Source organism: Anarhichas minor, unplaced genomic scaffold (genome assembly GCF_050575085.1).
Source record: "Anarhichas minor isolate MPS153535 unplaced genomic scaffold, ASM5057508v1 ptg000023l, whole genome shotgun sequence".
Lineage (NCBI taxonomy): Eukaryota > Metazoa > Chordata > Actinopteri > Perciformes > Anarhichadidae > Anarhichas > Anarhichas minor.
Window position 1 is genome coordinate 1,616,153 of NW_027466469.1, and position 53,965 is coordinate 1,670,117.

Here is a 53,965-nt window from a genome sequence, read left to right on the forward strand (position 1 = left end):
AATTACACATCTAAATATATTTTTTGTCATTCAGTGTTTAATAAATGCTCATTTTATCCAGCATTCAATAAAAACGGACTATTATTCTATATAATAATAAAATAAACTGTTGATCTGAAATAATATCAGCTTGCAGACACTTTTTAGAAAAGCAGAGAGAGGACAATGTCCCTTTAAGCCCAGAAAACCACAACACGGTAAATTGCCTCTCTTATATGCGTGAAGCCAAGCACAATCTATTCTGGCCCTGGGCCGAACAACACAATCTCCTGCTTATTTAGGCATTAACGTGCATATTTACCTGGAGAAAAGAAGGCGCTCGAAAGGTTAATGTTGCCAATATCTTTGCAGCCTTCGATTAAACAAACCTCAGCCGCTGCACAGCCTTTGGTTGAGTGTCACAGTGCTTCTTCACAGGGATTGCCACATTAAGAGATAGAACACGAGAGTTTCCCAGCTCATTAACCCTTTGTCACACTGGGGCTCTGGTTATGACTGCTCTGTCTGTCTGCTCCAATCAAAGGATAAACCAAGATCTAAGTTTATCACACTTTTGTAAATCCATTACCAAGTTTGTGTGTAAAGTCTCTCCTTCGTTCTTCGTGACTTACAGCTAGTTTCAAACTAGTGACTTATTATTAATACTATGGTTGTGCCATTAAAACCTATTTTATAATTTTAGCCATGTTGCTCGAGAAAATCCAAACAAAAAACACTCAAGCTGTGTAAAAAAACTTCCAAAAATGATAGTTTTATGGGGGCAAACGGCAATAAACTGCTAATTCTTTGTTAATGTGTAGGCAGTGATTTCATTTATATACTCATACATGGAGAAATATCTGTGCTTTTGAGTTAGTAGCATTTACTCACTCTAATCGGGTCATGTAATAGCAAGCTAACATAAGCTTTGTCAGTTTTCATTATTTCTTTTCAATCTTTATTAAGAAAATCAATAAGACCTCCTGGACATCACATGCCTACGAGAAAGACAAAAGACTAAAATAAACAGGAGATAAAGACAAAGAAACAGAGAGAGAAAGGGAAAATAGATTGCGATTTAAAATTTTATACGGGACCATTAGCATTGTCAGCTCCTCATGTGATGCAGCTCGCAGTGGCAGAGTTACTAGAATAAAAAGATAACAAAAACATCACTTTTTGTTAGACTCTCGTTTCCTTGTGCCAGGCAGACTTTCTGGTCCAGGAGTAGCGAAACAATTCTGGCATAAGTTGGACGTCGTGTCATGCCAGTTTTATTTATTCATCGTGAAATGTGCCAGAAGTTGGGCGAGCATTCCCGTGGAAGCTCAGTATTAATGTTAAATGGTGTTTTGACCAACCAGTAGGTCCCACAGTGGATATCTGGCTGTGCCGTCATAAATCTACCGAGCCGTCTGACATGCGACACTGTTCTCTCACCCTGAACTAATGTACCTTCTGTGAATCGCCATAAAAGAGCAGATTTCAGCAGCTTGACCCAGCCTTATGTCTATATTGTAAAAGCTTAAAGGATAAACTACAGTAGCTGGTCCCACCAGCTTGATGAGAGGTTCCCTCTAAACTACATGGCAACTGTTTATTTATTTATTTAGCACCTGTTCATACCTACTGGCCACACATGGATCATGTCCCATCTGTTTCAATATAAAGCTGAATGTAAGAGTGCGGGAAAGTACTACCACCACTCTCTTTAACTGCACATGGCCCTCTGAAGCCTAATGTCAGTCTGACACATAATGATGAATCCCTGTAACCCGCCCTGCTTAGCTGGTTGAGGCACAGGCGATTGGTCAGGCATTGACCTTGATTAGTTAGGATCGGGATAGGCCATTGGTCAGGGCGTAAGACCTAAACTAATCAGACGACCTGTAACTCTGCGAGCATGGTCATCTGCCCAATCCTAGCACTTGAATGCTACGCAGGACAGGTTTTTCCTAAAAGCAGTGGGATTCAACAACAACATACAACATTAAACTTTGACCCCCAATTCAAATTGGAAAAAAAACAACCCTTTAACAGAGGTAGAAGATGACACATTTAAATGAGGGATTTCCTATAGAGTGTCAATTATTTTATGAATACGTCTCAAACATTTTAATAATTGACCCGTAGGCCTACTGTACATATTTACTGAAAGAAGTGAGCGCCCTCTTTTGGACATGACAGGGACTGTGTCTCTGCTCCTCCGTGTGAATGGTTCACCAGAGACCGTGCAAAAGAGAATGGGTTGCCGTAGCAACTGCAGATAGTAAAAAAATAAATATCTGAGCCTCTTGAGTATGACCCTATACAGATATGTTTAATTGTGTAAATCCTGCTCTCGTCCTCCCGAAGGAGTAGAGAGGCAAGAAAGCAGAGGCGGAAACAACCTGATCTATTTTAGTCTTTGTACGAAAACAGAAAGAAACTAAAAACACATTCAATAAGGTTTATTTTTGATCAGGTAAAAATTGGGGTTAGATTAGATCTGAATCTTCAAAATAATTTTTAAAAAATGTATCCCCATCGACTTAACCTCAACAAATGAAATCAATAACTTTGCACTATCTCAAAATACATTTACAGTGAGTTTGAGCACATTCTTTGTTTCATGTTTATTATCAAGAGGATTGTTAAACCTCTGTATTCTGCTTTCACTGCCCTCTCTTATCCCAGTATCTTGACCCCTGACTTCTGCTTCAAAAAATACCATTTCTATTGTTACTGAAGTTTAACTATGTTTAAAAGGTTATGCTGCATATTAACTGCTCACAGCTGGCGTGCCACGACACGATTTTAACAGGATGTATCAGCAACTAAGCTGCACACAGGGGGTTGGTGGACACAATATCATGAACACGTGCAGAGCTATAATTATGTCCAATACAATATGTCCAATGTGTTTTTATATTGTGTTAACCTCATTTGTACATGCAAAGGACGTAATTTCCCTAATTCTAAGCCATATCTACTTATATTACTTGAATATTATATATACACACATACGTATATATACTGTATATATACTGTACATATGTGTATGTGTGTGTGTGTGTGTGTGTGTGTGTGTGTGTGTGTGTGTGTGTGTGTGTGTGCGTGTCTTTAAAATGACATGGTATATATCATAAGATAATCTGTACACAATTGTTCAAACAATTTGTGGCGTTTTTATTTGAAAAGATGATTTCTCAGTGAACTGTTTCTGGATGGGAAAAGCTGGGATTTGCTTTATTAAAGGGCCATCTGAGATGTTGTCAGAGGAAGGTAAGATGCACTTCAAATGTCAGTATCTGTTGGGAGAAACTTCAGAGGGAATACAAGTAAATAAGACGAGAGGAAATTGTATTGATCCCTGGTGGTAAATTGGATTGTTGTAGCAGTAAAAGCAATGGGACTTCAACATAAAAAAGAAAAAAAGGAGCGTGAGAGAAGCAATAAAATGAAAATAATACGAGCAATGAAGCCACCATGAGAACAGAATAAACAATTATGGCTTTGTGTCAGAACAGATTATGCTGACAATTTGTAGTGTGTGTAAATTGGACTGTGGAGACTGAAGAGGTGATGACTCAAATATTTCTGAAATATGAATTATTTCTAATGTATTACCGGTTTGCAGCAACAGCTTTGTTTGTTATCCAAATCAGCTGAACTCGTATTTTTTGATGTGGAGTGTTAGTGCTGATCGGCATTTTTCCTCCTTAAATCTCATCCCAGTGAAAACATTTTGAGTGACACGGAGGAGTCCTCATCCACGTCTATTTATGTTGCCATTACTGAAGGCAGTGAGTAAAGACCAAGTTCATCAACAAACTTGTGACAGAACTTGCTTTAGTCCTCTGAGCTCTCAAGAACAAGTCCTTCGCAAAACTTCTCTTTTGCTCCTGGTCCTGGGTTAGTTGTTTTTGCCAGTGGTTATTTGTCTGATAGCCAAGATTTCCAAAGCAACAAATAACAAATTTTATAATCTTTTTAATATTTGTGCTTGTGAGTGTGTGAAAGGGATATTGGAGAGACCACATTTCTTGGCAGCAGCTCCAGAAGTTCCCTCTATTTCTCTGCAGTTATTTCTACCACTAACTTAACAGTAATTTAAATACATATCACAAAAACATAATAAAAAAAACAATATTATTCTTTAAATTAAGCATTATTTGGAAAAAAAAGTGTGTTGCAGATGTGCAACTGAGTCAAGTGTGAGTAGTTGCACACTACAGGTATCTGATGAGATTAACTTCAAAAATATATGAAGGTTGAACAATACAAAATATAACCTTATATTCTCTAAATAAAGCAGTAATTTGAAAAAAGAGTGAAATATGCAACTGTGTAGAGATTGACCAGTTTAAATGTATTGTAGGAACACAGTTGAGGTGTCTACCCCTAACTTACAGGATTTGCTTCGTAAAATCATCATCTTGTCAACTTTGAAGAGGTAGATGTTTTCGAAATCCTTCATCCATTAGTAAATATTCTTCTCATAGTCGGAAATCATTAAAATTTCAAAGAGACAAGAAAATGACTTCAAAGAGACACAAGGAACCACTGCAAAACGAACAAATCACATGCAAGATCAAGTATGTCAGCAAAAACATGCAAGATTGGGCACAAATTTAAAAACCTGGCTACAGAGCTAATAAAAGCATTCAAGCAGCGATGCTAGTTTGTGGCTGTTTCATCTAACTAACAATTATATTGCTGATTGATAAATCAACTGGTTGTTTTGTCAATAAATCCATGTATTGTTACATCTATAAAATGTCAGAAAATATGCTCAATTGCAAGGTGCTCACATTGTTGTTTTACCCGACCAACATCAAAATCCACAGATATAGGAATCATATAGGAAAAAGTAAAACTTCCAATTATCACATTACAGAGGCAAGGGTTGGCTTGAAAATTACTTAAAGGACTATTGACTCAATAGTCACTTGCCTTGTTTATATTGTTATGGCTTTTATTGTTTCTGTTTTTACCATGTAAAGTGCATTTGAGTACCTTTTTAAAGCGCTATACAAATAAAATCTATTATTATTATGATTATTATCAAATGGTGGATTGCCTAATAGATTAACCTACAGTATGTTTCAGTTCAGTTATGTGACAAGGGTGAACTCAATGTGAGATGAACAGACCATTTTATTGCACGTTGTTGGATCAGTATTGAAGAACATATGCGGGCGCTGTCCATTACCTGCGGTGCTGAAAATGATTACTCAAACCAGTATTAATCAATCATGTTTAAATGTTAACGGTACACCACATTAATAGCGTTACATTATACTTCCTCGATTAAGGCTGTAGGCTACAATCTTACTTAATTATATCTGCTTCAAACAAGTGGCCATGAGAAGCTAGTTGGAGCCAAAAGTGCCAGTTTCCTTCACCGGCTCACTCCAGTCAGAGCGTGGTGTTGCGTTCTCCCCTCCTCTCCGTTGTTGCGATTCTTCAACGTCCGATGGGTAGTTTTCTTACGCTCCCCGAGCTATTGCAATTCCTATTACGTCGTGGGCGTAGCGGCTCCTTGTAATGGCGACCGTGCCGTAGATGTGCCCAGGTTTGTGAAAATGAAGCGAAGAAGAAGTTATTTCTTTTAAGTAAAACGCCGAGGTTCCCCGGAGGAGGACTTTGCGTCTACAACCATCATCTTTATAAGTGGTAAACTTAGCTGTACTTTTGAACTTTTGTGCTCTTTGAGATGATGAAGCTCAAGTCAAACCAAACCCGGACGTACGACGAGGATGGCTACAAGAAGCGGGCCGCCTGCCTGTGTTTCAGGAGCGAGACTGAGGAGGAGGTGAGTCCGGTGATGTCGCTGTCTAGCGGGCCAAGCTAGCATTAGCAGTGTGGCTACTCTGTCTGTGACTCGGTAACGTTGTATTTGTCAATACAGCTGTGGTTTTATGCCAGCTAGAAACGATGACTCACTCGTTTCTTAACCTCTTGTATTGTCTTCTGTCGTTGTGTATTAAACATTAGTTTTGAGTTTGCACTCACCAAAAAGGTTATGTAAGCCTTTAGCTGTGCATATACCAACCTCGGGGTTTTATACACAGCGTTACTTGGAGTCAACCTGTTAGCAGCACGCTAATGCTAACGCTAGCCTGCTAACTAGCCGTGTTGCTGCTGTGGGCAGCCGGCTCTCAGCCAGCGACCACAGCCCGGGCTGTGATGAGCGGTGACTTTATCATAAGGAGACGAGGTAGATATCATTTATCTTTCCAAAGTGACAAGTATGTATCTGCTCCCGTTACAGATGATTAAACGAGCTAAGTAACTGTTGGTGTTAACTGGGTTAGCGTTAATGCAACTGGTTTGATAGCCAAACATGGGACTGATGTAACTATTAGCTGTGCTAGCTTTAACCAGCAGACAACACTGGTCGCGAAGCCCGGTTGTCTTGCATCACTGCTTATTTTACGTTGTTGACTTTATGACATAAAACCCATAATAATAAGATTTTGGAACAGCCACCCTGCTTTATGACAAATCCGAAACCTGTTTAGTTGTGTACAAATGTCACCACGTAGTTACAATAACTGTTTATATGCCACTCGCTGCCATCGTGCGCTCTCCCACGAAAAATCAATCAAAGTAGTACTTTACAGGGTTATTTGAGATCAGAGGCGATTTTTTGGGAAGCTGATGTCAACAACACGCTCAAAGATGTCTTTGTAGTTGAAACATTATTACTAGGGAGGCAGACTGATCAGAGACTTAATTCCTCATTCCGGTAAAAGTAGAGGCCAGATCGTGAACATGGGCTGATTTACAGGAAACACATCAGTCTGACCTGCACATAGCTGGAAACCTTTACCAGAGACAGTGAGCTCCAGTGTTGACACCATGAACTCACCATACTACTGCAGATACAAAACAGCAAAGTTAGTGATTCATACATTAGCTATTGGGGGAAAAACAACAACATCCAGCTGGATAACTTGGCCCCAGTTCATTTCAGATAGCCTTGATAGTTTTCAGTGTCATTATTGACTGGTAGTTATTGTGTCGGATGTTGGTGTTTGCCTCTTCTTGTGAATACTATGAACACAGATCACTGAATAATCTTGCTCGAGCAGCAACACTTGTTTTAATGTGAACACAAACCATTTAACACGATTAACAAACAGCATGGAGTTAGGCTGTAATGCCTAACCAGGTTTGTATGGGACGCTTCGCAGGTGCTGTTGGTGAGCAGTAGTCGACATCCCGATAAGTGGATAGTTCCTGGAGGGGGAATGGAGCCCGAGGAGGAGCCCAACGTTGCTGCAGCTCGAGAAGTGTGTGAAGAGGTTGGTTCTTTAACTGTTTTTCATAGTTATAATATCTGAATTAAGCCTATATTGTGGCCCCCTTTTCGTTTTCTAATGCAGTCCCTATGTAGACTGTGCACTTTAATTGACCCATGTGTCTGAAACATGAATGTAAAAATATTCCTCTCTGAACTTGGTTCATAGCCAGGAATATTGTTCTGAGAGTAGATTTCCATTTGCAGCGTGGCAAATTAGTTTTGAGTTGAAGCTCATAAGATGTATTGTGTTTCATCTATTCAATCATGTCTGCATTTAACACTGGGCCTAATACCTCGCTGTCGAAACCCATTTTGTCCGTGCAGTCATCCTGTTTGCAGGGACAGAGAGACAGAGCCTAGCAACATGTAAGCTGCATCATAGCATCATGTTACAAAGCAGTGTTTGGGTGTCAAAGGAGGTCACACTGAGATTGAACACTGGCTGCCCAGCGGTTGCACTGCACCACTATCCAAACCCACAAATACAGCAAGCCAAGGAAAACAATCCGCTTTCATGCTTAGTTATTATTTTATCTATTTTCTACCACATGTACCTTGTTACAAAAGGCAGTTTGAAAGGCAAAATGTGTCTATTTGTGTGTGTGTGTGTGTGTATTTATGAGGATAGGTAGCAATTAGTAAACAGTCCTACAGCTCATTGGAAATCAATAATACTGCCTGTGCCTCTAACGTCCGCCCCTTGAATCAGGTATTGTCCTTTTGGTACCTCGTGTTCATCGCTTGGGCATTTTGACCAGAATGGCGACAGGGCGCTGAAGACACTGAATCTCACCCGGCTATGGGCTCTTGGCGTGTCACTGACCACACAAAGCATATTCTCTGTGTGTGATCGTCACACTGATGGATGCTGATACCACCCCTTATCCTGGCTCCTCGCTGTTTGCTAGTTTTTGACGGTTGCAGGACGCTGCGGCTTGCCAATACATTTTCCACAGGGGTCAAAAGCATTGTGGCATCACTACTGATGTTTGTCATAAAATGAGTGGTAAAAGGCCGCATTCTGACCCTTTGAGGTGACTTTCATGCATCGCCATGTCTTGTGGCTTCCTAAGCTTCTTATTGGTCTGTGGTGTAACAGGACATATCCTAATCCTGGCCGAGCTTATTCTGATGACCATATGAGTGATTGCTTTTGCTTATTGGTTTGAACTCTCGCCAGTCCGCAGCAGGTTAAACGATTACAGAGAGTTCGTTTGGTCTGTCTGACACGTTCACAACCTGGGCTTGTGCTCGATAGTCGTACACCAGGAAGACACAGGACTCAATGCTTTGCATCCGCTGTCCCAAGACGATGGCCAGTAGTCTTCAGTTACATGAAATGCTTGAGTTGGGAGACATTTTCCATCTCGAAACGTACAGGTTGACTTTTGGCCTATTGCTTAATCCCTGGCATGACTTCGGGGTTTCCAGTGGTGGGCCTGTTCTTTCACATATGATCTCGGAAGAGTCCAACTCTTGAGTCCACGGTGTCGTGAGTGCAGTCAACATGTATTTATAGACTGAAACTGGAACCTGAAGAAGAAGAAGAAGCGGCAAAGATGTCAGCAAGTGGCTTTGGCTCTGTATCTAAACCTGACCTGCTGACCACCTCTGGGAGTTGAGATCTAGCTTGGAGATTATTGTTTTTCCCATTGTTGTTATGTTTTAAAGGTAACAAGCAAGTCATCCACTGTCTAGGATAGGTTGTGACATTTGCATGGCTTGGGTGTGAAGGGACAGGAAGAGAAACGGTGAATCTGTTTGCTTGTGACCTTTATACTTGATCTTTATGGTACTCCAAACATCTTGTAGAGGAGCCATTAGTATGTGACAGTAAGTGATAGCGGAACAGAGGTGTTCACATGTGTTTTGCAGCTGTAGAAATAAGAGCCGCAACAATTGCTCGAATGGCAAAGTTTTTCTTGCAGCGGGGGAACAATGCCAAACCTCCTCATATGTGTCAATTAACGGATTGTCTCCGTTTTTACAATTGCAATCAAACATCTTGGGGGTTTTCACTGCTTGTTGGACAAAACGATACGTGTGGCTTGGGATCCAGGAGATAGTGATGAGCATTTATCACCGTTTAACGTTTTTGTAGACCAAAGGATTTATCTGTTAATATATTAATATAGCAGAAAATAACTATTTGCAAAGATATAGTGGAGTGACGTCGACCTGAGCAGAAAGTAGTTGTGTGTGTGTGTGTGTGTGTGTGTGTGTGTGTGTGTGTGTGTGTGTGTGTGTGTGTGTGTGTGTGTGTGTGTGTGTGTGTGTGTGTGTGTGTGTGTGTGTGTGTGTGTGTGTGTGTGTGTGTGTGTGTGTGTGTGTGTGTGTTGTTTTGTGTGTGTTCTCAGAGCTTCTCTGCTTTGCTGACATATCCGGGCCGGCCGCTCTTTCTTTCAGTGCTTCTTTAATCAAGAAAATAAGTGTCAGATTAAATTAATAATGAAAATAATCGTTCGTTGTCACGCTTGTATAGTTTATCTAATGGTTTTTAAAAAGCCTGATTTCCAACTAAGTTGTTGTGACTTCAGATGTCCGGTTCCAGAACGTAGACCGTCAGACTCGTTTGTATTATTTCCTGTTGGCTACATTGCACTGAAGTGTGAAATGAATGGAGGAGGAATCGGTACATATAAGACATGGCTTCCAATGAAGTCACTGATGTTTGAATGTTTGACTCGTGTGTTACTTGGAGGATTCCGGAACAACCCGGGAATTAGAAGGGGATAAAAACAGTCTTATGATGTAATGTAATCCACTGCAGCACAAACAATTTAGAAATGACACAGCAAGGTTACAGCATGCAACGTTGACTGCTGGGCTGTTAGATTACATTGTTACAGCCCCGAGTTGTCCAACTGTAACTGTATGCTGCGATATGTATTTACTCCATTTGAATAACTCTCCTCTCTTCTACAGGCTGGTGTGAAGGGCACTTTAGGTCGCTTAGTTGGAATTTTTGAGGTGAGGTTTGTTTTCAGTTGACTTTTTTTCTGTGTGTTTTTCAACCGTGACCATGACGCATGTTTTGTGAATGAAAATATTCACAGAACCAGGAGAGGAAACACAGAACCTACGTCTATGTCCTTATCGTAACAGAGTCGCTGGAGGACTGGGAGGACTCGGTCAACATTGGTAAAGCCTCGCATTTGTTTTCTTGTAAAAACAAAACTAGGGATCATACGGGGCAGTCACATGCTGTCTGTAGCTCTGTTGTTCTTTCCCAGGCTTTACTGATATTACAGTTCAGGGATTTTACTGTACGTTTGTGGGGGGGGATTATAACAGCAGCTTTGTTCCTGCCCTCCTGATTTTCATTTGAACGCTGTGTACAGTGCTGATAATTACTAATTGTTTGTTGTGTCTCACATGTCCTAACTTGTTCCAACAATGACGTCTTGTTGTGTCCCAACAGGGAGGCAAAGGGAATGGTTCAAAATAGACGATGCCATAAGAGTGTTGCAGTGTCACAAGCCCGTGCAGGCCACCTACTTCGAGGCTCTCCGGGAGAGTTGCCCGACCAGCAACGGAACGCCTCTGGTGGCCACGATAAGCGAGGACCTGTCCCCGACCTACAGCATCAATCAGAGCTCCGTCTCGGGTATCAGATAACTAAAATCCTAACTCTGACACCTCCGGGGAGCTTTCTTCACCACTTGCGCTCTTACTCGTGTCATTTCTCTCTCTCTCTCTCTCTCTCTCTCTCTCTCTCGCTCTCTCCCCCCCTCTGTTCTTTTCCTCTTCTCTTCTGTCTCAATAACATGGTTTGCCTTGCCAACTGCTTTGTGCCAGAACTGTGGCACAGACTTGATGACAAGTGTTGGGTGAATAGTCTGAAACACTTTGTAAATGTAAATGTAATTTTTGACCCCTTTTTATTTTTTTTGTTTTCTTTTTACTGACAACTGCATGAAATGTCCCGCCCCCCCTCCTCACTCTCTCCCCTTAACACGCCCTTAGCGTGGTGTTTATTGAATGCAAGAACTACTTTTTACTGTTGTAATGTAAAAGTGTATACTTAGTGCTTAAGCGGAAGGCTTTCTGGTGGTCTTTTTTTAAAGTCTCCATTTATTTCTTTCAGATATATTTTTTTGTGGTGAATGAATGTGCCCATTAGTGTACTCCCCCCCCCCCCCCCCCCCCCATTTTAATAAGGATAGCAAATGTTGTCTGTATCGGAATGAACAGAATTGTGGGAAGTGACTTGTCTTGCATGAGCACCGTCATGTTGTGTCTCACTCGCTCGGGTGACCTGACTGTGCAAACAGACTTGTTTGTGGTGAGGTCTCTTTGGATTCTCTTCATTTTGTTCCTTATCGTTGTTGTTGTTGACCTCTCTCTGATCAGAAGGATACGCCCGCCCCCCCCCCCCCCCCCTCCTCACTAGTTTTTTTTTCAAGTGTCAAGTGTGTTTCTCTCTTATTTGGGGAAGCTAGCCAAGCACTACAGGTTTCACTCTCCAGCAGAGCGTAACGAACACGGTAAAGAGAGTGAAGGAATGTCAACATACAATGTCAAATGAACCACCTTTTTTTTTGTTTTCTCCTCAGTGTCTTTACCTCCTTTTTAAATCCCTTTCCTTTGTTTAACTGCTCTCCTTTGACTGACTACAAAGTCTTCCTCCACATGCTGAGAGGACAGTAGATTTCAAATTCATGGACTTTTGAATTTCAGAATGCAGCACATATCACTTAAGTTATTAAGCCCCCATTTCCATGTTTTACTCCTCACATTCAGTTTGGTTAAAAAAAAGCAATTGTTTACACTGCTCGGAACGGCACAGGTGACTTTAGTGGGCACTCGTGGTCATCATTTCTTTTGTTATTATTTAATCTGCATCCCCGAAAACACTCAAAAACACCTGCTTGACATCGAAAGTAATCAAATCTATAATGCTGGTGCAGAACAAACAAGCCTTGTACAGTTTGAGACCTTGTTTTTAACATGTAAAATGCTTTTGGATACTAGTTTTTTGTTTTTGTTTTTATGTTGTTTTTTCTCTCTAACGTCTGGCAAAAGTCTCTTTAGCCGAGCTGCGTCACGGGGCCTCGATGTGGCGTCAGGCAGCTGGCTCAATACTGTGAAACTGGAGGCGCTGTAGATAGCATGTTAGAGGTTTTTATTGTACATTGTTTATTTCTGTATAGATCAAAGGGGAGAGTACAAATGACAAAAAGCACCTCTTACTCATCTGTGAGTCCGACATGTCATTTCAACTGAGGCTGGAAGAACGGGCTGCAGGCGTGGCGTTGGAGCTGTTGGGATAGAATACATCGATGTGAGGCCAAAGGACGAGGAGTGTGGTTGTTGGTGAGAGGGAGGAGCCTATTTATAATCGAATATTCTCAAAGTTCAGATTTTTTTTTTTTTTTGACAAAAAAAACAACCTTGTAACAGTTAAGGATTACTGTTCTTTGACTCAGCGAGTTTCCAAACCACTAATTAGTAGAAGTAAAGCAGCTGTTTCACTGTTCAGTCAGTGTTTCCCACAGAGGGTTTCTTTCATTGTTCTTTCACATGATACTCTGCTTTTCTGTCCATATTTAAATCTACCGCAGCAAACATGAGTCAGTCATTTAAGTCTACATGGCAGAAACTGTTGCTTAGTTACACATCCGCCATTTAAAGAGCAACGCTGGCTTTCATTTTGTTGCGTTTGTGTCCATCTGATAAACGTTAGTCCAATATTCAATCCTCTTTTATCTCAGTTTTGGTCTCTACTAATTCCTGAGGTAAATACCAGGCTTCCTAACAACTGTTTTTAGCAGTTGGTGAACTAAAACATCAAAGTGGTGGGCCATAAAATAAAAACAATGAGCTGAAAGATGCTATTAGCCCTGTCGAGCCTGGAACTACTGTCAGTTGATAATACTCTGCAGGTTCATGACTTCAAGTAACAAACAGAAGTCATGTGATCCACTGTTTGTATAGAAACATTGATGATAGCAGCTTTAAAGATGGAGTGTGATTTATGGATAGTAAACGTTGAGTCCTTTTTAATACAGATACGTCAGTGATTACTTTGCCAGCTCTCAAAAACAACGGCTCTCTTAGGTTTTGATTGTGCGCCTACCGCTAAGACTCATGGGAGCTGTATTTTTTATTTTTGAATGCCAACAAAATAAGTAAAATTGTTCTTGGTTAAAATGATGGGATGCACATTTATTAAGTATTGGCAGAAAACTATAGGATCATTATTCAGTTGTCCAGAAGCCTTCATGGGAAACGACACTGAGAAGTGAAATCTGGGGGATCAAAGGCGGCCCTTTCTCCCAGCAAATCAGGCTTCAGACGGACTCCTTTATTATCCCTCCATGACGAACTCCCTGAACGAAAGTGTATGTGGAAGGAGTCTAAAGTCTCCTTTACAACAGGTTGAGACTTTGATTTTATTGCTGTGTACCAGAAAGGCGCGGTGGCCAAAGTCTGGCTTTACGACGCACCACCCGGCACTTCAAAAGAGAGCTCGTGTTGACGAGACCCTTTTTCCAAGTCTTCATTGAAATGTGCAATCGGACACCAAGGGCTTGAATCTGTATATGGCTTTAAAAAGACAAATGTAAAAGTGAGTAATTGGCGATGATTTCATTCCCTCTCGGTGGTTGGACGCGCGTGACAGGTACTGTCAAAATGAATGTGAGGAGGATGTCCACAAGTAACAGCCAGGGACTTCATTATTAATGACCACTTGTTCTTGATCCATATGATTTCTTTTGTCCGTTCTTTAATCTGTTGTGTCTTGTATATAGCTAACACAGCACCCTTACAGCCAGAGGACGCACATTGGACAATAAGGATTAGTGTCTTTTTTTTTTTTTTTTTTCTAACTCACAATACAAGCACTTCCTGTCATATGTACAGTGATCTGGGCTGGAGTTCAGGAGTGGATTTATGAAGTACATGTGTCCATATAAGCACGTTGGAGTCCCTGCAGATTTCTAGACCATTTGGCTCTTTTGTATGACATTGAAAAACAAAAGAGGATGAATTATTCAGAGAACAATTAGAGCTTCAGATAAAGTCACTTCCTTTTTCATTTACCAAAGGTGATGGTATACATATGTACTGCCCCATCTTGTGGCCAAAACAAAAAAAATATATATATACTGTATATTAAAAGCACATCACTTTGCTGCTGAGGATTGTAATATTCAGTTTCCTTTAGCGTGATGGTCAGTGGCCATTTTAATAACTGAATAAACGGTTAAAAGTTCTCCCCGGATACTAGTAATTGAATAACAAACTAAACGCGTGCACCTGACCTCAGCCTTGAAGTTGCGGACTCGTAATTTTGTTCTCCAAGGTATATGTGTCACTGGATTTTTCTCTCTTTTCCCTTCTTTTGTCATTTGGGACTGTGGAATAAAACCAGTGCGAGAAGACTGAAGATTGTAATATAAATGTGCCAACAAATAAACACCAGTATTTCACATTCAGGGCGGCCTCATTGATTTTGTGATCCTTTTTTTGCATTTAGTAAACAGTAAATCAAGTCGCTGTGGCTAGAGTCCAAATCAACACTCCATGATGGAAAAGTGGACACAAAGTAAAAACTAAATTAGGTTAACGCTCAGTGTGCACCCTATATTGATATTTTTTCTTGCAGGCTGTCGATGTACTGTACACTGCTCTTCCACAATACAACCAACAAAGCAAAAGGAAGAGCTGCTCACAGCTGGAGAAGCTGAACATGCATGTGGATGGTGGTGAAACAATGACAGAAAACAAACATTTAATTGTTTGGATAAGTTTCTCTGAAGTCTGGCAGTTTAATGCTTAAGTTGTGGTTTGATATTTGGCACATTTAATTTCATGTTATAAAACAGTTGAGTGTTTGTTTTTTTTACACTAAATGCATAAACAATACTATTAGTATACAGTACGTAGTGTATTGCATTGCGGGATAGTACTGTACAATTCGACAGCACACTACCCACTCTGAACCTGTTCAGTTAGTGCGTGTATTGAAGTGGCTCACAGCTTGTGGGTGTTATTTCACATTAAGAGTTGAACAATTGCATGTGCCATTTCCTGTGTGGAACAAATGTTTAGCCCTGAAGCAGAAGCTGTTTCTTGTACTTAAGAAACAGACTTTACAATATTCAATATGCAATATGGACACCAGTTTCCTATTTAGATGTCAGCATAAAACAGCTTCACTTTGAAAGTTTAAAGACTCCCACACAGATGTTTTTACTTCTGCTGCTTGGTAAAACTTGTCTGTTTGGGCAGAGCTATGCTAGAATCATGTCGTCAAATAAATAACTATAAATGGTGCAAACACCTGACGGGGCATACCAGGGATGTACAGGGTGTCCTCAAACCTATCCTGACGGGACTAACGTCACAGATGAAAACAGTTGGGCTCATTGGATATGAGAGTCTCAGCTTTCCAGTCACACAATCAATGCAAGTCCAAAAATCTAGTGACTCTAGTATGCAGAAACATTCACTGCATTCTTTACAATAGACGAGAATGTTTTTTTTACTGCATGCAAAAGAATGTTTTTTCACAAAAACTGCACATGATTCTGTGCATGCATGTAGTGAGCAACGAAAAACCAGAGTCAAATTCCTTGTATGCGTAAGCGTACATGGCCAATAAAGCTGATTCTGAATAGGGATGTCTGTGAAGGGGAGACTGGTGGTACCCAGAGAACCTATTTTAGACAGATACCTTGAGGTGAGGGGTCACTCCTCCAGCCTTAAAGACTAATGTGGACTGGGATCCACTCAGGGTTTTGATACACAACAAAACTGGGACAGACGAGTTGTATTTTCATTTTCTTTATTGTACAGAAAGAGATGGTGAAATCTACTGAGGCTGCTGTCCTCTGCCGCGTCCGAAGCCACCTCTCTGCAACAGGAAATGTTTGTCAATACATCGCTCAACTAAACAGTCAGGTTTCATGACTGAAGGAAGATTCACTGGGAAAATATGGCAGCAGTACTTACGAACTGGAATTCTGTGGCAGCTCCAGCACCGGCCTCTGCTTTCTTGTCAGCACCAGCTGATGGAGGATTTACAAATGAACAAGTCAGTCAACATCTTTGTGTCAACAAACACATTAACCCCCAGAAACAAGCTAAACAAAAGGTTCTTAAACACACACAATGGTAAATGTATTTTTAAGAAAGCATTCTCCGCTACATTACATTAAAGATACTCAAATTAAATAACTCTTTTTCCATTGTTGTGAAACTTTGCTAATAAGAACTAATTCAAGGTAGATGGACCATTTCTACCTGCCTCTCAGACGTATCGCTGCTCATTTCAACAGCGGTTGACTAACATTGTGAGAAGTATACTTACGGGGTGCAGCAGAGCGCCTGTATGTATCTCTGTCAGCCTCCCCACGGTTAAGGCGGGCGGGCCTCTCTCCTTCCATTCCTGCAGAAATAAACAAGAATTCAGGTTTACTTTGTGTAATTTAAAGTGAGTTGTTCAGCGAGTCAAAACGTTTCACTAAATACACAGGTGCTATGACAGAACAGTATTGTATATAAATGTGGTTCAGTGTCATGAGCAGATTATTTATGACCAATTTAAAGACGCTGGTTTGCTTAAGGGGGAGGGAAACATTATCCCAGAATGCACCACTGTGTCCGACAGCAACATTTTATTCTACACCTAAACTCTAAAGAGAGAGACAAACGCTATGTTGGTGGCAGATATATTATTAGGAGATAAGAAAATGTAATTATTGTGCCAACAACGCTAAAACGCACCAACAAAAGGGCAGACAGCAGAGACAACATGAGTCAGCGAGGACAACGATCGTCATAAGTGAAACAAAGTCTGCCAGGAGTGAGTACCAGCGACTTATCAGACAACAACAAACAACCTCTCTGTCCCATCTAAACCCACACCAGATATGTTCACACAGACTCTACAAAGAGATGCTAATTGTAGCTGATGGTTGAGCCGGATTAACTATGTATCTGAAAATGTGTTGAATTCTTGTCAACTTTGCAGCTGAGACCACCTCTCTCTTTAAGCAGCAAGTCCCTTCACAGCAGAATATTTGTATAAATATATATATATTTAAAAGTGTATTGTTGTATGGTAAAAATAAACTAAAATCTGATAATTCTACATTTATTTTCCTCTTCATATGGATTTATTATATTGTTGAATATTGTATTGGCCTCTGTAAATACGTAAATATATCACCCTCAAATTATCAAAAGCACATTTCTGGCCATCTATTTTAGGATATTAAGGCTACAGTTGGTAACTTGATTCAAAATCAATATTCAACGTTTTGACTCATATTTGATCAGCACTGCCTGGTTTGACCAGAGCTGTGATTGACAGCTGCGTTAGAGACTCTGCGGCTGTGATTGGCTGTTTTTCTTCAGTGTGGTGGAATGAAGCTTTTGAACTAACAGGAGGCAGAGGAAACTGATTTTTCCACAGATTATCTTCCTCATGTACTACAGCACAATATAGTGACAGTTTGAGCAAATATGGCAAGATATTTATGTTAAAATGACCAACTAACTTAAAGCATCAGTTGTTCTCAATAAGGTGTCGGACCTGGCATGACAACGTTTGTTTTAAATCTAAGATTCAGCACTAATCAACAACAGACATATGTTCGGCTAAAGGAAGGATTATCTGGCTTGTGATTGCCTACACAAGTCTCAGCCTTTCCTTCTAAATTAGCAGAAAATCTAATTGAGACTTGATTGCATTTTCCAATTCTATAAAATGAAATAACAGTTGCAGGTCATCTCAGGCTAATGCGCAGCTGGAAACAATCGACTCAGAGTTGCTGAACTCAACACTGAGCTCTGGCTGCAGCCCTTTGACTCCATCAGGCTAATCTCAACGGAATGCCTCCACTCAGCAGGTTTACATTAACAGCTAATGACTCGTGGTTTTTGTTAGTAAGATTAATTTAAAAAGGAACATCAGAAGTTATCACGAGTTCACTGCAGACTATGACTGTTTTTTGACAAACATTATATTCCAACAGAAGTAAGCAGCATTCAACCAGTGAGCTTACCCTTGGGCCTGGGCCTTGCGGTCTCAGGGCGGGTCTGGCGGCGCAGGGTGGCGGGCACGATCTCAGGGGGAAGGTGGAGGAAGTCTCTCAGGTACTGGATGCCTTCATTGGTGAGGTACCAGTAAAAGTGACGCCAGGCAAACTGCTCCTTGACATACCCACAGGACTTCAAGGACTGGAGGGAAACACAAACATGTCGTTTTCACACTGGATAGAGTACTACCAACTCATGACTGTAAGCAATACATAGACTTATCCTTCTCCGCCATGTAAATCGTGTTTAACAAATAGTGGCCCCATTGAGTGTTATTGAAATAATGTCATCAGGAACATTAACAGTTTCTTTACTAGCATGATTCTCATTAGGATTTACTTTTGCAGGTGAAAAATACAAGTTCAACTTCCCACCCCCCAAATGTCCCTCATTTTAGGAACAGACTACTTTAAGAAGAAAAGAGCATAATTCAGCAAAGTACTAAAACCTACACTGATCACTTAATGTCAGTACTACTCTGTTCTTTGCTCTGAGGGACACAACAGGTCACTGCTCATGTGTACAGCTTGGGTCAGGCTATATCCACATGAAAACATTAAAATGTTCAGTGTTTAACCGCCATCACCCAGACTCTCACCTGCATCGCTTTCATCACATGAAGATTGGGCACATTTTTGTCAGCGAGCTCCGGATGCTTGGGCAAGTGGACATCTTTCTTGGCCACCATGACGCCCTCCTTGAAGAGGAGCTCATAGATAGCAATGCGATTCTTCTTGGGCATCAGCATCTGTGTTAAGTGAGATATTCATCCATTAAATTCCACAAGTACACGTTACAGACAGCCTACAGTAGCTTCCACTGTGATAGCATGTTAGCAGGGTAGCATGTTAGTCAACTTAGCAACATGTACTGATACAAATCGATGCAGGCGAAAGCCTACAAACTAACGCTTTACTAAATAAATACAGTAGGTTTGTTTGACGTGTTAACACCTCTAGTCAAACACTTTAATATACTTGAGCGTTGACTAAGGTGGCCCGCGTTAACAGAGAAAAATGGCAGCCATTCGTGAACATTGTCACTTCCCCACTTTTGAGTCTAATATCCACGATTGTTAATCGTTTAAGGCTGAAATACGTCGAAGGAATCTGTTGTGACATTAACAGCTATCGAACATCAAGCATTATTGTTTTATAGAACATGAGATGTTTAAGATATATTTAGATTACTACGCCGGGTCTGTCTTTACCTTTCCACTTGTAACGGGACCGGAGCCGGAAGGAACGACCTTCGTTGCTCAGGAAGGTTTATCCTCGCTACCCGGGCCTGCTGGAGATTGTTGCCCCCTGCTGGTGCGGAGGGGCAGAGCAGCCTGGTGAATATACTGTATAGTACGACAGTAATAGTGTACCAAATACTGTATTTATTGTGCTTTGCATAAAACAATGTTTTACGTTATTAGTTGTTTTTTTAAACAAAACTTTTTTCGAAATAATGTCTTCAGGCCATGTTAATTTTTCATCCAAGGCTCTGGTGAATTTCATCAAAATAAAAGCATACAGCATATTTTATTTAATTAATATTAGAACACTATTTCATTTCCAATGTGCCTTATTTATATTTTTCATTATTAATAATAAGAATGATGATAATAATAATAATATTATTATTATTATAATGTATAATATGTAAAATAATCGTTTTCAAAACTGGATGAAATCTGGAATAAATGTAGTGTGAAATGTAACTACTGTACATTTATTTAGGCACTGCACATATGTACTTTGTACTTAATTTAAGTATAACTATTTCCGTTTCATGCTACATAACACTTTTACTCCAGTACCATTAAGACGCTAACATTGCACCTTTTACTCCACTACATTCATTTGACACCTTAAGTTATTAGTTACTTTACAGATTAAGATTTTATATACAAAACATATAAACATTAATACCATGATATATAATAATGTAACACTTACAGGGCCTGCAAATTGAGTAGGCCTATTTTTAGCTAATAATACAGCCTACTTAAGTAACATTTTCAAAGAAATTTCAATACCTTTACTTAAGATTGAGTATTGCTATTTTTATTTAAGTAAAGGATCTGAAAACATCTGAAAATAAACAATTACCAATACATTTTGTGAGAAACTTGATTTAAAATGAATTCATACTACTTCTCTTGTTTCGTGATAAGCACAGCTTCACTTGCTATACTCCAGTTATGATTCCCTCCATCCAAATGATGGAGCTGTTTGTTTGTGTAAGCCTTTTTTATTGCAGGTTGATGGTTTGATGATCAGAAATTAGATGAGATGATTTCCTCATAACAAACATTTTCACTCTGCTTGTTGAATGCAAAATCATTCGATGAGAAGTAGGCCTGCGACTTAATCATTACTGTTGATTCCTCACAGTCAGTATCATCACTGTGACCGATGCACTGTTTCCCAAAACGTACTTAATATGTAGACAACGCTTGTCACAGTGAGTTACAATCCTAAAAAAGTTATTCATAAGGTTCTAAGGCTTATCACTTTGAAGCTGCTTGGTGAAACTTTTGATGCCACAAAACATGCACAGAAACACTGTCGTGTGTGTTTGTCAAAAAGTCCACTGGAGCACTGGGATTCAGTTACTTGTGGACTTGTAAGGTGTGTGCCACACAATCAGAAGGGAGCATTTGTTTCTTGGAGAAAACATACTCAATCCAGCATCCTATTGAAACGTGTTTCTTTTAACCGTTTTAGGGAAATCAGGACAAGGGTCACAGCGTTTTGTGGGAAAAGTCATTCCTGCCTGTAAACCAAGACTGTAATACCCTCATAACAGGAAACATTACCAGGGAGGGTTACCAGCACTGACTATTTCACATGGCCTTAGTTAGCCGCCCTACTGAAACGTAGGGCGGCTAACTAAGGCTAGCATCATTAGCTAAACGAGGCTATTCGCGCGCTAGCGGTTTAGCGCCATTGTAACGTCAGTAACCTGGCCTGATAATTGTATTGTTCCCATTAGGGCTGCAACAACGAATCGATGAAACCGATAAAAATCGATTATTAAAATAGTTTTCATTATCGATTATCGAATTTCATTATTGATTCGTTGTGTCGCGCGATTATTACGTCACTCAATAAGTCCCGGAGATGTTTGAGAAAAAAAAAGGGGAAAAAAGAGCGGAGCACAGCACAGGTTGTTGTGAAGTGGAGCTTCTAATGACGACCAAGACACGTCTGGTTTTGAACGGAACACTTTACTTTTGAACGGAACACTTTACTTCCTGAAAACTGCAGTATAACAACTGTTACAGTGAACAACCTATATGTCTTGCACCCGACATATAGGTTTTCACTTATCATTATCATTGTTGTCGTGAATAAGCACGTATCATGCTACTTCCTGTCACTTCACAGTAAAATCACTTCCGTTTTCATGCTCTTCACAATAAAAGTAAACATGCAATCAAACAATTTACAACAGAGGAAAGACCATCGGAGAGACCCGTAACGTTGTTCTGAAACATGGCGGAGGCAGAGAAATCAGTACGACCTAAGTCGTCCAAGGTGTGGGAGCATTTCACACTTAATAAATTGAAAAAGTGTGTTCATTGCAAGATTCCAAAAGCGATATGATATGGCACGGGAGCACCACGGTGATGATTCAGTTTGTGAGTGTATTGTAGAGAACAAGTTCTGACGTTCAAACAAATCCTGTTAAGTTTTCTGATTTGTATTTTTCTTTATTTTTTATAAATTATTTATTGTTCTGACAGCTCAGGTCCCTTTAAACAAAAATATACATATTTTTGTGCACGTGTATGTTTTTTGTGTTAGTCCATTTGTTTTTTTATGTTTTTTAATTATTACTTTAACAGCTCAGGGATGTTCAAGGAGCAACCTGTTTGTGCACTTTCTGAAGATCAGTTCTGTTTTTGAATAAAGGGTTGGAAATTAATGCTTTTTTGTTTTCTGTTTTTTTTATCCGATTCATCGATTAATCGCCCGATTAATCGGTTATTAAAATAATCGTTAGTTGCAGCCCTAGTTCCCATGTAAGGTTATATACAGATAAATTGTGTGTCCTGTGACAGATATAAGCAGTAGTTTGTTGGGCTGTATATTTCAGGTTGTGTGTTCACAATTCATGTAATTATTGTTTAAGATAAGCGAGCTAGACCAGCACAATAAATTAATCTGGAAAACTGAATGGACATCATCATCATCATTCAGTGTGTAACATTTGCACCAAACCAAAGATAAGAGTTGATAAAAATGTACTGAATTGTTATTTATTTAAATATTGGTATCCAATACCGGATCTGCATGTCGTCACCGATAGCTGATTCAGCTATTTGAGTCAGTTTTGGACTGATATCAGAAATATGTTTCGGTATCGATGCATCTGAATAAATAAATAATATTAACGACAAGTAATACTATACAAGCGTTGGCGCTCTGTGCAGCAGCGTGATGGGTGTGATGGGTGTGGGGTGGGGGGTGAGGGGTGAGGGGCATGGGGGTAAGGGGTGTTGGGTGGGGGGTGTGGGGTGAGAGGCGTGGGGTGGGGGGGTGATGGGCGTGGGGGTAAGGGGCGTGGGGTGGGGGGGATGGGGGTGAGGGGCGTGGGGTGGGGGGTGGGGGGCGTAGAAGTACCCGTGCAGTAAATAACCCGGTCTGGCTCCGGGAGGGTGCCCCGGTTTCCCTGGTCCGGGCGAGGTGGCTGAAGTCTGTGGGCTGCTATTCATAATTGTTGAACCGCTCTTAGTCTGGACTCTCCCCTGAGACCTGTTTGCCTTGGGAGACCCTACCAGGGTCCCCGGACAACATAGCTCCCAGGATCACTGAGCCACTCAAACTCCTCCACCACGTTAAGGTGGCGATTCGCGGAGGAGGGGTGTGTGTGTGTGTGTGGGGGGGGGGGGAGTAAATGTGTCTGTGTCTGTGTGTGTCTGTGTCTGTGTCTGTGTCTGTGTCTGTGTGTGTGTCTGTGTGTGTGTGTGTGTGTGTCTGTGTGTGTGTCTGTGAGGGGGGTGAGGGGGGTAGGGGGTGAGTGTGTGTGTGTGTCTGTGTCTGTGTGTGTGAGGGGTGTGGGGGGGCATGGGGGTGAGGGGCGTGGGGTTATTTACTGCACTATACAATTACTTGTAAGTGAGTTTGGCAAACAGTTAATATACAAACAGTGGTTCTTAACCCTGGCTCCAGATCCTTTATCCGGTCAAGGATCTGGAGCCCCTAACCCTAACCGCTCTTTGTCAAACTCACTTACAAGTAATTAGTGGATGAAAAATTATTCAGATCCTTCACTGCAGTAAAAGTACTAAAACCATACTGATGAAACAATTCACAACTCCTGCATTCAAAACCTTAGTCAAGTATGTTATAATCAGCAAGGCGTACTTAAAGTACCAAAAGTAGAAGTACCCGTGCAGTAAAATGTACCCCGTCAGTCTTTTACTATTATATCTGATGTTTTAGGATATATATTGCTGCATTAACGTGTATGCTGCATGTTTTTCAACCCCGGCATTAGAAGAGTTTGAACCATTTTTTCTTCTTCTTCTGCATGTTGGTGATCTGGCTCTGAAGATCTTCTTCGGTGGCCTGAAGGAGGTACTTCTCCTGCTGCCAAAGAAGACGCTCGGTTTCGAACAGATCTTCTGTCTTTTTCTGGGCTGCTTCGATCCTGTTTGTCTCCGCTCTCTGCTCCTCCAGCTGGGTTTGGGACGCCCGGTTTCTTTTGAACATCTGCGTAGTTTCCTCCTCCAATGTTTGAAGAGTAGCTAGGTTCTTCAGCTGGGCATGATCGAGGTCCCTGCAGGTTTTTTCCAGGTGTGCATTGCAGGATGCCAGTTCCAGACAATTGAGATGCTCAGCTTCTAACTGATCTTCAGTCTTTTTCAGAACTGCCAAGATCTTGCTGGTCTCTGCTCTCTGTTCTTCCATCTGGCCTTTATGGGCTTCCTGGAATCTCTGCAGCGTCTGTTGTCTATTCTTCAGCTCATTCTCAGCCTTGATAAAAGCTGCCTTGAGCTTACTGTTGACTATCTGTTCATGAATTGTAGTCCGACAGCGCTTCTTCAAAGTTTTCAACTCAGCCTTGGTGGTAGTTTGAACGTGACGCTCAGTCTCCAGCAGGTCCTGTGTTTCATTCAGAGCTGCTTTGATCCTGTTTGTCTCCGCTCTCTGCTCCTCCAGCTGGGCTTGGGACGCCTGGTCTGTTTTGACCATCTGCGTAGCTTCCTCCTCCAATGTTTGAAGAGTAGCTATGTTCTTCAGCTGGGCATGATCGAGGTCCCTGCAGGTTTTTTCCAGGTGTGCCGTGAGGGATGACTGTTCCTGGAAACGGAGACGCTCAGTCTCCAGCAGGTCCTGTGTTTCTTTCAGAGCTGCTGCGATCCTGTTTGTCTCCGCTCTCTGTTCATCCAGCTGGCCTTTATGGTCTGCCTGGAATCTCTGCAGCGTCTGCTTAGCCTCCCTCTCCATTCGTCTAAAATCAGCTGTGATCTTCACCTGTGTCTGATAAAGTTCAGAGGCTTTTTTATTCTGGTTTACGAAGGAAGACTTCTCCTTTTGCCACAGTAGATGTCTATTCTTCAGCTCATTCTCAGCCTTGATAAAAGCTGCCTTGAGCTTACTGTTCTCATCTAACTGTTGATTAATTGTCATCCGACAGCGGGTCTTAAATACCTCCATCTCCTCCTCGGTGGTAGTTTTAGGCTGAACTTGACGCTCAGTCTCCAGCAGGTCCTGTGTTTTTTTCAGAGCTGCTGCGATCCTGTTTGTCTCCGCTCTCTGTTCGTCCATCTGGGCTTGATAGGAAGACTTCTCCTCTTGCCATTGTAGATGACCATTTTTCAGCTCCTGCTTGGCCTTGTCAAGATCCTCCTTGAGCTTACTGCTGACATCTAACTGTTCATCAACTGTAGCCTGACAGAGGTTCTTGAATACCTCCATCTCCTCCTCGGTGGTAGTTTTAGGCTGAACGTGATGCTCAGTCTCCAGCAGGTCCTGTGTTTCTTTCAGAGCTGCTGCGATCCTGTTTGTCTCCGCTCTCTGTTCGTCCATCTGGGCTTGATAGAAAGCCTGGGCTTTTGCCAGATTCTGCTTTGCTGCTTCTTGCTCATGTGCTCGATAGGAAGCGATGATATGCATCTGGGAGTGAACGTATTCACTGTCTTTTAGCTGGCGTGCTGTGGCGTTAAAACGTTCCTGTTGCCACTGGAGATGAACGTTCTCCAGCTCCCGCTTGGCCTTGTCAAGATCCTCCTTGAGCTTACTGCTGACATCTAACTGTTCATCAACTGTAGCCTGACAGAGGTTCTTGAATACCTCCATCTCCTCCTCGGTGGTAGTTTTAGGCTGAACGTGACGCTCAGTCTCCAGCAGGTCCTGTGTTTCTTTCAGAGCTGCTGCGATCCTGTTCGTCTCCGCTCTCTGTTCGTCCATCTGGGCTTTATTGAAAGCCTGGGCCTTTTCCAGTGTCTGTTTTACTGCTTCCTTCTCTTGTGCTCGAATGGAAGCAATGACCTGCACCTGGGAGTAAAAGTGGTCACAGTCTTTTTGCTGGCGTGCCTTGAGAGAAGACTTCTCCTCTTGCCATTGTAGATGACCATTTTTCAGCTCCTGCTTGGCGTTATCAAGGTCCGCCTTGAGCTTACTGCTGACATCTAACTGTTTATCAACTGTAGCCTGACAGAGGTTCTTGAATACCTCCATCTCCTCCTCGGTGGTAGTTTTAGGCTGAACGTGACGCTCAGTCTCCAGCAGGTCCTGTGTTTCTTTCAGAGCTGCTACGATCCTGTTTGTCTCCGCTCTCTGTTCGTCCATCTGGGCTTGATAGGAAGACTTCTCCTCTTGCCATTGTAGATGAACATTTTTCAGCTCCTGCTTGGCGTTATCAAGATCCGCCTTGAGCTTACTGCTGACATCTAACTGTTTATCAACTGTAGCCTGACAGAAGATGTTAGATATCTCCATCTCCTCCTCGTTCTTTTCGTGGACAACATCTAGAAAATGTTGAAGACGGTCTTCATCAATTTCTAGGAGGACTCTGTTCTTAATTTTTGTTTGGGTGAGCCTCGCCTCGCTGTCCAACAGTTCACATCTTACTTGTTCCTCCAGGGAACTGAGGTAAAAATTAGTTGCAACCTCTTTTACTTCCATCTTTGAACCAACTTGGTGTCTGGTGTGAAATACTGTACGTGAGTTTTCCATTGCAATTGTCAAATGTGTATCTTAACCAATCTGATGTGTGCTCTGAATGTGTGAGGGAATGTACAGGGATATATAGGTTTAACATCAAAGCCAAAGCAATCCGTGATGTCATCAGGAAAATCTTGAATTTATCAATGTAATGATTTCTGATGATCCTTAAAATATGGCAAAGAAATGAAACTATATGTAACCATATATACATATATATATATACATATATATATAAAATAAAAAATATAAATCCTCTTAAAATACTGATATAAATGATTGTGTAATGTTTTATGTAGTGGGGCAGATAGTAGATTAATCGTGCAAATTATGATACAAGCATGACATTTGGTGGAGTTGTTCTCCAGAGGTATCTGGTCAAGCCTGCCTGATTGGCCATTCAAAAATCCAAGATGGCGGCTATTTTTCAAGATGGCCGCCAATTGGGCCTCCCGAAAATTTGTTTTCTTAATAAAACTTTGTATTTCCCCGATTTGAATGATCTTGGTGTCTATTTGTAGGTAATAAAGGTATCAGGGATTGGCAAATAGAAAGCATTAATGCCGACATCTCGATCGCATATTTTGCCTGAGTAACGGTCGATAACGCTCGTCATTGAAACTTGAATTCACACTATGACGGTTTAACTGTGTAATTACTCTGCGTTCTTCTTGTTTTTATTCATTTAGCTTAGTTTCCTTTTTTCATTATAATTTTTTTCTTAGTCTTATGTGTGTGCAAATAAATTAAAATGAAATATTTCTGGGTGAAGACAATATTACAGAAAGTTATCGCACTCGCATGGAGGGCTACCGCACATAGCCCTCGCAGAAACTTGTGTTTTTACACACAGATTGTGTACAGATTAATAACAAGTTTATTAGTGAGCTTTAGAGGTGCTGGTAGGCAGATTTTGTTACATTAGGACGGAGTAAGGTTTCTGTTTCTCATGTCTCCAGTTTAAACTAATGCGGGCAGTAGCTTCATACTTAGCATACACACATTTATACTAGTCTGAGTGGTATTGATCTTCTCATTATTCTCTTTGCCAGAGAAGGAATATGTGTATTACGTAAAAGTATATTCCCGTTTTCATACAAGAGTAACTGCAGCAACAGACGATAATAACTAAACCTTTTTGTTTCATTAATGTTTATTCATACCTTTCAGAGTCATATTTCAAATATATTTTCCTCTAAAATACTTCAGTACATGACAAAGATATACAACACTGTTTGATACCCCTCTCCCTTTTCTTCCCATTAAAGGTGCATTTCATGTATGCTGATTGACATGTTATTTGTATTAATAAATGTAAAAGTAAATTACATGAACTGACAACCAATTTGTTCTAAGTGATTAATATACTATAAATATAATTTTGTGATAATCAACTAATCATTTTTGCGCCACATTAAAACGATAGCGTTCACATTACATCCTCTTCATTTTAAACACTGTACAGCTCTTTTCATGAAAATAAAAGAAGATATTTCACATATTTTTTGCTGTACATTTCTATTTTACATTAATGATTATTGACTCTTGCAGTTTCCGTTTTTAGTTACGTACCCAAAAACTTTTATGTAAAAACCTACTTAATAAACCGGTTCCTGTGACTTAAACGTCTTTGCTTTTTTGAATCCTAGTTTTAATTAGTCTTATCTATTGTGTTTGTTGATTTCATTAGTTGATTTAATTCACTCTGTTTTTCTTACATCTTACTTTATTTTTTATCTGTATTTGTATTTATATCTTTATTTTTATTTTTAATTAATTTTATTGGCCAATATACTTTTCCACCTTACAAAACGTTTATGTTGAAAGGGCATCCCGGAAGTGCTACCTTGACTCACGGACCATCCCCCATCTGGCGGCTCCTACAGCGACAGATCTACCGGCGATACAACGGAGGCAGCTCCTGCTGATGAAGACAATGATTACATTTAAAAAAAACATTCAAAGAAGCTGGATTTAAAAAATCATTTAGGTACGTTGTGCTCGATTTTTTAATAACCACATATCCGCGATCAACAGCTAGCTTAGGTTTGTTGTGGGAAAAGTAGCTTAATTTACTGTTGATATCTATGAACCGTTACATATATTGGTGAGAACAGGCGTTTTTGTCCCACTAAATTAAAGTCCATAACACAGTGTATCGTTTTGAGAGGGAACGTCATTGTTACAGCATCTCTCTGTATCATAAAAACCTGCAGCTTTGAGCTGGAGAGCCGGTAACTTGAACCACTGCCAGACTGTAACGTACTCCTGCTTCACGACACTCGTTTCACATGAGGAGGAATCGTGCTCCGTGTGTGATCATGTACACTTTGACGTAAGCAGATGCATTTAACAACATTTAGTAGGAGCTGGTTTGCAGAGGAGGCAGTGAGACACCCAGCAGCAGCGGGCATGGAGGGATGTCTGAAGCATAAGAGAAAGAGAAGCTGTCACTAGGGAGAGAGCCAGTGTTTCCTCCAGACCAGCACGTTTCTTTGATTTATCAGTGGAGAGCAGCTGGTGTCGGATCAGATCAGGGCTGCTGTGAGGCGCTGACCTCCACGTGAGGCTGTCTGATGAGCTCTGTCCACGGTTCTGAACTGGTGTGCTGCATTGTGCGTACATGCCAGTACAGCAGGCTGCCTGTCTAATCTGTATAGCTGTTGAGTTGAATACCATCTGTAGCCAACGTTTGGTGGATGCCCTAAATATAAGTCAATTTATTTAAAAAAACACCTTTATTTGCCTGTAGTCTTTTCAACAGACTAATACTGTCATTTTCCACTTCCTGTATGCTGGAGATTGTCACTCTGCATAGAAAGTGAGTACTTTTTGCAGCAGATTATATTTCACCTATACTGTGTGCTGGACAAAAATACTGTCGGGCTGATAAAGTACATGTCATGTCATTCTCACTAGTGCTGAAATGACCAGTTGATTAATTACTAATTCATTGATGATAGTCTTAATTATTGCTAAGTCGTTATCAAGCAAAAATGCTCCTTCCTGCTTGTCAAACATGAGGATTTGATGCTTTCTCTGTTTTTCCAATCATTGTAAATTAAATTGTTATTCAGAAAATAATATGAAACTATTGGTTCTTCTCACTCAGCGTTTTTGCTGAGTATAGAAATCCTCTGTTTGTTATGAGGAAATGATCTCATCTCATTTCTGATCATCGACCTGCAACGCAAAGCTTCAGCAAACGCACATCTGCTTTAAGAGCCGGTCGTTTACAGGATGCAGGGAGCGAACACTGCGAATCATTTCTGGTTTTCCTATCAAGGAGAATAATTTGTACGCAGAGGCATCTTACCTTCATATTCAGTGTTTGAATTTGAATGGAAATATCATAGTTTAGGGTAATTTCGAGAGAGAGAGAGAGAGAGAGGGAGAGAGAGGATTTGTCTCCTCACACATACATGTTGAAGTGCTTGTATTTGAGAGCGAGCCTAATTGGATTAATTCTTGTGACAAATGAGGGTCACTCATTTGATTTGCGGCGCCCGGTTCAACTCCTTTCTGTTTAGCAATGACAGATGAGCCGTCATTGCTAATGTAATTAATTAGACTAAAACCTAAAGTCTTTCTTTTCTTTTTCTGTATAAATAACTATGGATTTTACGACGTTATTCCCAGTGGACGCTTCTGTTCGCTTCCAATTTCCATTTGCTCTTACGAGCTTATTAGCGCGTCACATCTGGTGCTCACGGGCCCCGGCTGACGGGAGCTCTTTTGAAACTTTGAAACTTAGAACGTGGCTTCAGACGAAATTTAAATTTGAACACGATAACTTATGTACTGTTCTCCTGAAAAGCATCTGAACGAGCAGATTGGAGCATCTTCTGCATCTAACATCAATGGATAAACACTGAAGTCAATCATTTACCCCGTGTACATGTTCAGAGACTGAACGGTGAGTGAGCAGGGCTCTGGACTCTGGGCCTGCACTGTGAGGTAATTGGAGCCTGAGATAGGATCCTCACAGGGGCTCATGGGAGAAAGGCCGGCTGCATTTCCTTAAAGGCTCCGGGGGTTTGCAAGGGCAGAGCTGCCATCACATACCAGGGTCATACGGCGTTATGCAACTGCTGAACTGTGGAGCTGCAGACCAACGTGAAATATCAAGAAGAAGAAGAAGTGCCTTGGCACAGAATAAATGCCAATTATTGTTTAGTGTTTTCTGTAAGATGGCAGCTCTGTGATGGAGAAAGAAAAGCCAGGATGAACCTGATATAATATTTAATTAATTTGACCCGCTGAGTGTCTACGAAACAAGGAGAACAGTGAATGAGTGAACGAAGGAGGGATTTTGGATGCAACTCAAGCAAATCATCAAACGTTCCCATTTGAGAATCCAAAACGAGGGAAATCTATTATATTTATGGAAAATGTGTTATGCATGAGATGTGTTGGAAAGCATCTTCCCAGACACTGATCATAAATTCCCTGTTGTGCCTCTGCTGTCTGACTCTGCTGCACTGTTCATGCTGAATCAGCAGAATCTAACCAGCAAGCTGCACAGTGCAGCTCAGCAGCAAACGGCTCCAGGGGCAACACAGTCCAGCCGTGCTGCTCTTTAATCCAGAGGTGCATCCTGGTCCCTTTGTGATGATGAATTCATGAACACTGTAGACAGTACAGGTTGAGGACAGTCCCAAGATGTACAGAGTTTGACTGCTGGTAAGAGTTTCACGGAGTGTGGGGGGGGGGAGTTGTTGTGAGTCTGCATGTGACGCGCATGCTTCCACTTTCTCGAGTACGTAATAGACTTTGTGTCTCCTCGGCTGTAACACCCATCTCACAGCTTAAGAGGAACAACAAGAGGCCTTTAGTGGTTGTTCAGGTTTGCTGCTCTGAGGCTCCAGCGTGTCAGATGTTTACTGTGAAGGGCTGTAGAGGGCCACTGTAGGTGTTGCCATGGCGATTGGGTTTGTCAAAGATGGCGTCTGTGTGTATGTGTGTGTGTGTGTGTGCATGTTTGAAGTACGACTGATAAAATCATTTTCATGATTGATTTATATGCAGCTTATAATATGTATAATGTTTATATTCCGTTTCCTATCATATATGATAAAGAACGGCAGCAAATAATCACATTTGATGAGCTTGAACCTGAGAATATCTGGCATGTGTGAACAATGACTCAAACGATGACTGATCATTTCCGCACAGATTATTTCAGTACGGTGTGTGTATCGGTGTGTTTGCTACTACAGTAGGTGTTGCTTGCTTACTCAACAAAATAACAGCAATTTACCTGGAAAAAGCTGTTTTCCCTTCGCTGACTGAACAGACGCCTACATACTGACTGCATCACTGATGGGGTTTCCTCTCACATCTTCCTCTCATTTCTAACAGCCAGAGGAGTTCTCATTCAGGACAACAACAACAGAGGCGTTGTGTGGGTGAGTGTGTGTGTGTGTGTGTTTCAGCAGCTGCACTGTCACTGAATGAGTCACTTCCATTTTCTTGCCATGTTTCAGCTTCAGTGTGAGCACACTTTGACTCCAGCAGCTGAACCTATAAGAGCTTCAATGGACACGGTCTCTCTGCACTGGGCAGTAGAAGAATAAAAAGGTTATTGATCACAAAGAAACTGGGAAGCACAGAGGTCCTCCTCACTCGCCCTGGAGTATTGATTGCATTCTTTTAACCCTGGAGTGTGAGAAATTGTCTCTACACAGAATATTAAACGTTGTTCAACTATACAAACACACACACACAAATATCACAGTCATGTTTTCTTTCTTTCTGTCTTTAATCCGCCAGAGATGGCCATGCAGGCCACAGTCTGTGTCTGCGTTTAATTACCTCACTCTGCAGTACATTGTCAATGTGAAATGATATCACTAGGTCTATGTTTCCAAGGCCAAGAGGGAACTTTTAGTCTCAGTTGTTATTAAGCCAATGGGATAATGTTCATTTAGATATCTGCAATGCCACGGAGGACTGTGTGGTGTGATCGAAAGCTCCAGAGCAGCCACTTTAAAGGCATTGATGTTTTCTTTGGATTTGCATTGAATTAATTGAATTCTCATACTTCCATTGAGTTTCATTGAAATCAATATTTGTGGAACGTCAGAGGATGTGACTGGTGTCGCGCATCAAACCTCACTGTTTATTACAGAGTACGGAGAATGTGATTTACTGACAGTTGGGACTGAATGCTCAGTCAGATTCTTAAACTTGTTTATTTTTTTTAAATGTGAATCTTTATTGATAAAAGGGACATTTTGCCTTGCTCAAGGGCACCACAGCACTCCGCATATTCCCCGGAATAGGTCGACATTTTGGAAAATACTGTAAGAGGAAGCATGAGATGAGAATACCATTCCATAAATATCTAGCTGGAGACGGTTAGCTTAGCATAACGGCTGAAAGCAGGATGAAACAGCAAGCATGGCTGTGTCCAAAGATAAACCAACAAAAACAGCAAATAGTCACTAATTTAATAAAAAATACAAATAATCCAAACAATTAAAAGATGTTTGAGCACTTTAGAGAGAAAGAGGAACAGGAGGACTTTGACTAATGACTTCAGGATGTTGGATGTTGTCAAATCACAGCAGGAGAACAGCCTCAATTACAAGAGTGTGTTTTTCTTTACAAGACCAGACCTGCGACCCCTTTCAGCTCTCCCTTTGCCCGCACCGGGGTCGTATATTACTGCCTGCAATAATGGGATGGAACACCGGGGTCAAACGGAATGAGCCCCGCAGGGAGGAACATGATTAGATGATACACAGATGGCACACAATGGTGGAGACGAGCGTCTGTCTCATAGTGGGCGGACAACTTGGTTCTGTTTGAGTCTGTCGTGACTTAAAGGATTTTCAGGTGTCCGTCCTGCAAGTCCCCCCCCAATGTTTTACCCGCTTTAGTGGGAGGCCGTCTATTATCAGAGGACGAAGTAACAAAAGAGCTTTGAGTGTTTGAAATGTGTTGACGCACGTGTTGTTCTCCCGGCATAATAGTTATTTCTATTCATGTATACATGTTTGCTCCTCAGCTGAGAGCGATTAGACTGTTCATCCTTCACATACAGCTGTATTGATTGAGTGGATGCAGCGCGGCTCACCTGATGTTGACTCATCCCTGTCTGTCCTCCACAGAGCAGGCTTTTATCTGCCCGTCTCCGCTCCCTGCACTTCCTGTATGCCTTCTTTATCTTTGCCACGAGTAACTTTCTGTCTCTTTCGTCCCTGTCTGTCTCAGAGTCTCCTTTCCCTGACGACTAATGAATGTGTGTGACAAGGCAGAGCCCTCAGGCCTCCACCCTCCCACACAGCTGGCTAATTATTGATGGTTTAATGTGTCTTCTCGGGGATATGTCAAGGTTCAGGGTGTGTGTGTGTGCGTGATGCAGACCGCAGGATGTGTCATGGTTGCAGTGGAGCAGTGACGCTCTCCGACTCGTAGAGTTGCAGGTGTCGGTTCTCCTGAAAGGCTGTCAGAAAGCACTTGGCGTCACGCCGTCGAGGACCGAGCGGCCGCAGAGAGGACGGACCAGGTTCAGTAAACTGCTCCCATCTGTAATGACACGTCTCAGTGTCTACTTCAAGAACTTAAAGTTGTATACGTGTAGTTTTTGTACCTGCATTTGTAGTTGGGTCGTTTTTTTCCCCTGTCATATAGCAGGTGGTGAATTCCGCCTCAAATGAGTGGATGAGGTTTTTTTTTGTGTGTGTTGTTTTAAACAGGTCATGGTCCAAAAGAGCCAAGAAAGTCATCACTATGTTAAGTACACACGGAGCTCGATCTTTGCCTTATCTTATCGACGGTATGGACTTTAAAAGAGTGATAAAGCGTTACACTCTTAACTGTTGTCACTCATAAAAAGGATCAGAATCAGTGCAGCAGAACCAGAGATATCGTCTTTTCTTTAGTCCATGCATTCCTCTTCCTCATCATAACCCGGCGCCTGCATTACCCACAATGCAACTAGACCGCTGACAGTTTGATGGGAGGTTTGAGCCTGTTCTGCTAGTAGCTGAAAATTGCACCGTTGTACAGGTATTTAAGTCTGCTTGTGTCCAGAACCGTCTGTATTATTGATGACACATGAATATTGCAGAGAAACTGGGATGAGTTTCAGATCTTCTGCCGTCTGGCTGTCGAAAACAAAATCGCCGTCCGCTGCCTGAAATCATTCTACGAGCACTTTAAGCGCATCCTCTTGTTGCACTTTTATCTTTGACTTTTTTCTTCACACACACACACACACACACACACACACACACACACACACACACACACACACACACACACACACACACACACACACTACAATCCTGGTTGGCTATTGAGTAACACCAGCAACCACCAGAGCAGCTGAGGGTTAAATGCCTTTTTGTGAGGCTTCCTCTGTGACACCGATAGCTGTGGAGGTTTCTCTTCACTTCATTCACATTTGATTCACCTGCAACACTCATGTTTGCAGCAGAGACGCCAGGATGTTTATCAGGGACTGTCAGCGGTGATATTAAACTACAGAACGTTTCAAATGAACTCTCACATTGATCTCTTGAGTTTGCAGTAAACAAAGTACATTTGCTGAACCATGTTCTTCTTCCTGAGCTTTTGGATTTGAAGCTCAGATTTTCCTCGCGCTAAACAGTGGACACTGTGGCCCGTGTGTCCTCCAGCTCACCTGTCCTCTTCACGACTCCACACCAAGCTGAACTCTCAACAGAGACACACAGCCGTCTGCTCTCTGTGATCCGCCGGGTCTCGTCTCATCGCGACAGTCCGGCCATCAGACAGCGACAACGTGTAAGTCTGGTTGGCAGGGTGACTGGTGACTCTGACGCTGGGCTGGTGAAATGTCCTGGTATGAGTCATAGAGGACCATTTTCTTTATGCTTGATTGTAACATTTGTGATGAACATATTTATGAATTTATTGAGTTTACCCCTTTTAGACTCTACAGCTGTATAGCTTAACTTTTGCTCCGACCTCGATGTCTAATTATTAACCATTTTATAGCTGCCATGTCAACAGCACACACCTGCTCTCTGGCCTTCGTGCACATTCAGAACAGCTTACGTATATCTACCTTGGGATCTCCTCCACCCTTCATATGCTCGGCTTGATATCGTCGTAATCTCCTGTTAGTTAGCCCCCGCCCTGCCTGTGTTGTACTGGAGCCTATACTGAAGGAATTTATGGTGTATTGGAATGAAGCCTCTTTTATTATCTAGACCAATGGACCACACATTTTAAACTTTCCCTCATTCCACCTTCTTCTCTGTTTGACTAAGTACGGACATTTTCTGAGAGGGAGGAATGGAAGAACAAAGTGATCATTTGAAATTCCATCGTTTTTAAGAGTGTATAAATCTAAAAAAATCCAGTTGCCCTTTATATGAAACTGTAGTAGCACAATGAGGCAACCCTGAGGGCTGTGTGATTAGGATGAGAACTTTATGTTGTACGCTCTCCGTGATCACTCATTCCAAATGTCAAATAGCAGATCACACAGACGTCCAGCAGTGTCATGACCTGCGATGAGATCATTATTTTATGCTCATTCCGTTGTCAGACAACAGAAACTGAAAAATATCTAATTCATAACATCTACATCATACGTTCAGCATGTATTTGAACACAGTTCAGGTCGCCACAGAGAGGAGGACGGCTTGAAGTTTAGCAGCTGAAACTGAAACGGGCTGCAGCATCAGCTGCACGACCAGAGACAAAATATTAAAGACTCATGGGTATCTTTGCAACCTGAAAAAGCTGGTGTGAATGCGTGTAATATGTATATGTAATATCAAAGTCTTCTCATCTTGTAGAAGCTACTTTAGGGAGGAACCCAAACAGTTTGTTCATTTCCTAGCATTTAAAAAACAATCAACGACCTAATGCGTGTTGCTTTTATAGAGGCGTTCAAATGCCTCCACCATGACCAGTTCCACCAGAGGCTGATCATTAAACACCTCACACGTCCACACCACAGCATCCACAGTGTTCATAGACAGCAGCCCACCTACTCCATCCCCCCGTTTCTCTCTCTCCCTCCTCTCTCCCTCCTCTCTCTCCTCTCTGGCCTGCTGCTCTGTCTGAGCCATTCAAGCAAAGCACCACAGGATTATCCCTCATTCATTGAAAAAGCACACACACACTCTTCTATTTTCCCTGCACAGTGCTGCGGGGATAGGAAGATCTCCGATCACAGATTAGTGCTCCTCTTCTCCTGCTCGGCACGCTGATGCTCCGACGCCCAGCCAGTCAGAGAGGACGGCGGCAGCGCAGGGGAGAAAAATAAGCAATCAGGAAGGGAGGAGAAGAGGAGGAGAGGAGGAGAGAGGCTGACTGCTGGAGGAGCCCACGTGTCTCTTTTCTCCTAGCTGGAGCCTTAGCCGCCGTTAATGGAGGACTGGGGGTAAGCTTTTGTTGCTGTGGCGGGGGGCTGTGCTCTCCCTCTCTCCGGCTGTGTTCAGGGTCTTTGTTTGGGGGTTTTGGGCTCTCTTGACGTGTTGACGCTATGCAGGCTGCGAGTTGTGGTGCTTGCGTGCACTTGCTTTCGAAGGATGGGGATCCCCTGTGATGCTCTTTTAGTCTTTAGTGCTTGAGGATGTGGATCTTTTTTGCTTGGACTGCAGGATGTATTGATGAAAGAAGGGAAGAAGAGTGAATCAATGTGGTGGTGACTAAACCTTGGAGGGTGCTGCCAATGTTTGGGTTTGTGTGTGCGTGTTGGGGGGGGGGGGGTATTGTTTGTCTAACCACAGTGAAACACTCACTAGATAGTGCACTCTGAATTAGAAATATAGTCAGGTTGATGTCATTATTTCTGTCGTTTTATTTCTACTTGTTGGCTTTGATAACAAAAAAATGTTGAAGAAGCTAGTCGGTGACTGTTTTGCTACACTGTGATCTGCCTTTCTGCGAGCCAAGCAAAGGGCTCGCCTGAACAAAAGCCCCCTCTCGGCACGTAGCTAATGGATTAACCAAGCATGATGAACACCCACTCATGCCATGCTCCCCGCTGCATCCGGCCGAGGCGCCTGTTTTGCCCCAAGCCGTTGGGTTCGACCGCTGTGCAAATTCCCCCTCAATTAACAGGATTTGGGATTTGGGAGTTTTCCTTCACTTCCCCTCTGTCATTTCATCTCTGCCCTTCGTTGTCGCTCCATGCGTCGGCTCACGGTTGACCCAAATACCCATGCAGCTCCCACCCCTCCCCCTGACCTCCCATCAAAGCACATCCCTGCCTTCCTCTTTCTATTGTTTCACCTGTCTCCTCTGCATCAAATCCCTCTTCATCGGCAGATTTGGCTTCGTGAGATTTCTTTTTTTGTCGATTACGAGACAATCTTCTCTCCGTCAATTTTTGATCAGCTGGTGGAGTATGGGCCGTTCAGAGAAGCATAAACATGCACAGCGTGGACAGTGCTGACCTGGAACAGTCGCTTGATGCTTCATAGACTTGTGTGATAAATCAAATGGTGTTGACTTTGAGCAAAAATGAGCTTTATCTTTTTGATAGGTCAACATTGTCATGTCTTCACGCTTAATGCTAGCAGCTTAGCATAACGACTGGAAACAGGGGGAACCAGCTAGCTGTAGCTGCTAGCCGTTCCCCCCTGTTTCCAGTCTTTGTGCTAAGCTAACTAGCTGCTGGCTGAAGATTCCTATTTACTGCCACCTGTGAGTGGTATTGATCTTCTCATCTAAGTCTCGGCAAGAAAGTCAATAAGCGTATTTACCAAAATGTCAAACTTTTCCTTTAACATGCAGCTGTAGTTATTCATCGTAGGCTAGATGACTCAGCATACATTTATCTTGTCAAATGCTTTCACCGTTTTATCTGTTCATTGATATTTTGTTGTCCAGCACAGCACTGCTCAGTGAAACAATTTTCCATCTGCAGCTGACATTTCACTGAGCTGATAGCAGGACAGTCAAATAGCAGCTCATTTGCATCTTATCTCGATCTGTGTTCCGTTTCTTTGTGTGTGTTGGTTTCCGTTTGTCGCTCTTCCTACCTAATATTTTGTGTAATCTTTTTTTCCATCTCAGTGTATCCCTTCAGTGATTTATGCTTGTGTAACTATCTAAAGTAACAGCAGGTCTGGACTTTTGTCCTCACATCATAGTGGGGTAGTGCAGTTGAAAGTGGGGATTGATTATAAAGGTCTGTGGAGCTCATGTGCAGGTGGGAAGCTCTGATATCCGTTCTGACAAAGGGTCACGCTAACCTTCACCACATCCGTTGTAGAGATCCAGGAAAACAATACGGGGCAAGTCGTCTGGTTTCTCCCCAAGTAGCTCCCTGTGCACACAGCTACAATAATCCAGACGGAGCCTTCATGTTCTTTTCTTTCAGTGAGACTCAAGAGACAAGTGTTTGAAATTATATCTGTAAAATTGAAGTTTATTTGGGAAGCTTTAGGAGGCTCATGCTGCTTGCTCAAAAATGTTTTGCCGGACTCGGTATTTCCCAAAACCCCAAAAAGTCAGGTCCTTTACTGTAAGCCCATCTTGAATGATGGTGTTGTAAAACAACACAAATAACCCTTTATTTTTTTATGTTATTTCGTCGAATGGACTTAAAAAGTGTTGCTCGGTCAAAGGATTAGGGCCAGGAATTGTAGATGACCAAAAAAATATCATGACCAGAACAGAGGTTCTCTGATTAGGTTTTATGAAGCTGTAACAAAACTCCTCGGCAGCGGCTAATGACCTCTTACCTAGAGCCCATCGTAACTTCAGCACGCCCTGTCAACGTGTGGCAGTTTAACAGTGTGGTCCCTTTTTAAACTGCAGTGTCGGCTGTGAGCTGAACCTGAACGAGTGGAGGTGAGCGTGGCACTGATGAGGCTGCAGCAGCACCAGGATACTGTTGTCAGTCCGCTGACAGGCTAGTCTGTTAGACGTCATTTGACATCGATCACTGCCTACTTATTCTTTGTTATTTACTGGTTTTCTTGTGATAATCAGTCCCTATGCAGATAGATAGATACATGGACAGATCAGAGGCAATGGTCCTCTGAACACAGACAAAAGCTTCTGTGTCTCCTCGTGGACGTTTTTGCATTTCTCTGTAGTCGTTTTGTGTCTCTTTGTTGTTGTGATCGTTGCTTCGCTTTGTGATTGTTTTGCGTCCCTGTGGTCGTTTTCGTCTCTCTGCAGTCATGTCTAGTTTCTCTTTGTTGTTGTGGTTGTTTTGCTTCTCATTTTGCATCCTCTCTAGACATGTCTCTTTGTGTTCATTTTGCGTCACTTTGTGGTCATTCAGCGTCTTTGTGGTGATTTTTCCTGTCTTTGTAGTTGTTCTGCTATCATTTTGCATCTCTGTGGTTGTTTTGTGTGTCTTTGTAGTTGTTTGATTGACTTTCCAACAAGGGGCCCTGTGCCTGTGCCTAGTAGGCCCGCTCAACAGTCGATCCATGGATGGATTGATAAGTGGATCGTTTAGAGTTCCTATCGTCCTTCTCTCATGTTGTCAAGTCAGAGCTATTAATTTTTCTGCAGCAGCATACGGTGTTCCAGCGTGGCCTTGTGATAATGTTCATGAGGGATGATTACTCTGCAATGAGGCGACAGTGTTCTTTCTGACAGAAGCTGGGTGAGTTGATGCCACTAGTTACCAGCCAGTCATTGCATCTATTAGCAAAGAGGTCTCTGGGGAGTAGGGGTGGTTTTGTACGTATCTGAGCCGTCCTGATATCAGTGTGTGGAAAGTATTGTGTAACATAAAATGCTCGGGAGGTGATTTTTTGATTTCCACTGCTGATAATCACTGATGTCATCACCTTTAGTTTGTACTTTGTACGAATGTGTGCTCGCTTATTCAGATGTGTTATCTGTGGCTCAGTGGTCGAGCAGGATCGTCCTTCAATCAGAGCATCGGCGGTTCGATCCCCGGCTCCGTGTTGACGTGTCCTTGGCCAAGACACTTAACCACAAGTTGCTCCCGTAGCTGTGGGAATGTTGGGCAGGTGGCACATATTATGAGGGGCATATATTTTAATCAACATTTTCAAAAATGTTTTAGTTGCAGCTGAAATAGTTTATGAAGCAGTCAATTTGTTGCTTGAAAGAAAGTGAATCCGTTAACATTTTTTGATAATCGATGAATCGTTTAAGTAATCGTGTTCTAATAAACACTCAGTTGTTCCAGCTTGTCAACTATGAGAATCTTCTGCTGTCCTAGGTTTTGTATAATTGTTGTAAACTGAATACTTTTGGGTTTTGGCCTGTTGGACAGAAAATAATTTGAAGAAGTCATCTTGGGCTTTCGGGAATTGTGACATTTTGTGTAATTTCTCACAATCTTTAGACATTTCATAGACTAACAATCGAATCAATCAGCAGATAATGAAAATAGCTTTATACTATATTTCATCAATTGTTTTTCAAAACATGGATAATACGGGCAGTGAATATGCTATTTATCTCTCAGCCATAGAGTCACATTATCTATTGTTCTTTCTTTTTTTTTCAAACTGTAATATGTTTTGTTCTGTTTTTAATTTAATTCTGCGTGTTTGATAATCTCTTGCGGTGCCCTGGTCGTGGTTTGCTGCCAGTGTATGCAGCAACATTCTTTGCAGCTAATAACCACATTTATAATCTCAGCGTTTACTTCTCACAGTCTCTGTGCTCACACTCCTTTGTGCTCGTCTTCTCTTCCAGTGCATGAGGAGCGTTACTCTGCTGCAGACCGCCACAGCCTGAAGCCACCCTGCCAAATCTGGAGAGACCATGTCTGGAGCCTACGACGAGTCCGCCAGCCAGGAGGAGACCACGGACAGTTTCTGGGAGGTGAGACGGCAGGGAACAGTCTTTGGGAACTGAATACCGCTCGGTGGTGATGAACGCTCACTGAACCTGCTTCGCCGGGGGGGGGGGGGGATCTGAGGCCTTAAATATCAACTGCATGTAGGCACAGATTCACACATAAACACTAAATTCTAAGAATAATTCATCAGTACTGTCGGTTGCATTGGCTTTTAATCTATCAGCATGATGACAAACGGCTAAATATTAGTGCCATTATCTCTAATGGAGTTGACTGAGCCAGCGGAATCTTCTATTTTGCAACGATTAGAATGAGTGCAACAATTATCAAACAAATGATCTACTGCTTTGGTTCAGCCTCTTATGTGGTTGCTCTATTCTCACCTATGGATGACACTGAGGTGACACTAATGTCTCTTTTATGAGCTGCAATAGTTGTCACCTCTTATTAGAGATGATACAGTTTGCAGTATTTATCACCTGCCTTCATGCTGTAAAAAGGCTGAAGTTGCCAAATTAAACATTTTAGTTGTAGCTGAACCTCATTTCCTGTATCGCAACCTCTTTGTCTTTGAAGTTTCTCTTCCTTTTGTTCCCCACTTTCTCATTTTTTCAATTAGGTTGTCCCACATTTGTGGGTGCTAGCTACTGAGCCTTTGCTAATGAGCTTGTGTGTGGAGCAAGGTTGGGTTTTTCATTGTTTGTATCACATTTTAAATGAGGCCTGAGCCTTTGAGTTTGAAGTTGTTGTCCTGGCCTCTACATATATGTGGGTCTGGAGCTTGTTAGGACTGTTGTTGCAATGACAGCTACAACGTACAGGTTTTCCAGTGTGCTCCATCACTTCCATACTGACTCGTCCAACGTCTGTCTACCGTTTAAAGATAGGAATAAGTGTTGCAAATTGAAGCCATCTGCTGTCTGATGACAACTTAAAAGATGGTATGATAGTAGGGCTGCAAGTAACAATGACTTTTATTAAGGATGAAATATATAGTCTGCAAATAGGGAAAACTGTTCTCTAAATCCTCTGATTACATATTAATGAGCCCAAAATATCCAGATTACTGTCAAATGAATCAAAGACAATCCGCAAATCATCACAACTTAGAAGCTGACTAATGTTTGTCACGTTTGTTTGTATAATGACTTCAGTGATCATTTGTCAGAACAGTTTATTTCGCTGATTGAATCATTGTTTTAGCTCTAGATGACAGTATGTTGCACTGGGTTTCTCCCCAGAGATTACCTCAACAACAACCTTTCCTGAGCTCAAACAGTCCCAAGTGATTTCAGCGACAAGTTCCATTCATTCAAATCATTACACACATGAGGCCGGTTCAACGGTGTTCAAACCAGGAAACAAAGTGTGACACATCTAAAGCTACAGATACCATTGACTGTCACGTTGCTGCGTGTTTATTTATGACGGATGGGCTCAGTGAGTATATTGGAGACGTACGCATCGTCACTTCACACGTTCAGGGTTTTATAATCCATGTCCTCTGAGGCTCGGCGGTGCGTTTCATCCTCTCTGCGTCTCTCCGACCAGCGATCAGCTGGAGCAGCAAAAGGTGCCTGTTCCCAGCACACAGTCGCTCCACAGTGGAGCTGCTGCAGTGCTGCCCGCCGATCGCTGACTCGGCTGAAGCAGAGGACTGGTGTGGAATGCAATCCCTCCCCGCCTGCTTTCATTCAGTCCACGTGTGAGATTTGTGGAGTGTCATTTTCAGAGTGAGGTATAGGTAAACACCTATTACACATTCAGCAGAGATGCAGTCCTTTTTTTCCTCTCTCTCACAAATGTGTGACATGAATGCAGTGATGTGGGATTTTATCCTCTCTCTGTTTTTCTGTCTCTGGTTGAAGCAAACAGACAACTCTGGGAGGTTGCTGCTCCTGCATCTACAGAGAGTTCTAGATGAATCATATGACATAAACGCACCCCCTGCGTTCAGTGCATAGATCCATTCTTACCAGCAGTCTCTCCCCTGCTGTTTCCGCCTGCCTTCTTAAAGCATCACCTGCAGGCTGAGTGCCTTTTAAAGGAGGCACCTCACACACAGTGATTCCTGTAACAGCGAAACAGTGAGCAACACAAATCATGCCGTCTTCCTGCCACAACAGTCAATAACGAGGAATTTCCATTTTTGTTGTTGTAATTAGCGGATCATTTCTACCAACTAGAAACAATCTGAAAATTCTCTCTTTAGAGTCATCTCTTCATTTTTTTAAGCAGCAGAATGATTTAAAAAATGAGCATCAATGTCAAAGTCCTCAACTAATCTCCACAAATCAGAACCTAACAGATCATCTTTCTTTACCTCAAGGACATTTAGAGAACATGTTCTCCTCCCACCAGGAGGTGAAGACATCATATAAAGGGTTATTACGTTGTGCTGTGTACCGTTGTACAAGACGATAAGTTTTCATATCCATCTATTCGATAAGAAGCTACAGCCAGCAGCTGGTTCGCTTAGTTTAGCGCAAAGACTGGAAGTCTGGGGAAACAGCTAGACTTGCCCTTTTAAAAAACCCACCTACCAGCACCTCTTTGTGGATTTTGTTACCGTTGATCAGAACCAGGCTAGTCTTCATGCTAAGCTAAGCTAATCACCTCCAGGCTGCAGCTTCGCACCGATCCTCTCACACTGTCAGCAAGAAAGCAACTTATGTCCCATAAAGTCGACCTATTCCTTTAATACCATTGATTTGACTGACAGTAACTGTGTTTCCATGTAAGGTTGGGAACTACAAACGTACAGTGAAGCGGATCGACGACGGTCACCGGCTCTGCAATGACCTGATGAACTGCATCCAGGAGCGTGCCAAAATTGAGAAAGCCTACTCACAGCAACTGACGGAGTGGTCCAAGAGGTGGAGACAGCTGGTAGACAAAGGTGACCGCTGTCTCACACTCATGTGGTGCAAATTCACATAATGTTCTACAAAAACATAATCTGTATTTTTTTGGGATACGATGCTTGACTTGACCCTTCCCTTCCTCTACCAGGGCCTCAGTACGGCTCTGTAGAGCGAGCTTGGATGGGGGGGATGACGGAGGCGGAGAAGGTGAGCGAGCTTCACCAGGAGGTGAAAAACAACCTGATCAACGAGGACTTTGAGAAGGTGAAGAACTGGCAGAAAGACTTGTACCACAAACAGATGATGGGAGGATTCAAGGAAACCAAAGAGGCAGACGAGGGCTTCAAGAAGGCCCAGAAACCCTGGGCCAAAAAGCTAAAAGAGGTGAGGCAGTTTTATTATTGACGCATCCAGTCATGTGCAATTAAGTGGACACGTTTTCAGACTGTCCAAAGATATTGAACTCTTTTTAAAAAGGGTCAAAAGTTTGTTTTAGCTGCAGAGGTTTCATGGAGACTGCCATAAATATTAAATGGGATTTAGTTTGGGGAACTGACAGCTTTGAACAATGTGTTAATTAGTTTCTGAGATGTGTTGTTGTTGAGTTTTTCAGATATCATTTTTCAGCGACATGAGCACAAATACAACTATTCTCACCTCATTTTGAACTCCAGTGGCAGCAGATATTTCACAAATGAAAGTAAAACTGTCTACATGACTTGTTGCCAAAAAGAGTGAATATTATTTTTTTATCATTCAGGGGAACAGATTATTTATGTCGCTTTTAATATCAGCATCAGCTGAAACCAATATTTTCAAGTCATTTTTCTACAACTGAGAACATTTACAACTACTTTTTGTTGCAGTCGCTTATCATGTGACAGTTGTATAAAGAATTAACCACTGATTGTTTCAGAATACGAGCTTCTTTTTAGATTTTAAACAATCAACAACTATATAGATCATTGGTCAATCATTAAAAATACATTCCTTATTTTTTGCTTTCAAATTGTGAAGATTTGCTGCTTTTCTTTATCTTATGTGATGGTTAACTGAATAACTTTAGGATTATCACTCTGCATTTTTCACAAGAAAATAATGGTGATATTAATCAGTTATGAAAATAATCATTAGTTGCAGCCCTACTTCTTTTATGGCGAGTTTATGTGTATATTTCTCATATGATCAAACAAGATTGAATGTGTTTATGTACTCTTGTTCCTCTAGCTCGAGGCTGCCAAGAAGTCCTACCACATGGCCTGCAAAGAGGAGAAGCTGGCGTCCACCAGAGAGGCCAACGGTAAGGGAGAGGCCTCGGTGACCGCTGACCAGCAGAAGAAACTCCACGAGAAATTGGACAAATGCAAGCAGGACTCACAGAAGGTGAGAGCATCGACTGCTGCAGCTCGTTGGGAAAAAGTTACTCAAGCTCAAAGCAAATCAACTCGCAGGCTATTTTAAGATATAGAGCTGTTTCCACCGGGCCAAGTGTCATAAAGGCCTCTTAGCTACATTATTAATGTGTGACTGAATACCACTCCTCCCCCTCTACATGTATGCGTCTCCCTCGTTAATCCAACGTTAGCTGTTCTGGGCTGAAGTGGACTCCGGTCTCCTTCGACTGACCTTCACGCTCTTGAACCACGATTCTTCGTTGTGCTTAAAAACACATTTATTTACCTTTCAAGGTTAATACGACTCACATTTGTCCGCAGTGAGATATCGAACAACATGATTAATTTCAGGCTGTTAATTGTGTCTTGTATGTGTGTGTTTGTTCCCACCAAGGCCAAGGAGAAGTATGAGAAGGCTCTGGATGAGCTGAGTAAGTGCACTCCACAGTACATGGAGAACATGGAGCAGGTGTTCGAGCAGTGCCAGCAGTTTGAAGAGAAGAGGCTGAGCTTCCTCAGGGAGGTGCTGCTGGACGTCAAACGCCACCTCAACCTCACGGAAGACCAAAGGTCTGAGTCGCTCATATAACAGTTAATACGACGAGGCGACGGTTGTCAGATAATCATTCACTCGTACGCTAACCCCTCGCTGTCTTTTCACAGCTATGCTACAGTGTACGGAGAACTGGAACGCACCATCACGTCGTCCAGCCCGCAGGAAGACCTGAAGTGGTTCAGCAACACCAACGGCCCCGGCATGCATATGAACTGGCCCCAGTTTGAGGTACAGACACAGGCTTAAGTTGTAAGACGTTAAAACATCGCTGGAGACCTGCAGTATATATGCTGGCCAATCATCAAAAGGAATAGCTTGACATTTGTTTGATTGATACGTTTCTCATGTCTGTGTGCTAACAATGAGGCTACAGACAGCAGCCTGTTAGCTTAGCATAGCATAAAGACTGAGAACAGGGGGAAACAGCTAGCCTGACTCAATGGGAACAAAATCCATAAACTCTAACTATTTAACATGTTATATCTTGTTTGTTGAATCAAAGTGTATGTGTAGTGCTGGACTAATTCTTGGCCAAGTTCCTCAAGTCTCCAGGAAGATACTTTTTCTCATCTCAGCAAGTAGGCATACTTTACAAAATGTTGAGCTATTCCTTTAATATTACATTTTCTATCTATCCTAGTTTAACAGCAATAAAAACAAAGATAACAAATAAAATGATGATATGTTTTTCTTTAGATGATACTAAAAGGAGAGCCGACCATTTTGCAAAGTGGTAGTAAAAGTTGGTTATGGAATATTTATGCAGTGTCCAGCATGGATTAGCATCATATTGATTGGTATTGCTCAAAATAAGTGTTAATTAAATATTTCACACTGAGTGATGTGCCTGGAATTGATTAGTAGTTCCTATGTTTTGCAGGAGTACAACCCAGACCTTACCCATAACATCTCGAAGAAAGAAAAGTCAAAGAAAGGCGGCGATGGAGTCATGCTGACTAACATCACAACAGCAGTCGACCAGGCTCAAGCTGTAGACCGGGGAAGGTAAACACCCACATATGTCACATTTTCACACTTATTTAGCAGATTCTCATCTTCTAAATGTATGTTGTAAATCATCAGTTTACCTTTGCATACTATATCTGGTATAATCAGTGCCTTCCTTCACCGTATGGTGTCTCATTTATATTTAATATTCGTTTGTATTCATGTCATTTTTTTATGTAATTTAGTTTCATTTTCAAGTGTTTTATGAATGAGTAACTATTGTCATCTTTTAATCACAACTACGCAAATACAACTAAAGTACTGTAGTCCTATTGATATTAATAGTAATAGTAGTTATTGCAGCAGTAGTAGTATGAGCAGAAATGGTTCACAAGTCAATAAGATAGAGCAAAAAACAACAACACACTAAAACATACACAGCCGCGGCATGAGGACGTCATGATATTTAACTGGTGGGACTGAACACTAATGTTCTGCTGAAATGTGCAGTGTCAGCAGCTACGAGAAGAACCAGGCGTACACGGCCTCCACAGAGTGGTCGGACGAGGACCAGACTGCCCCGGACGAGGACCAGACGGCCCCGGACGAGGACCAGACGGCCCCGGACTCGGGCAACGACACCAACGGAGGGACCAACCCCTTCGACGAGGAAGTGGGGAAAGGTGTGAGAGTGAGAGCGCTGTACGACTACGAAGGCCAAGAGCAGGACGAGCTCAGCTTCAGAGCAGGTGAGTGTGACACCTGTTGACCAAACAATGAATCCCCGACAGCGCAGGAACGACTCAATAGTGACGATTTCACAAACGAATGGAAGTTTGTCAAGTACAGTTCCTGCTGCTGTCACCGTTAGTGCTCGATGTCAAAGGAATACTCTTTGTACGTTTTGTATTGCATTAGTTCACCAAAGCAAATTCCTATCAATGGCAATAAAGCATTGATTCGTTAAATCAACAATTAAAATGGATTACAGGAGTAATCAAGTTGCATTGCAAAAAAAAACGACCTTTGTGTCGCCCATGACCGATGTAAGAAACTGTAGTTTGTGTAATAAACATAATAAACATTAGCGACAAACAGAAGCTGTGTGTTTAGTGTTATGAGTTATCATCACAGTTGGATGATACCACTATACATATTTTATGAGGTGAAAGAAATACTTAAAAATCAGTAAGCAGGGCCGCTTTACGGCAATTATTTTGTGACCTTTAGACAGAGCCTGGCTAGCTGTTTCCCCCTGTTTCCAGTCTTTATGCTAAGCTAAGCTAACCCGCCGCTGGCTGTAACCTTACATTTAACAGAGTGTTTGACACTGGTATCGGTCTTCTTATCTAATGCTTGACAATAAAAATAAAAAAAACTGTATTTCTCAAAATGTCTAACTATTCCTTCAAATCAATTAACCAAAAGCACAACATTCACGTCTGGTACATTTCTGTACGCAGGCACAGGGAGAACATGCAAACTCCAAACTGAGAGAACCCAATGTTGAATTAGATTAACTATTGTAAAAGGTTGTATCCATACTGACCACCAGTGTTTACAAAATTACTCGTGAATTATGCTGAAAAAGGGGGTTTTGATATCTTGATACTTTGGTTTTGCCATTAAACTGGTCATTTACTGTCACCACGGTAAACGGCAGCTATCCTACACACTAGTTATTTTTGGTGGAGTGGTCCTTTAATCTTCTCGTTTACAGCTGTAGGACCCATGTAACATTGACTCTGTATTATATTAATCAGAAGTGGACATTTCTGTCTCCTTTTATGGATGAAGGGGACGAGATGATGAAGCTGGAGGACGAGGACGAGCAGGGCTGGTGTAAAGGTCGTCTAGACAACGGGCAGCTGGGTCTTTACCCGGCCAATTACGTGGAGCCGATGTAGCCGATGTAGCCGTTCCAGCGGAGGGCAGAAGACCCCGGACTGAACCGTCCAGTCATAACTGCACATTTGCCAGAGACTTGAAAGCAAAGCTTCCTCTTCCCGTCGGGCACGGTGACCTGTCTTCATCTCAGCATCACAGAGAAAACTTTACTGAAACAAGTTCAGGATCACATAGTCATCATCCACACACTGCAACTGAAGCAAAAAAAAGAAATATTTCAGTCTCTTTTGTGTGTGGCTGCGTTTGATTTCAGATGCGACGCTAACATGCCATACAGTATGTTCTCTCATCATCCTATTGATATGGTATCGTCGGTTGTGCCTGGATAGCAACAATGAGCTATGCATTGTGCATTTCATGTATATATTTTAATCTTTTTTTTTTTTTTTTTTTTTACAGTCTGGATGCTTGTACAGTTTTGGTTTTTTCCTCATTGAATATCTGTGAAATATTTACATGTTTAGCATGAAAGGAATAGTTTTTGGAAATGTGCTTATTCGCTTTCCTCCTGAGAGTGAGATGAGAAGATCGATATCACTCTCACGTTTGTACAGTAAACATGAAGCTACAGCCAGGAGCCGGTTAGCTTAGCATAGCATAAAGACTGGAAATAATGGGAAACAGCTAGACTCTTTTTGAAGGGAACAAAATCGGCCTGCCAGCACATCTAAAGCTCACTTATTATATCTCCTTTGTTAATCCAGAGAGGAGGACTCTCTCAGTGTCGGACTTTTGAAATGCCTTGTTTAATCCCTACAAAATTTAAGTGAATGGACTATATATATATATATATATATACACACTTCAGTTTTGGTAATCATTGTCCCTGGCCAAGAAAGAGTTACAGCACAACCCCCCGCCCCCATTAAACTTTTTTTTTCTACCAATTAAACGAACAAGATACGAGATGTTAATTGGTGAGCTTCAGAGACAGAGCCAGGTTAGCTCCTTTCCCCCTGCTTTGTGTCTTATGCTACGCTAAGCTATCCAGCTGCTGGCTCTGGCTTCATACGTGTGTGCATAAACAGTGCAGAGTGGCATCATTCTTTTCCTCCAATACTAATAAGCATATGTCAAACTATTCCTTTGATGCATTTAGTTGTTTTCCTGCCGCACTCCATAGCATGTCACTGAATTACCATTTTGAACCAGATTTTAAAAAAAGGCCGCTCACCATCAGTAAAATAAACACAGTGTCACTAAGCAGAGCTCCTCTTTGAAATGGAAATATGTACTCTACCAAACCGAGCAGGAACTGTATACATTAACCTCCGCTGTCCCACCCGTCACTGACAAGGTGCCGGTTATAACTACAGCATTTCATGTGGTGTCTTTACGTGCAGACTGTTAATAACACAGGAGCCATAAAAAAAAAAAAAACAAAGCCTGGAAACTAGCTTCATTTCACAACCAAGGTTTTATTTATTCTTTTTTTTTTAAGTTCTGCAGTTACATGTTTACTATGAGTGAATGTCAGTGACTCGGCATTATCAGCTTCCAGCTCTTATCTCTGTGATTGTGTGCATGCTGATGCTCCCACACACTGTTTGCCGCTCTGATCTGAACCGATCCGGTGCATGGCCTCAATTACTTTCCTCCAAATTACTAACAGTTTCTTGATCGAATTAAAACTCTTATCGGGATGATGATGATGATGATGCCATTTGATTTTTTTTTTTTATGTGTAACATAATCAATCCTGATTGGTCTATTTCGCTGTGCACCAGAACCACAAGCTGCGTTACATATGCACATCTTTATAGTTTAATCAGAAAATGAAACTTCCTACAAACAAAAAAGGTGAGGAGCGCACGTGGCAGCACGGTACTCGTCGATTGGTTTGTTGCACCTGGTAACCACAGGTGTTGGTGAAAAGTACACCTTCGTCGATGAGGAAGTCTGGTGTCGTCTTACTGATGCAGACCGAGAGTGGCTGCAACGAGCGCTGCACAAAAAAGCAGGGAAGAGGATCCGTCTGTGAAATATTGATGAGACGACGGGCTTTTCTGCTGCACGAGAGAGAAGTGCATTTTGAAAAGATCCAGGAGGGAAAGGTCTCTTGTTCTGCGTTTGTGCTTCTTGTATGCTCTTTTGAAAACTGTTGCTCCTTGTAAGCAGGGGTCGAAATAAATGTTGCCTTATACCGAAATCTACCACCCTGCTACTCCAAAGACTGTCAACCATCGTGTTTAACAAAGTGAACCAGAGCTCCCTTCCACAGAATCCAACTCCTGCAGCTCAGCTTACACCGACACGACACGCAGTTCCTCTTTGTCTTGACTGGAGATATGAATTTAAAGACTTCAGCGTCTTTTATTTGAAACAGAACGGTTAACAAGTGTACTGTAAAAAGTGTGAAAGAGCTACAACTGCGGCATCCACTGTGAAACCCCGGTGATACACTGACGGATGGTAAAATCATATTTTTCAAAAATTACTCAAATGCTTCTTTCTTTTCTGTCGGGAAACATTGATCTGCAGTGTTGATAACTTTTTTAGAGGGATTTCTCTTACTTTAGTATATAGTGCTGTAATTTATAAACTGTAGTGCCTGTTCATCTGCATACGCAAAAATAAAAGATGTCATCAGAAACCTGAGGCACATATGAGACTCTGAGATCAAAAATAAAAAAAAGTAGCCTTGATGTTTCAGTGTTTACAACAGTGGTGGAACACAAAGTATTAATCATCAGGAGTAAATTGGCATGAGGCTAACTCTTAAAAAAACACACAAACTGCTGCTTCCTGAAGCATTTACTGTAGGAGCTGGGAGGAGAGCCAGGGTTGATGTACTGTGGAGGTGATGAGTGAATTGCTGACAGGTGTGTGGGTGCAGGGAGAGGTGACGAGCTGATTGATGTCAGGTGCGTGTGTGGGTAGACTTAGAGCCCAGGTTGGCGTCAGGACGGGATACACACATACACACCTAAACACACAGAGGGACAATCAGGGGACCCTGGAGGTGGGGACAACTGGGGAACACAAGTAAGGGGACGCAAGAGACACTGGGGAACTGAGCACGCATTCTGCAGGATAAATTCCCCCTCTGCCATACTATTACATATTTGATTATTGGTTTATTATTGCTGATGCATTAATGTGTCTAAGTTCAGCTATATTATGTTCTGTTGGTAGTTTAATCTATAGAAATTCATCAGATTTATAAAATAATTGTACGTGTAATTTCCTTTTCTTCTTTATCAGTAAAGTAAACAGTAACCATGGCTGTCAAATAAATGGAGTTTTAAAGTATTTCCCTTAGAATAATAGTGGAATATGAAGTAGGATGAAATAGAAATACTAAAGTTTCTCAAATTGTACTTTACTTGAGTAAATGTACTAAGTTTCATTCCACCGCCATTTATCTCTTACCCATAGCGATCTGTTAACAAAGAAACAAAAGGACTAATAGCTAAATATTAGAATAATATGATGTATCAAAAGTAGTAGACTTTAATTAAAGCAAATTGCCTCATGAATTTAAATATTTTTGAGTCAATATTTGTCCTCATTATACAACAAATACAAAAAAAATCATTCAGGGTCAGTGGTGGAAGAAGTAGTAAGATCCTTAACTTAAGTGAAAGTACCAATACAACAATGTCAAAATAGTAAATTACAAGTAGCATTACAGTACATTACTGTATCAGCAATTTGTACTGTAAGTATCAAAGGTCAAGGTTCTGCCAAATTACCCCGGTGAGTGATCTAATAATAGTAATACATTTATGTTGTATAGCGCTTTAAAGGGTACTTCAAGGCACTTTACATGGTGAATTCAGAAACAGTAAAAACAATAAAGAACCAGTAAAAGCAATATTAATAATCTACAGTGAATTCAGAAAGTATTCAGACTGCTATATTTTATTATGTGGCAGCCTTTACTAAACTTGTTCAAATTCATTTGTCCCTCTTCAATCTACGCTCAAAACCCCACAGCGACAAGTGAAAACAGTATTTTAGAAAAGTTATGAGAAAGAAAAGAACTGAAATATCACATTTATGTAAGTACTCAGACCCTTTGCCATGACAGGTGCCTCCCATTTGTCTTGATCATCTCTGAGATGTTTGGAGTTCGCCTGTGGTACATTAAATTGATTGGACAGGATTTGACGATGAAAGGCACACACCTGTGTGTATAAAGGTTTCCCAGTTGACAATGCACATTTAAGCAAAAGACTGAATGCTTATTATGTTAAATATATCAAGAGTGGTGCCCCCTTTTGAATGAATTCAGAGTATGTAAAGAAGACAGTCCGAGCTTTAAAATCTAGTCTGAGAAGGACTTAAATTAAGGTTAAGTCTGTGTCCCCTGGGTTTAACGTTGAACGTCATGCCCGAGTTTGCCACTAGAGGTCAGCAGTAACCACATTCAGCTCTTTGTCCCTTTAATCATCATAATGTGAGTCAGAATCCCACAAATACCAAGAATCCTTCAGTATCATCCGGTAAATCAACACACCTGCTGCCAGTTAATGGACGTCATACACAAGCTAACAAGATTCCCACAGTGTCTCAGGACTTTCCCCAACGTAGACAGATTGATTGATTTTTATTCTTCAAAACTTTAATGACATGCTACTTGTTTGTGGTGTGGACATCAGTCAACTAATGCAGATCGTTTTAGACTACATTTGTAGTTATTATTTGTTGATATTTGCGTATTTTCTGAGGATTTTATTCTAGTACAGATTGTACATGACTTACAGGGACAGCAAGCCTGAAAAAACAAAAGAAAAAAAACATTGCAACTGTTACTATTTGCTTTTCTGAGTACATTTTGTGGTTGGGTGGTGCGTGTGTATTCTTTTCACCTTTAACAAACAGACACAGACAGTTCTAGCTGCTATCGTTTACTGGCATTATTTTTTTACCTTCCAAAGCATACGTCTCTGAGAATCAGTGCAAAATGTCCTCATTTTGCCGCGTTGGGAGAAGATTCATTGTTGAAGTAGCAGAAATAGCTAAAGTTCTAAAATAAAGTTTTTCGGCTAAAGTTACTCAACCAATCAGAAGGTTTAATTAATTCAACACCTGTTCAGCAATGAAAGAC

At 41.6% G+C, this 53,965-nt stretch overlaps 3 protein-coding genes across 8 annotated transcripts; 2 read left to right on the forward strand and 1 right to left on the reverse strand.

Annotated features, from left to right (window-relative positions):
* The first annotated feature begins 5,476 nt into the window (after nucleotides 1-5,476).
* On the forward strand, nucleotides 5,477-14,712 carry nudt3b (nudix (nucleoside diphosphate linked moiety X)-type motif 3b). The gene is made up of 5 exons (XM_076096746.1): nucleotides 5,477-5,776; nucleotides 7,161-7,271; nucleotides 10,196-10,240; nucleotides 10,327-10,411; nucleotides 10,692-14,712. The coding sequence occupies exons 1-5, from the start codon at nucleotides 5,678-5,680 to the stop codon at nucleotides 10,886-10,888; spliced, it is 537 nt and encodes a 178-aa protein (XP_075952861.1). The 5' UTR covers nucleotides 5,477-5,677; the 3' UTR covers nucleotides 10,889-14,712.
* A 1,335-nt stretch (nucleotides 14,713-16,047) lies between these two features.
* rps10 (ribosomal protein S10) lies at nucleotides 16,048-19,628 on the reverse strand. Its single transcript, XM_076096747.1, has 6 exons — nucleotides 19,533-19,628; nucleotides 18,921-19,070; nucleotides 18,289-18,463; nucleotides 16,590-16,667; nucleotides 16,232-16,287; nucleotides 16,048-16,133 (listed from the first exon to the last, which is right to left on the reverse strand). Exons 2-6 carry the CDS (start codon nucleotides 19,068-19,070, stop codon nucleotides 16,092-16,094), a joined length of 501 nt encoding a protein of 166 aa, XP_075952862.1. The 5' UTR covers nucleotides 19,533-19,628; the 3' UTR covers nucleotides 16,048-16,091.
* An 8,698-nt stretch (nucleotides 19,629-28,326) lies between these two features.
* Nucleotides 28,327-51,557, forward strand: pacsin1b (protein kinase C and casein kinase substrate in neurons 1b). 6 transcript variants are annotated; one of them, XM_076096905.1, is made up of 14 exons: nucleotides 28,331-28,480; nucleotides 31,852-31,898; nucleotides 31,977-34,506; nucleotides 35,139-35,265; nucleotides 36,639-36,877; nucleotides 41,137-41,265; nucleotides 43,985-44,141; nucleotides 44,255-44,490; nucleotides 45,334-45,489; nucleotides 45,895-46,070; nucleotides 46,164-46,284; nucleotides 46,937-47,061; nucleotides 47,515-47,753; nucleotides 48,802-51,557. In XM_076096905.1, exons 6-14 carry the CDS (start codon nucleotides 41,206-41,208, stop codon nucleotides 48,909-48,911), a joined length of 1,380 nt encoding a protein of 459 aa, XP_075953020.1. In that variant the 5' UTR covers nucleotides 28,331-28,480; nucleotides 31,852-31,898; nucleotides 31,977-34,506; nucleotides 35,139-35,265; nucleotides 36,639-36,877; nucleotides 41,137-41,205; the 3' UTR covers nucleotides 48,912-51,557. The 6 variants fall into 6 exon arrangements, with proteins under 6 accessions (XP_075953021.1, XP_075953020.1, XP_075953017.1 ...); XM_076096902.1 differs by having other exon boundaries at nucleotides 31,977-35,265; XM_076096904.1 differs by lacking the exon at nucleotides 36,639-36,877 and having other exon boundaries at nucleotides 31,977-35,265.
* The last annotated feature ends 2,408 nt before the right edge of the window (nucleotides 51,558-53,965 follow it).

Bases quoted from the DNA above. Each gene is read 5' to 3' on its own strand.
- nudt3b (XM_076096746.1), top strand. From the start codon at position 5,678: ATGATGAAGCTCAAGTCAAACCAAACCCGGACGTACGACGAGGATGGC. The intron at 7,272-10,195 runs GTTGGTTCTTTA...TCTCTTCTACAG, and splicing joins CTCGAGAAGTGTGTGAAGAG to GCTGGTGTGAAGGGCACTTT. The intron at 10,412-10,691 runs GTAAAGCCTCGC...GTGTCCCAACAG, and splicing joins GGAGGACTCGGTCAACATTG to GGAGGCAAAGGGAATGGTTC.
- rps10 (XM_076096747.1), bottom strand. From the start codon at position 19,070: ATGCTGATGCCCAAGAAGAATCGCATTGCTATCTATGAGCTCCTCTTC. The intron at 16,288-16,589 runs GTAAGTATACTT...ATCCTCCATCAG, and splicing joins CAGGCGCTCTGCTGCACCCC to CTGGTGCTGACAAGAAAGCA. The intron at 16,134-16,231 runs GTAAGTACTGCT...TTCCTGTTGCAG, and splicing joins CTGCCACAGAATTCCAGTTC to AGAGGTGGCTTCGGACGCGG.
- pacsin1b (XM_076096906.1), top strand. From the start codon at position 41,206: ATGTCTGGAGCCTACGACGAGTCCGCCAGCCAGGAGGAGACCACGGAC. The intron at 44,142-44,254 runs GTGACCGCTGTC...TTCCTCTACCAG, and splicing joins GAGACAGCTGGTAGACAAAG to GGCCTCAGTACGGCTCTGTA. The intron at 45,490-45,894 runs GTGAGAGCATCG...GTTCCCACCAAG, and splicing joins GCAAGCAGGACTCACAGAAG to GCCAAGGAGAAGTATGAGAA.